The 69,525-nt window shown below is 30.3% G+C and overlaps 10 protein-coding genes and 2 pseudogenes across 20 annotated transcripts in view; 5 read left to right on the top strand and 7 right to left on the bottom strand.

Annotated features, from left to right (window-relative positions):
• The window catches only part of LOC111307716 (uncharacterized), a 4,663-nt gene extending 3,847 nt beyond the window's left edge, over window positions 1-816 (top strand). For 5 of the 6 annotated variants that reach the window (XR_016331927.1, XR_016331926.1, XR_016331931.1 and 2 more), the window contains one exon: window positions 1-816. This exon is cut by the window's left edge. Coding sequence is in view for 1 of the 6 variants with exons in the window: in XM_022905834.2 (XP_022761569.2) it covers window positions 406-434 (29 nt within the window). In the remaining 5 variants the exon portion in view is untranslated. The other variant, XM_022905834.2, reaches the window with a different exon arrangement.
• LOC111307715 (uncharacterized) lies at window positions 317-2,792 on the bottom strand. Of its 3 annotated transcripts, XM_089751518.1 has the most exons (6): window positions 2,332-2,792; window positions 1,888-2,228; window positions 1,524-1,652; window positions 1,177-1,428; window positions 865-1,089; window positions 317-778 (listed from the first exon to the last, which is right to left on the bottom strand). In XM_089751518.1, the coding sequence occupies exons 1-6, from the start codon at window positions 2,492-2,494 to the stop codon at window positions 431-433; spliced, it is 1,458 nt and encodes a 485-aa protein (XP_089607644.1). In that variant the 5' UTR covers window positions 2,495-2,792; the 3' UTR covers window positions 317-430. The 3 variants fall into 3 exon arrangements, with proteins under 3 accessions (XP_089607644.1, XP_089607645.1, XP_089607646.1); XM_089751519.1 differs by lacking the exon at window positions 1,524-1,652 and having other exon boundaries at window positions 2,332-2,791; XM_089751520.1 differs by lacking the exon at window positions 1,888-2,228 and having other exon boundaries at window positions 2,332-2,786.
• A 3,114-nt stretch (window positions 2,793-5,906) lies between these two features.
• On the top strand, window positions 5,907-7,564 carry LOC111307235 (uncharacterized). 2 transcript variants are annotated; one of them, XM_022905252.2, is made up of 4 exons: window positions 5,907-6,269; window positions 6,347-6,418; window positions 6,513-6,587; window positions 7,363-7,564. In XM_022905252.2, the coding sequence occupies exons 1-3, from the start codon at window positions 6,102-6,104 to the stop codon at window positions 6,567-6,569; spliced, it is 297 nt and encodes a 98-aa protein (XP_022760987.1). In that variant the 5' UTR covers window positions 5,907-6,101; the 3' UTR covers window positions 6,570-6,587; window positions 7,363-7,564. The 2 variants fall into 2 exon arrangements, with proteins under 2 accessions (XP_022760987.1, XP_022760985.1); XM_022905250.2 differs by lacking the exon at window positions 7,363-7,564 and having other exon boundaries at window positions 6,513-6,794.
• An 889-nt stretch (window positions 7,565-8,453) lies between these two features.
• LOC111307714 (2,3-bisphosphoglycerate-independent phosphoglycerate mutase) lies at window positions 8,454-13,328 on the top strand. Its single transcript, XM_022905826.2, has 9 exons — window positions 8,454-8,797; window positions 9,611-9,738; window positions 9,950-10,100; window positions 10,208-10,411; window positions 10,900-11,318; window positions 11,681-11,873; window positions 11,952-12,047; window positions 12,541-12,696; window positions 12,938-13,328. The coding sequence occupies exons 1-9, from the start codon at window positions 8,633-8,635 to the stop codon at window positions 13,100-13,102; spliced, it is 1,677 nt and encodes a 558-aa protein (XP_022761561.1). The 5' UTR covers window positions 8,454-8,632; the 3' UTR covers window positions 13,103-13,328.
• Window positions 13,329-18,994: 5,666 nt separating this feature from the next.
• LOC111307234 (uncharacterized) lies at window positions 18,995-20,609 on the bottom strand. Its single transcript, XM_089751859.1, has 2 exons — window positions 19,797-20,609; window positions 18,995-19,219 (listed from the first exon to the last, which is right to left on the bottom strand). Exons 1-2 carry the CDS (start codon window positions 20,420-20,422, stop codon window positions 19,135-19,137), a joined length of 711 nt encoding a protein of 236 aa, XP_089607985.1. The 5' UTR covers window positions 20,423-20,609; the 3' UTR covers window positions 18,995-19,134.
• Window positions 20,610-23,041: 2,432 nt separating this feature from the next.
• LOC111307010 (uncharacterized) lies at window positions 23,042-24,130 on the bottom strand. Its single transcript, XM_022905083.2, has one exon. It carries the CDS (start codon window positions 23,783-23,785, stop codon window positions 23,135-23,137), a length of 651 nt encoding a protein of 216 aa, XP_022760818.1. The 5' UTR covers window positions 23,786-24,130; the 3' UTR covers window positions 23,042-23,134.
• A 2,324-nt stretch (window positions 24,131-26,454) lies between these two features.
• LOC111307009 (E3 ubiquitin-protein ligase RSL1-like) lies at window positions 26,455-28,391 on the bottom strand. 2 transcript variants are annotated; one of them, XM_089751784.1, is made up of 2 exons: window positions 27,615-28,391; window positions 26,455-26,788 (listed from the first exon to the last, which is right to left on the bottom strand). In XM_089751784.1, exons 1-2 carry the CDS (start codon window positions 28,220-28,222, stop codon window positions 26,587-26,589), a joined length of 810 nt encoding a protein of 269 aa, XP_089607910.1. In that variant the 5' UTR covers window positions 28,223-28,391; the 3' UTR covers window positions 26,455-26,586. The 2 variants fall into 2 exon arrangements, with proteins under 2 accessions (XP_089607910.1, XP_089607911.1); XM_089751785.1 differs by having other exon boundaries at window positions 26,455-26,779.
• A 1,709-nt stretch (window positions 28,392-30,100) lies between these two features.
• LOC111307712 (uncharacterized) lies at window positions 30,101-31,922 on the top strand. The gene is made up of 5 exons (XM_022905823.2): window positions 30,101-30,217; window positions 30,650-30,744; window positions 30,833-31,288; window positions 31,375-31,430; window positions 31,539-31,922. The coding sequence occupies exons 2-5, from the start codon at window positions 30,687-30,689 to the stop codon at window positions 31,728-31,730; spliced, it is 762 nt and encodes a 253-aa protein (XP_022761558.1). The 5' UTR covers window positions 30,101-30,217; window positions 30,650-30,686; the 3' UTR covers window positions 31,731-31,922.
• Window positions 31,923-35,161: 3,239 nt separating this feature from the next.
• LOC111307711 (polyphenol oxidase, chloroplastic-like) lies at window positions 35,162-37,031 on the bottom strand (annotated as a pseudogene).
• Window positions 37,032-38,255: 1,224 nt separating this feature from the next.
• LOC111307710 (membrane-associated protein VIPP1, chloroplastic-like) lies at window positions 38,256-45,538 on the top strand (annotated as a pseudogene). Its single transcript, XR_016331892.1, has 11 exons — window positions 38,256-38,532; window positions 39,277-39,398; window positions 39,510-39,620; window positions 39,897-39,961; window positions 40,057-40,138; window positions 41,298-41,372; window positions 43,095-43,165; window positions 43,258-43,340; window positions 43,983-44,047; window positions 44,684-44,758; window positions 45,139-45,538. The product of XR_016331892.1 is annotated as a membrane-associated protein VIPP1, chloroplastic-like (transcript).
• Window positions 45,539-57,654: 12,116 nt separating this feature from the next.
• LOC111307708 (endochitinase EP3-like) lies at window positions 57,655-58,890 on the bottom strand. The gene is made up of 2 exons (XM_022905820.2): window positions 58,409-58,890; window positions 57,655-58,236 (listed from the first exon to the last, which is right to left on the bottom strand). Exons 1-2 carry the CDS (start codon window positions 58,818-58,820, stop codon window positions 57,830-57,832), a joined length of 819 nt encoding a protein of 272 aa, XP_022761555.1. The 5' UTR covers window positions 58,821-58,890; the 3' UTR covers window positions 57,655-57,829.
• A 2,865-nt stretch (window positions 58,891-61,755) lies between these two features.
• On the bottom strand, window positions 61,756-62,996 carry LOC111307709 (endochitinase EP3-like). Its single transcript, XM_022905821.1, has 2 exons — window positions 62,711-62,996; window positions 61,756-62,200 (listed from the first exon to the last, which is right to left on the bottom strand). Exons 1-2 carry the CDS (start codon window positions 62,994-62,996, stop codon window positions 61,794-61,796), a joined length of 693 nt encoding a protein of 230 aa, XP_022761556.1. The 3' UTR covers window positions 61,756-61,793.
• Between the last annotated feature and the right edge of the window lie 6,529 nt (window positions 62,997-69,525).

The following is a 69,525-nucleotide window of genomic DNA, read 5'->3' as shown; positions in this document are numbered from 1 at the left end:
TTTGGAACAATTATTTAATTGTTATATTAATTTATTATTTTTAAAATATAATTTAAAGGAACATGCAATTACGTTCTAACAAAATTTGTAAATTTTAAAAATTTTAGGGTATAAAATAATAACCCTTTTTAAAAATTGAAAGGTTTAAAATTAGAACTTAAAAATTAATGCATTTACTCCATCTCTCCTTGGATAATCTACTCTCAGAGCATTACTCATTTGAATTCTGTGAACAGAGGTATTATATATATGAACAATCTTTTCTTATTTTTGAAAAGAGACAATTTTTGAATGCTATCAAAAAATGTTTTGAGACTGGGTTTAAAAGAGCTTATTTAATAATAGAAAATGTCAAGAAAACAGATCTCACAAGCAACACTTAACATTACACTCCATATATTACAGGAATCAAACTCAAGTCCATTTGCAACTAAAATCTTCTCTTCTTTGCCTGTGCTTGAGCTACTTCAGTTCCTATGTCAGTGCTCGATCCTTCATGCTCCATGCCTGATCCTTTCCTGAACGACTCCATTGGATCGGAAGATTCAGTCATCCCCAAGGAAGGCAAGTTGGAGCCCTCTATCTCAGCGGCTGCTAATTTGTTTCTTGCATCAGGGTAGGCAATTTCATTGCCAATCAAATTTGAATTCCTGAACTCATCGGCAACTTGCTGGTTAATACCAGATTGATTCTGAACCCCATCACAGTTGTTATCAGTTGCTTTCAACTCATGAAGGTATATCCCGTCCCAGTATAAATCATCAAAGTCAAACAAGTTCTAAATCATAGATAGACAAAACAAATATTAGTTTTCGATACACGTTTATACCATTCATATCGATAAATAATCCAAAAGTTTCTCACCATTTGACTTATATCAGCTATAGGATCGTTATAGAAATTTGAAGGCAAGTTGACGCCCTCATCCTCTGCAACTATATTATGTTGGTTGCTTCTTTCCTCAGGGTAGGTTTCATCATTATAAGTGAGAACATTTTGGAAGGAATGATCATGTTGAGTGGTATAAATTAGCTGATTTTGAGCCCCTTCTGGGTTTGTAATGGGCCGCATATAGTCTACCTGTGGATTCTGAAACATACACACACAAAAAAAAAAAAACTCTAGGTTTGGCTGAGCAATTGGTTAATAAAATTTCCTGAAAAGTAGTATCCTTACTTGTGGAATTGCATAATCTGCAACATAGTATTCGAGATTAAATGGCTGCAGGTTGGAATTAACTTTATTCCCACCATTGACAAAATCCTCTTGATTGTTTCTTTCTTCAGGATAAGTCTCGGAATAAACAACAGGAAATGAATTTACGAACTCATTAGTTTGTTCACTAATGCTTGATTGATTTTGAATCCAGTCATAGTCATTAGATACTTCCATCTCGACTAATGGCTCCTGATGAAAGTCTAGTTGGACCTGAAGCATATATGAACGGAAACTTGATTGTGAAGTGTTCCTCATCATTGACATGAAAAAATCATAGTAATAACCTTTTGCAGAAGAAATCTAACCTCCGGAGTCAGAATATGATCATTTCCTAAGTAATTAGAAGGCAACTGTTGATTTGTTTCACCTTTGCTACTTGAATTGTTGGTTGGCTCAGATTGTTTCATCATCAATTTACCAAGAAAATATTTATTCTACACAAAAAGTAATAGAGAAATAAAGTGTTCATTCATGTATATCCCCGAATTTAGTCGAATTGGTTCATAAATCATTGCTTTTAAGAGGTAAAATTAAGTAGATACACAGAATTCAAATCATAACACTTGCAACCAATACTTATCACAGTATCTTTTGTGCCAAAGAAACTAAACAAATGCTCCATAAAAGAAAAGAAAAACTATAGCAGGCTAGCAGCAGAAAAGAACTTACTTGGCTAGGATGAACATCAATGAGTTCGTACTGATATAACACCCATGGGGTCTTGTTTTGATAGCTAGTTTGGGCCTTAGTTTTGCTCTTTTTGTTTTTTTCATTATTAGTGCTATTTGTATAAAAATACAACCGTGTCTTGATACCAATCTCTACCTTGGAGTCATTAGCCTTAACTTTAATAAGCTCGCCTGAGACTTTCCACTTTCCTTGACAGGTAACTCTGTTGATCGGCTTTCGCTTACCGTCAGATTTGTTGTTTGGAATATTATTTGGATGCTTATGAGTTATTGGGTAGATGAAATACCAAACTGGATCATTTGATGTTACCGTAGTACATCCTATGGATTAAAAGTACATACATACACATGAACAAAATACGTACAAAGTAAAACATGAACAAAATATGTATACGCATACATACACATGAAAAAAAATACGTACCAGGTAAATCCCAGGGCTCCCACTTGCAAATGTCGACATCAAGAAGAGTAATATCTTGGACCAAGCAATCACGGCCGAGCAAAGTTCTGTTTCGTAGGTATCCGATGAGCTCTGCCTCCGATGGTCGGAATCCATAAGGACCAAAACCCTTGAAGTTGTTCATTCCCTGGGAATTTTTAGCAGAGACAAGAGAATCTAGCAACTCAAGGGGACTTTGCTTGTGTGAGAAATCTTGCTTTCTTGGAAGAGGAGAGGAGGCTACTGAGTGAGTGCTGAGGAGCGACGAATGAATGAATATGTAGAAAATTATAATGAAGCATATGACTCCTTCGGCCCTGCGTCGTTAGACTAAAGTTGTGGAACATGTTCTAGGTGGACCCCATAATCCGTGTCAGTAGTTTCCAATTTATTTATTTATTTTTTTAAGAATTTCGTTGTACTAACATCAAGAAGTGATTATAAAAAAAAAAAAATTCAAGAGAGTGATAAAACTAATGAAAAGTAAATCTAAATACACGTTATTTAAATTTAAATTTAAATTTAATTGATTTATATATTTATTTTAAATATTTTTATACTTAAATTATTATTATTATTTTTTTAAATCCAAATCATTTGGGTTTTTGTTTTCATTAGTTTTTTTTAAAAATTCATATCTATAAACAATAAAAAAATTTAAATTTTAAATTTTAAAACAATAATATATATAATTAATTTATTTTTTGGATACATTTGTTGTTGCAGTATAAGAATAAAAATATATATAAATATTAAAATTTAATTTTTAAATTTATTAAATATTATATTTTAAAAATTATTATATAAATTAGTTAAGCTAAATTTTGAATTTTGAATTTATTTTAACATAAAACAATTATTTATAATTACATTTTAGCCGTGAAATTGGGCTTTTTTTATCATTTACTGTTACTTAAAGTAATTTTTGAATAATTTAAAATGCATTTAATTCTAATATCAACTAAGAATAATTCAAAATTGCTATTCTAATTTCAATCCCTCGAGATCCCTTCATTTCCTATTGATTCCTTTGTTAGCTTCTGCCCTTTTTTTTTTTTCTTTGGTATGATGTCCTTTATGTCCTTTTTAAATAATGTTAATTTTACTTGAAATTCCAGAATCTTCTATGACAGGGCATCCTATTGGTAGATTGCAATGATGCCTAATCTTTTTTGGTTTCTAGAATCTTCTATCGCATTTAAATATATAAAAAAAATCTATGAACAAAAATAAATTATCATTCAAATTCTTTTTATTTTATTATAATTAATTAAATTTTAAAATTTTGTATTTATTTATTAAAGCTTTGATCATACAAAAATTAATCATGTGAGTTGTAGTCGTTAATCAATTTTTACATTATTATTATTAATCAAATATGATTTAATTTTATCATTTGCTTACTCTCAAACGTTGTTATAAAGTAGGAAAAATAACAATTAAATTAAAAGAAAAAGGTGATCTTTTTTCTAATATAATTCGTGTCAGCTATTTTTATAGCGATTTTATTAGAACAACATTTAACGCAAGCGATAATCATAGATAGAGGTGTAAATGATATATTAATATTCGTAAACTACTCATGTTCGATTCGAATAAAATTCGAATTCGATTTAATTGTTATTGAGTTAAGCTTGAACTCAAGTAACTGAATTCATCGATCGAATCGAGTTATTCTTATATCCGACTCGAGTAGCTCACGAGTCTAATTGAACTTTTATATTTAAATATTTTTTATTATTTTAATTAATAAAATATCTCGAGTTCGAGTTCGAACATAAATAATCGAGCTTTTGTCGAGTATAAGAATCAAATTTATTTTTATATATTAATCGAGCTTAATCGAACGAGCTCGAGTAGTTTGATTTCGATCACAAATTGAACTTGAGTTAAGAAAATGAAACTCAATCAAATTCGAATCGAGTATCGAACTACGAGTTGAGAGTCGAGCTCAAATTTTTCACCGTATCGACTCGACTCGATTATACCCTTAGTCATAGACACACAATCTTCTATAATCAGTCATCACCATCTCATATGTGAAATCGCATTATTACCAATTTCAAATTTGAAATTTATAATTAGATGATTAGATTTGTTTAAGAATTAAGTTGCTTGTTCAATTTTATAGATCAATTTAAATTTTGAAAAGATATAAATAAAAAATTAAGGTTTATTAAATTAGTTTGAATATAGTTTTTAAATTTATTTAAATTTCAAATTTAATCTAAAAAAAACTTAAAACTCAAAATCGATCTTAATAAAATATATAAAATTAAAATATTATATAATTACATAAATATATACAAGTAAATTTTATTTTTATATTTTATTTTTTAAAAGGGTTTTTTAAAATTTTTATTTATATAAAATAAATTTAATAAGTGGGATTGAGATTTTTTTTTTAATTGAGTTTAACTTAAAAAAAATTTTGAGATTCAAAATATCAGATTAAGTTAAACTTAAATAAATATATAAATTATTAATATGATCTTATTTCAATTTAATTCTATCAAATCAAAAATCAATTTAATCTGAACCTGACCATAAATACGTTTATAGTTGACTATAACAAAATATTAACCTCCTCATTTTATTGCAAATTCTCAATTTATTTAATTTTACCAACTCAAGAGTTTACTAACCCATAAGTCTTAACAACACTTAAATAGAAAGGAAAATTCCTAACAACGTATCAACTTACATAATAAATTTGGGTGTAAACTAAAAGTTAAGGGTTTATTTGATTATAAATTAAAAATTAAAAATTTATTTAAATGTAACAAAAATATAAAAACTTATCTAAGTTAAATTATAAAGTTCAAGAGTTTTTTTTTTTTATTATAAAAGTAAAAAGTTTTATATTTTTTTGACTATTATATCATAATTTAGAGAAATTATCATAATTGAGTTTTTAAATTTCATAAATGAAGTTAAAAATGTGACATATTTATCTTAAGATATATTTAAAAATATAAAAAATTAATTAAAAATAAAAATGAGACATAAGTCAATTTCTTAATAATATTAGATAATAGATCAAATACTAATTTCATAATTAATTTGAATAAAATAATATTTTAATTTTAATTTTTCATCGAAGTACATAAATCTTTATTGAACAAAAATTGTAAACTTTTATATTACATGTTTATTTTAAATTATATTTTGTTATAAGAAATTATATTGACATGTGCTTTCTTATCCTAAACCCAGGTCAAATTAAAATAAGTTTTTGTTTATATTAATTTTAATTTAATTTGATATTAAAATATTATTTTTTATATTTGACCTGAATATATATAAAATCATAACTAATTTGATTCTATATTAATTTAATAATTTTAATATAATATAATATATATAAAATATTATTTGTTAATATAAATTATTTCTGAATTATATATAAATATATTATTTTTATTAAGTTAATACATTAAATTATAATATTACATAATAATTTTATTAATATAATATATATTTAAATATAAAATAAATAATAAATAATAAATTTGTTTTATATATATATCAAACTGAGTTTACTTAAAATTCCCTCTGGATTTTTTTAAAAAATTATTCGACCTGATCCGAGGAAAAAATAAAAGGCCATATAAGATCAGAAGTGGATGGGATTGGTTATATTTGCCAACAAAATCCAAACCCAATAACAATTAAGCCCCAACTCACCTAAAGCAAAAACACATTGAAATGATAAACGGATAAAAAAAAAAAAAACTCAATATTGCACATCCATGGGAAGCAGCAGCTGGAGAAGGGGTGTGGGAAATGTGAGATCATTCATAGGAAATTCAATGGGAGGCCTAAGAGGAACAAGCAATCTGGCTTCTTGGGTTGTTGCTGGAACTCTCGCTTATTTCCTTTGGGTGAAACCCTCTCAGGATCTGAAGAAACAACAACAGGTTTCTTCCCAATTTCCCATCAAACTTATTTTCCTTTTTGTTGTTCAAAACGAAAGAATTCATTATTGATTTTGTAGGAAAAGGCAGCTCTTGCAACTTCAGATCCTTATCGCTATGTAGAGAAACGAAAACCAATTCCTGATCCCCAGGTGTTTGACTAAATGCTTTCCTTTTATCTGTGATTTTCTCTCAAATATGTATTTAAAAGTAATGATAATTTTCGGCTTTTCCTGTGAATGGCAGGAGACTGGATTGATATATGGCAAAAAGAAGAAAACTGATAGTAAAACAGAGGAATAATGTGTTACACTGCTACTTGTAAGTTTTGGTTTATGTAAGTTTCCAAAAGCTATGGGAATGGGGAATGGGGAATGGGATGATAGTTATGTAATATATCCACTGTACCTTAGGCACTTTTAACATCCATTCCTTACCTTACTACAACTTGGAAATGTACCATTATCTGCAAAATTTCACTTGCAATAAGTCAATAAGAGTTTCTGAATACAACCACAGATTCTTCTCCACGGCCCTTTCTTTTGGGGGTGGGAGATTTGTGGTAGGGTGGTAAACCGGCAGGTTGATTCATTTCAAGTTCAGGACATTTCGGGTTTAGATAATTTTGAAGATCAGGTCAAGTTGAGCTGTTTGGGGTTGTGTTATTTAGAGTTCGGGTTAGGATGAAGTTGGTTTAACATTTATATATTTAGTATCAACTCTAGGTTATTATAAGTTTTGGTCACGCTGATCTTGGATTCGGATTTGTTCAAGCTCAAATCTATTATTTTTTGATCAATTTAAGTTTCATTGGGTTCGAATTCATATTTTTTTGAGTTCTGGTTCATTCTGCCACCTCTAATTCATTGTAGGAGGTTTGAGGTTAAGGGTTTCAACTTTCAATCATCAGCTGCATCTTATCTGATCTTCTCAATCTTTCTCATTGTCACAATGAATTCCTAAACTATAATAATTTGCATGCCTACATGCTTAATGCTTCCCATAGATTTAGAAAGTTACTTATACTGGATTGTTAGTTTGGTTATGCCAATAGGAATTGGTGTCATCTGCAATTATCTGTGCACTATGCATGTAGGTGAAAAACAAAGGTGCAAGACAGCTAGAAATGTTGTGGATCTCAAGGTTTGATTTGGAATGTTAGTTTTACTCAGCAACTATGTAAAAGTTTAACTCAGAAATGGTTAAATTTGAAAGAGAATAGTTAACAAATTCATGTATAGAGAAACTGGAATATACAACTGTGAATTAGAAAAACCATTCTTTGAGAGCTGATTGCAGGCCCTATTGATAATACCCTCTAAAAGTTGAATCATATCGATAAAGATTTGTTAATGTTAAATACAATAGTAACATAATTTAAAAATGATATGTAAATGATATAATTTGAAATTTTAATAAAAAAAAAAAAATAAATTTAATTAAAAAAATATTTTTTTTATAATTGATATATTGATAATATTTTAAATGTATTTAATATGAAATAATTGTGAAATAAGTATACTGATTAGGGATGGTAAATATATCTGAAATCATCAGGTTTTGACTTGATTCGATCTTATAAAATTAATTCTTTTTAAATCAAGTTTTGGATTGGTAGATTTAAAAAAAAAAAGTCAAAACTGGATTAGAGTCAGGTTTTAAGTGAATCGATTTTTATTTGACTCGATATATATATATATATATATAGTATTTTTTATTATTTATTTAATTTTTATTTATATATGTATTATATAAATAAAATTATTACTTAATATTTTAATTTAAGATATTAATTTAATAAAAATATTATATTTATGTATAATTAAAATATAATATTATTTTAAAAATAATATTTTAAAAATATTATATTAAATTAAAATTATTAAATTAATTTTGAATTGATTGTAGTTTTATATATATACACACGAATTGAATTGATTTGAATATATAAAAATAATATTTTAATATTAAATCAGAATCGAAGTGAAAAAAAACCAATCGATTGAGCAAAAACTAACATGATCTGTCCCGTTTGCATCTCTAATATGGATTGTTAAATGGACGGATGAACCCACTATCGATGAGCCCAACAAGCGACTCCATTCGACCATCCGAGACCACAGACTTTCCCGAAACTACTGGCATGTTGATGTTAGGTAAATAAAGATGGCTGATGCACATGCCCACGGGTTTGGAATGCTTTGTCTCCACGCCATCTGTTCAAACCATATAGTCAAAAACCTGAGCGCATCACGATTCACGCCGTCGCTTTCTTAACTGAGATTCCAATTTTTTCTTATATAGGGAAGGAAAGTAGCGAACCTTCTGTCATTTTATAAAAAACAGGGTAGTATTAACAAATATCGATGGGGACCTCAGGGCAGGTATCGTGGAAGTTGGCGGATCACCCAAAGCTTCCAAAGGGTAAGCCTATCGCCGTCGTGGTTCTCGATGGCTGGGGCGAGAACAAGCCCGATGAGTTTAATTGTATCCATGTTGCCCAAACTCCCACCATGGATTCCCTCAAACAGGTTCATTTTTTTTTTTTCAATTTCAATGTAAAAGATTGTGCTTTAGATCTGGGGTTTTCTTAAAATTATATGCTTTGGGTACGTCGTTCTCCATGCTGTTATTTGGTATGGATCCCATTTCTTCCATGCAAATAAAGCTTTCACCTTGCTATTTTCTTTTCGAAAGTTGGGTTTTGGTTTTGGGTTTCAATTGATTAGATCTTGAGCTTCATGCTTGTTTCTAGTTTGTATATACTTTTGATTGAATCTTATGTTGTCATTTTTACATTATTTGTAGAACTTATAAAAGCTTGAAACTTCTTAACTTTTGGGTATCAGGTCTGATGTTGAAGTGTTGTTTTTTATGCTCAAATTTCTGGGGTTCAAATCCATCATTCCCTATAAAAAAAAATAATTTTAAAGCATTTATAAAATTGTTATTTTTTGTCATTAAATATTGGAATTTATAACTAGTATTTTAGGGATGTTTGAACTTTTCAGTTTATGCTTAATGAGGATGACAGTGTGATTTGGTTGACTGACAGTATAGTGCATCAAACTATATATATGTTTGTGTGTATTCATATTCTTCTACATCTGCTACTTTTATATATTTTATTGTTCATCCTGCTTCAGTTTTTTACATGTTTGGTATATAGTTTATGTCAGCTTGATTTCACCAATTTGAGGAAAAGAAGTGTTTATGTTAGTTTAGATTATAGTGGTAGTAAATAATTTGATTTGGACATTGTTACATTCTTTTGGTTCATAAAAGGATTTCGTATACCATTACATAATGAGACTTAATTTGGGTGGAATTGGTCTTGTTGATAGGGTGCCCCAGAAAAATGGAGATTGATCAGAGCTCATGGAACTGCTGTAGGGCTTCCAACAGAGGATGACATGGGAAACAGTGAAGTTGGTCACAATGCTCTTGGTGCGGGACGCATTTTTGCTCAAGGGTAAGCTTTACTTTTTGATTTTAGGTGAATTTTTTTTTTTGTGAATATGCTAATGCTATGCTTTTTTCTACCTTTCTTATTTCATAGTATTTAATATCTTGAATGTCTTTTGCTTTTTGTGACCCCCTATCTTTTGCCTTCTGAGATGGACTTCTTTGGAAATTAACTGTGCTGCAAGTGTTCTTACCTATTAATTCATTTGTAACCATAGAGCTAAGCTTGTTGATCTTGCTCTTGCGTCTGGGAAAATCTATGAGGGAGAAGGATTTAAGTATATAAGAAAATCTTTTGAAAAGGGAACCCTGCACCTGATTGGATTACTTAGTGATGGTGGTGTCCACTCCCGACTTGATCAATTGCAGGTAATTTTGGTTACTCAGGACAGGCTCCTATCTTTTCCAGGTTTGACTTCTCTAATCATAGTGCATTCCATTCTGTAAGTTTATTTATTTATTATCTTTTTCTGCAGCTGTTGCTGAAGGGAGCTAGTGAGTGTGGTGCTAAAAGAATTCGTGTTCACATTCTCACTGATGGTCGTGATGTTTTGGATGGTTCAAGCGTAGGCTTTGTGGAGACACTTGAGAATGACCTTACAAATTTACGTGAGAAAGGTGTTGATGCCAGGATTGCATCTGGTGGGGGCCGCATGTATGTCACAATGGACCGTTATGAGGTGAGAAATAATTGTCAGAAGTCCCAAAAGCATGTAGATTGGTTGTGATTGTATAATTTTGCACTAACAATTTGCTATTGTTCTGTTATTTTCTGTTTTTTCAAAGATCTGAAAGATAGAAGAATTCTGATTATTGTTTAAATCACTTCTCTTTTTTCTTTCTATTAGTGTTTTTGCTTCCTCTGTTTTCTTTTTCTTTCCTTTTTTTTTTGGGGGGGGGGGGGTGAATTTTCTTGGTTTTTTGTTGGTTTTAATTTTATGTAGAAGCAAGCATTGATACCAATGAATTATTCCTATAACAGTTGTGATAAGGCTCGTACCAAATGACAGATTTGGCAAAAAGCATCCTGGTTTGCTGATTCTTTTGGCTCCTAGACTTGAGACACTTACCTGTGTGGTTTACTGTTCAGAGAAGGATCATTAATTACATGTTTTGTCTTTATTTGAATGGATCAAGAAGCTAATTTTTGTGAGTGGATCTCTTACAGAATGACTGGAATGTTGTGAAACGGGGATGGGATGCTCAAGTTCTTGGTGAAGCCCCACACAAATTTACAAATGCTGTTGAAGCTGTAAAGAAATTGAGGGAAAATGCTAATGACCAGTACTTACCTGCCTTTGTCATTGTTGATGAGAACGAGAAGGCTGTGGGTCCAATAGTAGATGGTGATGCTGTTGTTACTTTTAACTTCCGAGCAGATCGAATGGTTATGATTGCTAAGGCTCTTGAATATCAAGATTTTGACAAATTTGATCGTGTACGATTCCCTAAAATTCGTTATGCTGGAATGCTTCAGTATGATGGCGAGTTGAAGCTTCCAAGCCATTACCTTGTTTCTCCACCTGAGATTGATAGGACATCTGGTGAATATTTGGTGCATAATGGTATCCGCACGTTTGCCTGCAGGTGTGTCTATTACAAGTCATTATAATCCATACCTCTGACATTCATTTACAATCATTGCTTGTTATCAAGCTTCTTTAAACTTACATGTTACCTTTGTTTTTACTTTTTAGTTTTAAATTCCAAGTCTATATACTTGTCTCTCAACATTAAAGTTAATCCAGGCCCCTAGCTGTGATCACCAGGAGAAAGGAAGGTTCATGAGACTTGTCTCCTGCCATATTCATCTATTATCACATGACAAGAGTTATATGCCTATTTTTATCTTGGAATCATTCTTTTAGTGAAATGTAGGTTTTAAATTGTTATGTCTGATTATTTACTTGCTTTGCTGTATGTTAATTTTCCCCTTCATGCATCAACAGTGAGACTGTCAAATTTGGTCATGTCACTTTCTTCTGGAATGGAAATCGCTCTGGCTATTTCAACCCTGAAATGGAAGAATATGTGGAAATTCCAAGTGATGTTGGCATTACATTCAATGTTCAACCTAAGATGAAGGCATTGGAGATTGGTGAAAAGGCTAGGGATGCAATTCTGAGCCGCAAATTTGACCAGGTGATAATTAATGGAGTAATACTAATAGGCATTCAAATTGATGAAAGATGCTAAATAGCTCTTTTATTATTGGTTTAGGTACGTGTGAACATACCAAATGGTGACATGGTGGGTCATACAGGAGATATCCAGGCTACGATTGTGGCATGCAAGGCTGCTGATGAAGCTGTCAAGGTATGGTGGCACTAGTTCATTCTTTAATTGTTACTTGGAACTTTCTAATGATTTACATCATTTTAATGGATCGTAATCAGTTGTGGTTTTGCTAGGTATAAAATGTATATAATTGTAAAGATGAATTAGAATGTTGATGTTTAGGGGAAAAATGATGTAAATGGTTTATCTATGTTGGGGTCCTCTCAATTTCACTAGTTTCGCTGGCACTCTTCAGTCTCCTGTCCATCTAAGGCACATGAGAGGGGCCAAACTCAGCCTCCATCTGATGCCCATAATAAACTTATCATTGGAAATCAATATTGCCTTTTATTTATTTCTCCTGAAGTATCCTACACAGGATGCATATCATTGGGCGGATCCCCATATTTGACATTCACACCCAAGTCTTTCTGTTGTTAACTTGTATTTTTATATCCAATTTTATTGTGAAGCATTGCAACACTGTCTTGGAAAAGAGCTTTTCTTACTTGATTATATTGTTGGGTTGCAGATGATCCTTGATGCCATAGAGCAAGTTGGTGGAATATATGTAGTGACTGCAGACCATGGCAATGCAGAGGACATGGTGAAGAGGAATAAGTCTGGACAACCCGTTTATGACAAAAATGGCAATCTCCAAATACTCACCTCCCACACTTGCCAACCTGTAAGTTTCCAAAATCTTTCTTGGAAAGAAAATTTAATCTAGGTGTGAGTCTAGTTTTTATTTAATATTACTCTGGGGTGGCTTGACGGCAATCTGCTAATCTGCATAGTATGTAGTATCTATCATTTTTGGCAAACTTTACTATCAAAATCTTGTATTTCTTCAATTAGAATAATTTTTTTCATTACTCATGTTGAGTGGGCGGAAAGTTTACTTCATGTTTTGGATGTGTTCCAACTAGGTGCCTATTGCAATTGGAGGTACAGGATTGGCACCTGGTGTTAGATTCCGCAATGATGTTCCTGATGGTGGACTGGCCAATGTGGCTGCAACCGTCATGAATCTCCATGGTTACGTAGCTCCTAATGACTATGAGCCAACACTCATTGAAGTAGTCGACAACTAGGCTTATATAGCATGAGAACATGGCCTAGATTATATTTTGCACCATTTTTACAAGGTGAATGCCGAAACAAACAATTTATATTAAGGATTATTTGGTTGAAAAACAACCTTTGGTAGACATTTGTGGTTGAGTATTTTTCCCGAACATGTACGGAAATTTTTGGACTTAACTGCCTCTCAAATCTTCCCCGGGCCAGTGGAATGACTTATCTTTCTTTTTCCTCTTATTGCGTGCTTCTTATCATGCTGTAGTTTAATCTCTGGATCTCTTATAAAACTTTTTTTTTCAGCAATTATATTGTGATGCTTAGCCTTGATTTTGAAGTTTGTTTCTTTCACCATCAACAAGGCTTTAAACCACGCCTGTAGAAACGACCAGGTTAATAAACAATAAAGTGATCTTTGAAGTTAGAACACAACCAAACCATGATCTAGTGGCAAAGACGAATTCGAAAGTGTATTGCGTTAGTGATTTAAGAGGGGATCATGGTGGTGGCATGTCATGCTAGTTGCATAATTCGTGCCTTCGTGGTTTGAGTTCGATTTGTGCGTGTCACTTGCATGTTCTTATCCTGCTCAAATCTCAAATCTTGAAAAAAAGTGATCCTATTGGTATCAATTTTTGTGTAACTAATTAGAAGGAAAAAAAATGAACAATCCAATGTTAGCAAAGCTGGAAATTAGAATTATAATAGAATTACAATTCTTTTCTTTTCATGGAATATTAAAAAACTTCAATATTATCATCCAAATTAAAATTCAGATTAGGCCGATGTTTTGAAATTCAGCTTTTGGACACAGTTTACTGTGAAGTTTTTTAGTAAAGTATGTGCAATTTTTTTTAAAAAATAATTTGATACAAATTTTAATAAAAAATTTAAATCGATAGATTAATAAAATTTGATGTGTAAATCAATAATATATAAAAAAAATTAAAAATATTATTTATAATTTAAATTTGATCGATATTTAATAATAATAATTTTATTAAAAATGTCTACGTAAAAAAATATATAAAAATTTATTCAAATTTTGTACACTTAATTTATGTAATGAGACCTTTTAATCTATCAATTTTGATTTTTAATTTTAATTTTAATTTAATCGTTTTCAATAAAAAATTTCACGAACTTCGTCTTAAAAATTTCATTAAAATTTTTCCCTTAAATTTTTTTTTTGTATCGAAATAATAATAAAAATTCAATATTATAAATCCTCATCTAATTTGGGAGAAAAGGAAAATAGAAGGCAATAATTTTTCATTGTCATATCTATTTCTACTTAACCACCATTATTTTGTTACAGGACATAATTCACAGATAAATTCCTCTTCTTAGTAACAGCCAATATATTATTATTTAAAACCTTCATTTTAAAAAATAATTTTCTTTGTAATGTATCTTATTATAATTATCATAAAAAGATGCTTTGCCAGAAAAATTCTTCATGGTATGCACAGATTATGCATAAACTCTGAATTTATTAGATATTTTTTCATAAATATATGGTTAATAAAAATATAACGAAAGAAATATGATTATAATAAAAAAATCCAATACTGCATGGTTAGCATGTCATAAAATAAGTTGATATTATAATTTATGCTGAATATTTTTATAATAATTTGGCAATGGATAAATAGAAAATAAAAAAAAAAAATCAGGAGTGATCAACATACTCCAAATTAATTAAGAAGCTTTAGCTAACTAAATATAGTACTATATGTTTGTGAATTGTGGCTGCTGCATGCATGGCTAGATGTCATGGCGACACATAGGACAAGTATTGCTTCTGCCGTTTAAGAGCCAATCGGTGATGCACTGCCGGTGATAGACATGGTTGCATGAGACTTGTTTAGGAGTTCCCTCCGACAAACTTTGAAAGCAAATTGAGCAATCACCCGTCGCATCATCAACCGTTGCCATCTCCGAAACCAAACAGATCACTGCTTGTCGCCTGGCTTCAGGATTATCCGGCATTGTCAGAGCATCAACCAGGTCAAATTGGTCTGTATGGTGAAAGCCTCAAAAGTTACATAATACATAAAAATAATAAACAAGGAACAGACATGAATCCCAAGTATCAACCCATGCCATGAACGATTTTTAAAGACCAAAATCAATGTTAGAACACAAGACAAAAACAGCATACTAAGCAAAGTTAGATCCGCTTTTACTGTTCCATTGCAAGCTCAAAGGAACATAGGTTTTTACTTGTTTTTGAGTACTGGAAACTAGAATGCAATACCTTCGTAGTTCGACATTGTTTTTGAGTAGCAACTAGCTCAGTTTATATTCCTCTCACTCTCTAAATTTCATCGTAATTATTGATGTGGGCAAGTTAAACCCCCAACCCTTCTATATATAGTATTTTCTAGGGTTTTTTTCAAACAATATATTCTATGATCTTTAAAAGGAAAAAGTTTATTTCGTCCCTCCACTTTTCATTAAATTTATTAGTTAATTAAATTTGGTTAAAATATAAATTTTGTGATCTCTCATAGGAGTGTAATTGATCAAATTCGAGTTGATACAGTATTAAGCTCAAACTCAAACTTGACCTGAAATTAGAGGTTTAAAATTCAATTCGAATTCGATTAAATTTTATTGTTTTAGCTTGAGTTCGACTTGAGATAGAAATATAATTACTTGAACTCGCTCGATTAGACTTGATTAATATGTAAAAATAAGCTTAATTTTTATACTCGACAAAAACTTGATTATTTATGCTCAAGCTCGAATTTGAGTTTAAAATATTTTATTAATTAAAATAATTAAAATTTATTAAAATATTAAAATTTGATTAAGCTTGTAAACTATTCAAATCGGATATAAGAATACATGAACTAGGCTTAATTGATAAATCAAGCTACTTGAACTTAAGTTCGATTTGATAATAACTAAGCCAAATTTAAATTTTATTTAAGTCAAATCTGAATAATTTATGAGTATTAATAAATCATTTACAATCCTATTTCCTTACACTTTACCAAATTATATAGATTTTGATTCACTTATTTTATTCCAATAAATAAAGTTTTTGTATTTATGGTAAGTGTTGATTTCGATCTCTTTGTTTATTAACAAAGTGAAAAATTAGATGTTTTGGTCAATTGAAAGCATGACATATCAATTTAAATATATTTTTATAATACACTAAAATTTATTTTGTCATGTGTGTTGAATTGAATCTACATGTCATGTAACTTGTTCAATCAACTAGAAATAGCTATATCATTTGAATGAAGCTTTGATTTAGTAATAAAAAAATTCCTAAAATCTTGAGATTTATGGGTTTATTTTAATTTTATGTTGAATTTATTTAATTATATTCTAATTGGTTTGAGTTTTTACTTTTCTTGTCATATGTATATAGAATGCTTTTTTCTAGTTATACAATAACAATGGAAATTATCCAAAAAAAAAATTAGACTTATTGATTGTTATCAGATTAGTTTTAAAGTTCGAATGATCCTCTTTTTTATTAAAAACAAAATTAAACAGTGATAAATTAAGGTCGAAAATTGTTCGGAATATAATAAAGTCTTTGGGTACATATTTTTGTCTTAAAAACTATTTATGATATGCACAATAAGGGCAGAAATTATATAAAATATACTAGCTATAGAACAGATCATGAATAATAAATTATATATTTTATTGGAATTTATATTCTAATTTTTCTAACCAAAAATATATCCTGTCAAATATTAACTGCAAATACAATAGACAAAATTAATATATATATATATATCTATATGAATAAAAAATGAAAGCAAAAGTAGCCAGGCATGGTCTCTTGCAGCTCTTCCATGAAAATCAAATAGACATTGCTTATCAATTTAATAGCATCTAAATTGGCAGCTATTGCTCTATTCCCTTCCAAACTGGCATATTTTTTAAAATGTGATTAATTAAATATCATATAAATTTATTAATTTTTATAAACATATCCTAATGGGATATACATCAACCCTCTAATTCCATTAATGGAGTTTTTAAATTTCACTGATAGTATATTGAATAATTTTTTTTTATAAATATATAGTTAATCACAAATCCACAAACGCATGGTTATGCATAAACATGTGTTTGAGTCCCACATGTAATAAAGTAAGTTGATACTGTAATTTAATTATATTAAATATTTTGTAATAATTTTGCAACGTAATTAAAAAAAAAAAGAGGAAAAACAAAATCAGAAGTGATCAACAAAATCCAAATTAACAAAGAAGCTTAGCTAACTAAATATATATGTTTGTAGGGTGTGGCTGCTGCTATAAGGCTAGATGTCATGGCGGCACATAGGGCAAGTGCTGCTTCTGCCGTTTAAGAGCCAATTGATAATGCAGGATTGGTGATAGGCATGGCCACATGTAACTTGTTTAGCAGTTTCCTCCGATAGACTTTGAAGGCAAATCGAGCAATTACCCGTTGCTTTATCTACCGTCGACAACTCTGAAACCAAACGGATCACTGCTTCTTGTCTGGCTTCGGGATTATCCGGCATTGTCATAGCATCGTCGAGGTCAAATTGGTCTGTATATATGGCGAAAGCAACAAAAGTAAAAGCGACAATACATAAAAGAAAAAATAAACATGAATCCTAAGTAAAAACCCATGCCATGAATGATTTTTAAAGACCAAAACCAATGTCAGAACTCAAGACAAAAACAACAAATGAAACTATGTTTGATTCATTTTTACTGTTCCACTTCAAGGTCAAAGGAACGTAGTTGTTGTTGTTGTTTTTTTTGTTCTTTTTACTGTAACTATTGATGAGGGCAAATTAAGCCCCCAATCCCCCTCTGTACATGGTATTTTCTAGGGTTTTCTGTCCCGTTAAATTTATTAGTTAATTGAATTGGTTAAAGCATTGATTTGGTGATCCATCGCACTTTACAAAATTATATAAATTTTGATCCTCTTCTTTAATTAACTTGACTAATCAATGCGAAATATATATTTTTTAAAATTATTGAAATTTATATTTTTGTCATGCATACAATTGGCTTGATTTCTCATGCGTTCAATATAAAAAGTCATGTTACTTGTCAAGTCAGCTAAACAAATATAGTATAAATATTATTTACAATTAACATGGATATATCATCTTTCCCCACATAGATCCCTTCTCATACTTATATATATATATATATATATATATATATATATATATAGAGAGAGAGAGAGAGAGAGAGAGAGAGAGAGAGAGAGATGGATATATAAGATTTTTATAGAATTTTACTTAGTGAATTTTTAAAAATAGATATAATATGTGAAAGTGTAAAAATAAAAATCAAAGTTTATCATTTGCTGTTAATAAACAAATAGATTTAATTTATTATGTATTCATTATAATTTGGAGATTGTAACAAACCCTTTATATATATATATAAAATAAAAATAAGGATGAAGACTAAATCTATATTAATTAAATATGATTTTTTATGTTTATTTATTTACAATTTATATGTTATTTATATATGTTAGTTATATAAAATTTAAAATAATTTATTGCTTTTATAAAATTAATATCTATTTATATGTTATAATGAAATTACTTACCACAAAAAATGTAAATGTTTAGTTACGAGATAAACATTAATATATGAGGAGAAATCCGTTCATATTAGTGTAATTCTTATACTTTTTTCGATAATTAGATCAAAATTACTAAATTTAAAATATTTTTTTGATTCAAATGATTATTAGTTTAATTTTAATCCAAAAAAGTGTAAGAATTACAATAATATAAGCAATTCCCTATTTAATATATATATATATATATACACACATATGCATACACCCAACTTCCAAAGATGGATATATTGTGTAAATTTAAAAGAAAAGAAATATAATTTTAAAATTAAATGAAAAAAAAAACTGTTTGCTATAATTATTATTAGTGATCATCATTCATCTCATACAAGGAGTTGAAGCAACATCTAATTTACTTGATAAGTTGACATATTGCTAGGGCAATTAACCATGCTACCAAAGTTGTAGCTACAACACATATTATAGTGAGACCTTACTCCCGATGGCTTTGCCTGCAGCAAAGTTGTAGGCTACCGGTTCTTGGTTTTCCGCATGCGTGACAAAATATATTCCCACATCTGCATTTCCAAAATCAATCAAATCATAATGAGATTAAAATTCTGATTTCATTTTATTATTAGCTTTTTTTATAACTTGTTTTATAAATGTCTAATTCGAATAACGGGAAGATTAATTATGATTTGTCACATGTTTGCAGGTTATGCTTTTTTTAATTGAAATTTTTTTCATGATTTTAAAGGTTTATGGTTATAATTACATAAAAAATATGAAAGATTATAATTTTATTTACATGAAATAAAATATTAAAGATTTAATTTCATTATTCAATAATATATTTGGGTATTAAACCAAATAAATCTTCAAGGTTCACAAGAAAGGTTATTAAATCAAAGAGATATCATTAAAGATTTAATCGAATAACTTTTTTCTTTTTCTATAATAAAATATTCTAATATTCCATTTCTACTACTGTTCCCAAAACATTTTTCAATTGTGCTAAAACCCTTAACAATGAAGAATATGACAAATGAAATCAAGTAGAAGAGTTGCAAAATTGATAAAATGTCGGATTTTTAATTTTATTAATTAAAAATTTAATCTCTGATAACTTCAAATATACAAATGAGATCGTACCTGCAACGTATTAATCGACAACCACCGGTTCGCTGCACGGCATTTCCACACATAGGGCACCTAGTCCACTTCTTTTTTTCTATCAATTCCCCAACTAAAACATCATTCCGATCTCTGAATTCTTCCATCTCCCGGCATCGATAACCGGCATGCCAAGGCGTCTTGCATCGGAAACAAAACTTGTTCTTGCAATTAGGACAGGTACATTTCTGCACCTTGTCCTTGCACTCGTTCACGATCAAAGCCGAGCAATCTCGATGTGGGCAATAAGCAAACCTGTTGGCGTAGTGAATTAAAACGGCTGCATCGCAGAGAAGATCACACGATTTGTTGAAGAGATGGTTTGAGATGATAGGCCTGCATGAAAGAGGGTCCAATGAAAACATGCAGCTCAACGCAGGGCACTTGATATTGGCGACATTGAATCCCACCTTTAATTCAATATATTTGGCTATGCAATCGGAACAGAAATCATGCTTGCAGTTGCCAGCAGTACTGTTCTTGAATTTGTTGTTTGCTCTGACAGGTTCGATGCAGATTTCACATGTGAAATCTGAATCGGCCACTTCTGGTTCTGATTTTTTATGTTTTTGGCTTTGCTCGAGCTTTTGCTGCGTGTTTCCCATGTTAGGGACTTAGCTTAGGGTTTGGCTAGTGAGAGGCTGCTACATGGAAATCCTATCCTACTGTAGTATTATTTGTGGTTATCCTTATCTATTAAAAATTTGTTTAAAGTAGAGTTATGCTTTTATAAATACCAATATTCGACAGCATATTTTTATCTTGCCAACAGTTACGTGGATCGTTAGTAAAATGTAGGAGACAGAATAATTTTAATGATATGATTTAAATCTTGACAATTTCAAATAAAAAATAAAATTTTTTAAGCTTTATTCCATAAAAGTTATCATGTTATATCCTTAACATGATTTAACCATAAATGCCAAAATCAAATTTAAAATTTCCTCACTCACAATATTCCAAGAAACGTAAAACTGTTGCTGATGGCTTGGCTAATTAAGTCGGTTCCTAAAGATCTCAAGCACTATTGTCCTAGAACCCTAAGGTCTTAGAGTCAAGTTCCTTTGTGAGATTGGTTCTTATTTTTTAATTTGTTGATTAATTTATTTGTTTGATTATTAAATAATTTTTATATATGAATATAATGCTTGCTTATAATTGCAATTTGTATTTGTAATTTCAAAAAAAATTCTTGTATTTCTTATTTGGTTTGCTAAATTTTTCTCTTTCTTGTTCATTTTCTTTTAAATATATATATTTCCATATTACCTTTAAAAAAATTTTTAATTTATAGTAAATAGATAAATTTTTTCAATATTTAATTAGATAAATCTTTTTTTATTAATAAAATTGATTTGAATTAAGATTTTATAATTGTAATTAAATCATGTTAAAATTTCGTAATATAACTCCCTATGTAACCAAGGAATAAAAATTAAGCGACCACCAACAAAAAAAATGCAACATTAATTCTCACAAATGACTAATTAAAACCGATCAAAAAAGGAAAAAAAAAAATCTTTGAAATATTAATGAGCAAAAGAATATACTGACAAATAAAATATTGAAGCAGATTAAATGCTAGCTATAATTGGATATACAATAGTTGAATCAGAATATATAAAATAAGAGCAGTAATTTGTAATTATAATTAAATATATTAGTAATAAATGCCAAAAAAAGCATTAAGAGAAATACAGAAATATTTGTAAGTTGAAAGTGCTGGCAGCCAGGTTGACCTCTAAGAGTTCATTTCGATTGCATGCTGTTTTTTGAGTCATAAATGGGTTCTGAAAGTAACCATGTACTTGGATGCATACATGGGACCAAAGGGAAAATGAGTTAATTCTACAGCTTTCTTGGCCATTGATCTGTTAATGTTTATGTGAAGAAGCAAATATGTGTACTAAAGGCTGTATTTGTGATTATATGTTGCAGTGAAAGCAGAATATATATATGGTTGGAACAACTGATAAAGGTATTATTGCAAGGATATTGTGAGCCAAGCCATCTCCCCAACTTAGGAAATCTTATGCTGCTGGCACACCAGCAACATGGTATGTCAAATAACACTGCTTCCAAGCGAAGTAAAGACTCTTCTAAGTAACAATCAAGCTCAGATTTCCTAGAAGCCACCTCATAAGTCTGCTTGCAGAAGCATAGCTGCTAAAAGAGACCGGCATATGTATAATAATCAGTACTGGGTGATGTTGAACAACTAGAATCACCAGTGGCTGAAGCAGTTGTCAACTTGCTGGAATCAATTGCATAGTCATATGGTAAACATCAGTAGCAACTTAGTGCAATCTATATAACTGCACCTTACTATCACCACATAGATCTCGATATATACATGAGAAGTACTCCAGAAAAATCTAATTTTAATTGGGGGATAAGAACTACTGTAAAAGAAAAAACCAACCATATGTCGCTTATGAAAGAAATTCCTAACTGTTTCAGTCCATGATCCCTTCTTGCAACTGAAGCTCTGGATTGAGGATTCTAATACCAATCATAAGTTGAAGATGTTTTCTTTGAAAAATGACTTTCTGCAAAGTGAGCCAACCAAAAATCATGTCCAGTACTCTATATTTGATAAGGCATCTTCTATGGCAGGAATAACAGCATTCTTATTGATCTATAATGACAAAGTTAAGATGCTTACCAATTTATAAGGCCCCTGTGCTTCCACTACCACTAGATAATCAATCATGGAGACCATACAGTTCTTCTAGTCCTCTAATATGCAAAACATCAAGATTTTCTGTTCATCATTTTGGTAGCTCCATGGAGAGAAAATTCTATTACCACACAAAGATTCTCACCAGTATAATTGCTCACTAGCCTGATTGCAGCAGCAGCAACACAAAGGCATGGCTTGCATCAATGACAGAACTTTTTGTTTGTAAAATTGATTGGATAAATGAGTATTAATGCTTTTCAATTGTACAGGGTGAGAAATTACTTATTAACCAATGAAGGGAAAAAAAGGGAAGGAATTTGGCAGTTTAAAGGGGGAGCAAAAATTAGGCTGAGGTAGAGACAAATTTCAGTGAAACAGGAAACCAATTTACATAAACAAAAACCCAGGTTTGTTGAATCATACCAGGATTAGACTAAAGAAAATTTTATGCGCATCCACAAATTTTATTAGCAATTAACAAAGAAAATAACATGATATTATCTCTATTTATGGAGAATTTAAAAAGAAAATGTAAAAGTAGAGGGTAAAATGAGGAAAGAAAATGCAAGCTTCCACTAGATTAGATAAGTACAAGCAAAGTATATATAATCCAAAAAGATAGAAAATGAAAATATTACAATTTTGTCTTATACTTGCAGTCTTGGTCCCCAATACTTGCATTAGATAAAAAGACAATAAAATCGCAGGAAGTGGACGCAACAACATGAATCTTAAACAGATTCAAGATATTAACCTTGCCTGGAATCTTAGCAAAAGTGTTCAGAGGCAATTCACCATCGGAAACATCAGAAATGAACTTGGAATCTGAGATCAACTGATCCGCCATGACAGTCAGTGTCAAGTTCATGGGAACCGTTTTATCCGCAGAAATCTTACCAGCTGGAATTGGAACCTCGCCTATCTGTTTACCTCTGTAATTCAACTGTGCAGACGAGTTGGTGTACTTGAAGCCAACTTTGTTTGGGTTCTTGACTGAAAGATCCACGTCCAGGCTAGCGTTTAACGACACTTTGAGTCTGGCTAAATCCAGAGAAAACCTCAGGTTGGCTAAGGAGACAGAGTCGACGGTTGTCACGGGGCGTTTGGCCTTGAAAACGGTTAAAGCTAAGATCACGATCAGGATTATGATCAAAATCAAAACACCCATCACTCCAAAACAGATGTTTCTGCATCTACGCCTACGCTTGAAGACATTAGCAGCTGAACCGCCTGGCTGTTCTTCCATTGTTTTCCCACTCTTGTTTCTCAATGATTCCACCTCCATGTTTGATAATTCTTTGTTCCAGGCCGAAAATTTTGCAGATTTTCACTCTGGATTGGTTTTTAATTTGACAAATAATAATAATAATAATAATAATAATAATAATAATAAAAGAACTCAAATTGAAATAAAATAGCCCATACTAGCAGCTACCAACCAACAATTAAAACCAGGCTAATGAAAGCATTGTAGCATAAATTTCTTTATTATATCCCTCAAATAAGCTAAGCTAAACGAGAAGACATGAATGAATTGATTTATTGCTCGCCAAATTCACTTGATAACGAGTAAATTTGACTTGATTACAAGGATTTTCATTAAATTTGGAAACTTTACCTCAACAATGTCAACAGCTAATTTTTAACAAAATATCAAATCAAGCATTAATGGGCATTTATATATGTTGGGCAGTTAGGCAGTCCTCGAGTTCATGTTTCATGGGGACTATTGATATAATTTTTTTGAAGGAAATTTAATTAAGATTTTGACTTTTCTTTTGGATTGGATTCTTCTTCTTCTTCTTCTTTTTTTTTTTTTTTTTTGAGTTAAAAGATATTCTTTGCTTAGTTCAAAGAGATTGGAATATATTTTCGTTTTTCACATGTCGGGTCGTGTGGATCTTATCATTTTGATATCAGATTATTTTAGATTTCAGTCATTTTAAGTTATAATTTTTTATGAATTTAGATTTTTTTTGAATTTGAATCACATTTATCTCCGAGTTAGTCATTTCATTTTTTAGATTTTATAAAAAATATAATTATATTTACATAACTTTTGAATCTCCATTGAATTCAGATTTAAATTTTTAAGCTTTCGATCATTTTCAAATTCTAATCATTTTAATTTTTGATTGTTTTAGATTTAAATTATTTATTTTTTTGATAAAATCGAATTGAACGAATTCAAAATTTTAATGAGTTTTTGAATTCAAATTTATTTTGTCACCTTAATTTTTTTTTTCTAAGTTAGCACTAAGATATTCTTTGCCTACTTTCCTAAAAAAATAATAATATTTTTTTGATGAAATAATAATATTCTTTGCTTCAAAGAAACCGAGGATAAAATATTCATTGTATGTTTAAATAATCAAATCAATTCTGATAAAAGAAAATAATAATCAATCGGATATTGAGTCAGTGGAGCGATCGGTACCTTTCAGTTCAATCAAAAAATTCCACTTCACTATTAAATATATATATATTTTTTTCCAAAAATTTAGAAAATAAAAAAAATGAACTTTTTGGTTAATTATGAACTATGAACTTGTTGGTTCAAGTTATGAAAAGTTTTGGATTGTTTAAGGTAATGTTTCTGAAAGCGTTGACCGGGAAGACTTTGCAACCTATTCAATTGATCTAAAGGATTGATGTTTCATTGTGATGGTGATTTGGGGTGTCGATAAGATGAGTTCAGGTCATCTGAAGGATGATTTAAACCTGCAATAAAAAAGTACGGTCGCTAAATATTAGTGTTGACTTTTTAATAGGCATTTTAACGATCAAATCAACTAAGTGTTTAGAGTTTTTATGAGAAAGACGGTAAGTTATTAAGGGCATCGAGGATGCTTGAAGGAGAAGGGTTTTTAATTTTTATTATGCCTAGATCTTCATTTTATCTTATGTACAAGAGGAAGGACGGTGATATGATCAAAATAATTGACAGTTAATGGTAAGTTTATGTAAAGTTCGAAGAAAAATCACGTGAGTGAAAATAAATTATATTTAATAATTTTATATAAATATAAATTATATTTAATAATTTTAAATAAATTAAAAATTAATTAATTTATTGTGAAGTAATTTATTGATGGGACATTAATAAAAGTAATTAGACAAGCGAGAATAAACCCATTTAATGACGAGAAATTTAGATGTCGACCGTCTTAAATAATAATGTAGCCGTTGGATGCATATTGACTTAATGAGTATAAGAATTGATTTTGTTGATTTAGTGAATATATATAACAATAAGGAATTGGAATGTGATGGTACAATAAAAATTTCTTCTCATCATCTATCATCTAAATAAAATCATTGACCGTATTTACTTTTTATTCACTGATTAAAAAGATATCGATTTTTGTCCAAATTTTCCAATTTTCTTAAATTCTTTATTCCCATTTGATTCAAATTGATTCAACAAATTATGCTTGAATCATCCAATATATCTATCCAGACCAATGAGGATATTCACTTCTACATTCACTTGGTAGAACAAACTTTGGTCAAGCTAAAGGAAAAAAGATTGATTGAAAAAATAAACTAAATGGATCCAATTTTAAAAAGCACTAGTGAAAACAAGTTATTACCATTGGTGTCGATTAATTTTGTCTAAATGAGTACATGTCTACAAAATGCTGGATTGGATGCCATAATGTTAGTAGATTTTTGTCGGCAAGGCAAAATTACCATTTGTGTCTTTGATATGGAAGATCTTGAGTGTTACATAAATTATTTCATTATAATTTTATTTAATAGAGATCATGGCAAATGCGAGATTTATCCTTTAATTAAATATATATATCTTTCTATATATTTCATAATCAATTGAATTAAGTTTTAAATTTATTTTTATTTCTTTCGTACACATAAAATAATAATTTTTAAACTTACAAATCATTAGGTATTAAAAATGAATTTCTCATAAAATAATAGTAAAAGACCCTCAAATGTCTTCAAACTATTGTAAATAAATAAAAAATTACAGTTAATTAATCTTGATCATCAAGATTAAACAAAGCATATATATATATATGTATGTTTGACTTGAGGTTATGTAAAAGGTTATATTACTATATTTGATCATTTATTATTGTTTTCTTTTGAGGAATTAGAGCGCGTACTAAGCCAAACAACAATGATTAGGAAGAGGACAACCACATTAATGAAATAAAATAAATGGACGTGCATTATCATGTTCCCAAAACTGTGCTTGCATCCGCAACCAGTGCTTGTTAATTTTTTCCCACAGTGGTAGCAGAACTCCGTCTTGCATCTGCAACCACTGCAAAGTTAGCAAATTACGAACATAATAAAATCCGAAAACTTAATTGTAAGTACAAATATTCGAAACGAAAGATCATTGGAAGACCAAACATATAGAAAATTCTATGTTGTTATTAGTCAATTGAATGACTTTGCCCAACCACCTCCTAATTTGCAGATAGGCAATAGCTTCTGCCTTGTGCCAGACATGAAATTTGGTGTTTGAAAGCTACTGTTAATTCAATGGTGAACTTGATATTCAAATTCAAGAAAACACTTGACTGTTTGTTAGCTTTTCCTATTAAGAACTTGTAACAATTTTCTTCATCATAGTACAAAATTTTGGTTCCTTAAGACAATGTTTGGAAAGTGAGAAAGATGTTTCCCCACTGGATTTGCAGCTCCACAGGTTATACTCAAATCATCAATATAGTAAGTTCTCTGTTACTCCCATTATGCTCACCATGTCACTCAATTTTCAATCCTGATTTTGAATTTCTTCTCTTAGTTTTTTATTTTGAATTTCTAAACAATGGTTTTAATGACTACCCATTCTAGAACTTGTCACCAAGATCAAAATAGAACAAAACAGAACTAAAAAAAGATATTTATTTAGATACAAAGGCAGCTAAAGCCTAACAGGAATCAGGGAACGAAGAATTTGCAAGTACCGGGATCAAACTCAGATTTACGAAAATAAATTGAACCATTTGGATTAAATCCTGGGTCAAAGAAGGGATTTAAATTGTCATGTATTTAATATGATTGACGGTCCTAACTAAAAATCACAATACAATCTGTAATTTAAAGGATGGAAAAAAAATTAGAGAAAGAGAGATTCAAACCTGCATTTAACAACAGAGCAACCATGAAGGCGTTCAACACACTGACCGCAACCAGGGCATCTAGTCCACTTCTTTCTTTCAACAAGCTGTCCAAAAAGAACATCATTTCTGTCCCTCATTTGCTCACTTTCTTCACAATGATAACCAGCATGCCAAACGGTTTGACACTGAAAACAAAACAGTTGCTTGCAATTGGGGCACTTAGCTTTCTTCACATTCCCTCTACACTCATTCACTACCAAAGCCAAGCAATTCCTGTTGGGGCAATAGCTTCTTTCAGACCCTAAAAGACAATTCTCACATAGCAGATCACACCAGGTTGAAAACAGGGTTGCTGAAATCATAGGCCTGCATACCAATGGATCTAAATGGTATTGGCAGCTTGGTTCGGGGCATTCGATTTTCGCATTGTTGTCTTGGATTTTGACTTCTATGTATTTGGCTATGCAATCTTGGCAAAAAGGGTGTCTGCAAATGTTGGTATTCTTGAATTTCTTGCTTGCCAATGTCGGTTCGATGCAAATCTCACAAGTGAAGCTAGAGTCAGGATCTTCTTCTTCTTGAGGATTTTCCAGGGCTTTTCTTGGTTTTCCTGGAAAGTTTCCCATGCCTGTATTGTTGTTTACGTTTGGCTTTTAACAATTGTCAGGATGCTTGAGTCTGGCCTATATAGGCCATATCTTGCTTGACTGGTATGGTTTCTTTCAGTATTTAGGCAAAGGAACTGCCATGAAATTGCCTCGAGGAAAGCAAACAATCTCCTTTGGAAACTGACATTTTTTCAAAAAATTATACTTACTAGTTATATACTAATATCTGGACTTAAAAGAGTAAATTACGTTTGTAATTCCTAAAATTTCATCAAATGCCATATTCATTCTCATAATTTTAAATATCAAATGTTAATAATCATCAAACTTTCAATTAAATATGATTGCACGAACCATTTAAATTAAACTCCAAATTTCTGTCAATAAAGTTTTATTACTTCATCTAACTCTCAAATTAACAGAAGAATTAACTGTTGGATTGACCAAATAAACTTTTTTAACTATGTATAAATTGGAATTTTGAAGACAAAATCATAAAGTTTTAAATTATAGGAACAATAATGATATTTGACCCAAACTTTAAACACGATAGATGCAATTTACTCATATCTTAATATATGTTTAGAATTGAATTTGAGAATACCCATAAAAAAAAAAACTAGAAAAATGGCAATTGATTCTTATTATATTGCAAAATATAACCCTTATTAATCTGCTAAACATGCATATTTTTTGGTCATGCTTTTTGGAGCTGTATGTCCCTGTCAACCATCATATGTCAAGTAGCTTAGTCATTTCTAAAGCATGAAAATAATACTACTTCTAAATCAAATAAAACTTTAATTTACTATTATTATCATCATAATAAATAACTAAAATTAGAAAATTTTTATTTTATTTTTTGGTATTAAGGTTAAATTTATGGTTAATGGAAAATTTTCGTGAAATATTTTAATTTTTATTATTTTTATCCAAAAATCAATGAAATTTGGCAAATTTGACTTTGGTCTTTTTCTTTTTATCAACATGTGCTTCGGGTCAGTGAAAAAAAAAATTGACCTTCAAAGTTGCCCGTAAAAGAAGTAAAGGTAGGCAGCTTCCAAGAAATTTCACAGAAAAATACAGTTGCGTTTGAGAAAAGCCAAGTTAAGGAAAGGGGTTATCCATCACGATCAGCATTTCCGTTATTAGAAAAAAATTGACCAAATTTTGCATTATTATTATGGGTGAAGATTCTGAGAACTGCAGAGGAAATGCAAAAGCTTCCTTTATTTATCATGCTTTATTTAACCTAACGTGGTCCAATACCATCAATAATGTTGGTTCAGTTTGCATAGATGACACATTTGTTATCCTCAATCTAATTTTGGTCATTCCATCTTTATTCAATAATTTTGTTAGCCATTAAAAAATAATTATGATTTATATTAGATCTAATAATTATGTATTCGTATCATATAAAATATTAAAAATTATGTATTTATTTCATATTATATGCGAAAATAATATATCATAATTCATGTCAACATAAAAATATTAAATATATATTTTTAATTTTATTAAATTTAAATATAATTATTACTAAAATTTTAAATTATATTATTCTTTTTATATTCATATTATATTTATATTATATCAGATGATCAAATTTAATTCATATAAATAAACATTCTAACATGTCTTAAAATCGAAGATTGCCCGATTGTGTTAGAGCCCTAGCCCAAAATTCGGGCTTTAAGTCTTATACAAAGGAGACTTTGCTATAGATTTGGAGTTTTGGATGGACCTATTGAGCAGCCCACTTTGCCCCTTTAAAGCCTTAAGCTCATGTAATTATATGTCCAACAAAGGGGCATTACTGTAAAAGCGAAAGAAGTTACCGTTGAAACTCTGGGCTCTTCCTTATAAACAGAAATCGAAGTCTTTTCATTTTTCAAAGTACCCATAATCGAAATTTCAAAGAAAAAAAAAAAAAAAGAATCCCAGAAAAGAAAGCGAAGTGCTGAAACTGCAGATCAAGAGCAAGAACAATTGATTCATCGAAAACCCATTGTGAGTTTTGTCTCTTAAACCCCCTTTTACAGTTCTTTTTTTTGGTTTAATTTCTCGATGAAGTTATTTCTTCAAGATAAATATTCTGTATAATTTTAGTGGTAGAAAGAGATAAGTGACGTCTCTTCATATTGAGAAAACTTTATCAAATATTTTAAGTTTTTGTTTTCTTTATTCTCTTTTATTAACTTAAGGTGGAGAATGGAAAGGGGTTGGGTTACATTTTTTCTAAATGGAAAATCATTAAAACAAGAATTTCTGTTTGGTTTCTGAGAAATGATAGGAAAAGGAAAAGGAAAATTTCTCCCTTGTACAGTACTTTGTTTGATCTTTTTTATGAATTTGATGTTGTTTGAGTTTCATGTCTCTTACATTCTTAGACTCTTAGACCATGACTTGTCTTCCCTTTTCTATGCATTGGACATGTCTTAGGTACTGTTGATTTGGATTCTATCAGCAAATTGCTCAGATGGCATCACGTACTGTTGGTTTGATTCAAGATCAGAATTTAACTATTCACTACAATGGTACTAGTCCCAACACTTTCTGTTCTGTTTTGTTTGTTTAGTAATTCTTTTCCCAGTTGAATTTGATAATTGGAAGTGCCTTCTACAGGTGCTTCTATTGCAGGCAAGGCAAATATCTCTAAAGCGCCGAGGAAAGGTGGTATTAGTGGAAGGAAACCTCTTGGTGATTTATCAAATTCAGTGATTCCAACCCCAAATCAGACATCAAAAAAGGATAATGCTAAATTTTCATTCACTGAGAAAGAGACCGGTGCCTCTAAACTCACACATGATTCAAGCAAGAAGAAGAGTGTTTCTAAAGGCTCAGAGAAAGTGCAAGGTGGTGGCAGGAAAGCTCTCTCTGACATTTCAAATTCGGGTAAGCCATGCTTGCAGGAGACATCAAAGAAGAATCAAACTGAAAAGTTAAGCATTTTGGCTGAGGATCCCAATCAACCTAAAGATATTGCACAGGAAGGATATCTGCACAATCATGAAGAATGCATCAAAGCGCAGAAAAGAGCTATAAGCACGAATGAATTCTTGCGGATACTTGGATTAGATGGTAAATAAAATTGTTACATGTTCAAATGTCTATTATGATTTAGTGTTTGGCTGGATACTTACATTTTTATATATGTTTTTGTTTAGATTTCTCCAAACAGTCTGCATCTGCAAAGGAACCTCCTATGTCAAACAAAATGATGGTCAGTTTTTGTTTCATTTTTGTTTTCCCATCTTAGTTGTTGTTTATAATGATGGTCAGCTTTAGCATATGGATTGTCTTAATGAATGCTAGTTTACTTCTGTTACAGCCGATGAGTCCTCCAAGGAACTTTGAAGCTGGGCAGATGACTGAGCTGCTGATTGAAGATCTGTCTCCCCCAAAGCATAAGTTGTCAAGGAAACTTGACTCTGCCCCACCAAGTCCTGAGCCACTGGACCATTACATGCACTGGAATGATCCCGAGTACATTCTCAGTTTTAAGTTGATAGAATCACCATAATGGTGAAAGCATTGATATCCTTTGCCTCTTTGTCAATTCTACCTAGTAGCGTGTTAGAAGTAACCCATGTATTACAAATTGTTTTATTGTGGCTTGTACTGGACAGCAGTTGTTTTGCTAGTAGGTAAACATGTGGCAACTTATGTTGTATTCGGCTGTTATTTCTGCAAAATCTTGTTGAATTGCCTGCTATCCAGTTTACTTCTGCATCATAGATGTTAACTGTGAAGTGATATCAATCTAATTACACATTTTATGTTTTAAGTTATTAGACTGTGATGACAAGAGTTGGAGTGGCAAAGGTTGAGTTTGAGTAAATACAACGTTAAAAATTTTCAACACTGCTCTGCCTGTTTTTGTGATTTTCTCCCTACTACAGATCCCATGGTACCCTCATAAACTGAAAATCCATAACCCCAAGTGCTATAGCAATACCGTTTACCCGTGCCTATTTGAACAGCCCAAGTTAATCCTGCTTTTCTTTGATAAGAATCAATAGGATATTAATTCCAGTAATCTCTTCCACTTCTCGCATGTTCCTGTTCATACTTTTTTTAGCGATTTACATTGGATTTACAAATCACAGACTGTTGGCAGTAGTAGTGGAATCTAAGCCTTGCAAATGAATTGTTCGAATCTTACTAACTTAACGAACTCTGTTGCCATATTCATACTTCATTTACAACTTCATTTACAATTAGCATATAAACTAACATGGATAAGTTCGTTCTTAAGAAACCTTTTTCTTCAATGGAACAATGAAAATTTCCCCTAATCTAGCCATCAGGGACAAGTGTTTTTGGAAAATACATATGCATATACTCTAATGAGGATAATCCAACGAATCAACATAGGACACATATCTAAAATCGTTCCAAGAAAAGGAAACCAAAAGATGGAACAAATTAATAACAAAAAGAAAGACTTCCTTCGCCTGTTCTTCTTGGGTTTGCATGATCAGTCAAACGTTCCTGTCTCATCCGACTCCATTTCTCGAATTCTTTCAAGAAGATAAAACAGTTCCCTTCGTCAAAGTCCCATTTAAAGCTCCAAAGCTGCAACAATTGATCGAAGATTTCGGGCCTGCAATCGATGATGATGGGTCTATCAAGATTGGTGTCAAGACCATCGTTTCCTTGTGATCGTATCATCATTTGCTGGAACCTTGGAAGCGAAAGATACATGAGAGGAACATCGTACCTCTTACCCTCTTTGCCAACGTAAACTGAGACGTAAATTGTAGGAGCTTCGTCAATGGTTTTGACAACGCCATGATCAGACTCATCATTCACAAGGCGATGGTAACGATAGTACTTGCTGCTTTGACGTATCTTCTTGAGGAATGATCTGATTTTCCATGCCAACTTCATGGTGGAATCATCAACCAAGCTTATGATTCTTGAAAATATTCTTGCTCTCGAGAGAGTCATAATCTTTGTGATACTTATTACCTAATGAATATTTATGCCTTTTAGATTTGATACTATATGAGTATATTTTTGGTTAATTTGTCTTCCATGGATACAATAGTTTATATATCTTTGTTAATTATATATATATATTTTCTAAAATAGATCTGAAAATCTAAAATACGACACGGATATAATACCAAAATAAGATATGAATGTGATACGGTTTAAAATTTTAATAATAATTATATATGAATTTAATAAAATAAAAAAAATATTTTATTTTTTTATGTCAAATATGAATTGTAATATGTAATTTTTATATAAAATAAGGCATAAATATATGAATTTCAATATTTTATATGATATGAATACACGAATTATTAAATTTATTCTAAAGATTTACTTTAATTAGAAAAATCAATTTGTAATTCGTAAAAAAATTAGTTTATCATTTTTTCTTTTAAATATTTGAAGAAACAATAATCTTGTGATATTTCTTTTAAAATTACATATCTAATTCCGTTCGTAATCTTATCGGAGTGAGGTAACTTCCTTATGAAGTCAAATTTTTTTATATATAAAAAATTTAATAAAAGATCTTCCAACATTTAATAATTCTCAGCATATAACAATGAATATTATATTAATTCAGCACTTATAAGTCTTATAAAACATTTTAAGATGAAATCTTTCAAAATTGGAAATTTATCGTATCTTAATTATAATATATTATCTTGAAACTTTAATGCAAAGATAAGTTGAGATTCCGTGAAGACTCAGCTCCAAATTTGTTAGTGCATGCATATATTTAATTATAAAAAAATAAAATAAAATCACTTTCAGCTGAATATTACAAAAATAAGCTTTGAATCTTTAGATTTATATTCAAATTTTATTGTGTATAAGTTTCGTTCAACACGTTTATTGAGTTAAAAAGTATTATCGATACTTATTAAAATCTAAATTGATTTGAATTGAATGATAAAATAAAATAAAATAAAATAAAATAATTTATCAGCAATAATATAATTTGTTGATGTAGTGTTTAAGTCTTACTTTTTATGATTATAAATCAATCCCTGCAACTCAAGATAAAAGAAAAGACAAAAGCATCATTTCATTCCCTCGCTTGTCAACTATTTCCCTTTTTTTCTTGTCAAAATTTCAAATTTCAACCATGTGTGGCAACTTCAACTAGCTGTTTATTTTCTCTAATTGGATGGAGAAAAAGTTCTAAACGTAACTACTAGCTCAGTCTTAATTAGACACCTACATAACAGTTTATTATGCTGATTGATTAATTTAATTAAGCAAGATAGTTTCGTCTGAAATTCCTAAAAACAAATGCTTAATTAAGCTCCGACAATTAAATACGACTAATAAGTTTAAATTACTCCTTTTTTAATTGTCACATTAGCAATTTATATATATATATATCAAAGACGTAATTTAAAAATAAAAAATTATAAATATTGATATTTAATTAAATTTTACATACTGAATATTATCTTTTAATAATAATTATATGAATCAATTAAATTAAATTTAAGATTTATACTAACACGCTTTAATATGAGGTTCTTTCACTTTTATCATATGTATGAATATATATATATATATATATATATATATATATATATATATATATATAGAGGAGGTCAAGACTTGAAAGAAATTAGGGAATAAAAATTTACAAAGTGTTGAGAATGAAACCTCGCTTTGTTGAAAATCACCTTCTAAAGAAAGTGGTTGAACATTTGGGCTCCACATAAGGTAAATAGTAACTTTAGAGATTTCATTGAAGTGAATTAGTTCCATTGTAAGCCACTCCTGAAATAAATTGCATCGTTAGTTTCTTTTTAATATTTTCTTAATTTTTTTTAATTCTTGACTTAAAAAACTCAATTTTTTCATCTACCACCTTTTAAATTTGTTCTCAATTCATCCATCTTAATATAGAAAAATTGTCATGATGTGGATTTGTGGACGTAACAAGTCAAATTTTAATGGATGAATCCATAAATTTAAAAGGTCGTGGATGAAAAAGTCTTATTGTTTTAAGTAACCAACGAAAATAAAATTCTATAAAAACACACAATACAGAAATTTCCTCCCACTCCATATTAATTGCAGTAGGACAGTGCGCCAACAAATCTGTAAGCCCCAACCTCAAGCATGTATTCATTTTCTTCCCATGCTTATGCTTATGAGGCACATTCATAAAGCTCCCTGCAAATTCTGTGTTTTCTGGCCCTATTGTCAAATCATCTTCATCATTAAAAAACTTATCAAATTTCACTGATGCATCTCTCTAACTCAATTTTCTCTATTACCAATGTCTCCTCTTCCTCTGCTTTTTCCTTTTTACTCCTTGATTTCTTTGGCCTTGGAATGTTAAAACTCACTACCTTGTCTAAAACTACTTGGAATTCACTGGTATCTGTAACCATTTTCTTTGTTTCTGCTGCTAGAGCCATTCCAGGACCAGCTATTGCTGCCGCCTCTTTCTTGGTGAGTTTTCGAGATGTTGGCTTTGCTTTTAGCCATGGAATATCAACATCTTGATAAACATATCCCAAAGTTTTACTATCAACGCAATCACGAACTTTGGCACGAGGAATCAAGCCAATCCGAGTCATTGTAATCTTTTCGCTTTCCTCCTAACGTCTTCCAAATGTTCCACATCCTATATATATTCGAGTGATGCGAATAGAAAATGGGGCCTCATCCGCCAGAGTAAAAATTCCCCATGTCTTTGAGAAGCGGCCGAGTGTTATCCCCACACCAGTCGGGAACCGTTCCATGAGGAATGTCCTCAATGGAGCCGATCCCTGGTTCAGGCTCATCAGGTGCACGGTAGGGACTTCCTAGGAAAAGCTTAGTGGTCTTAGATATCATCTGCCTGTACATGACTCTAAGATTCATTGTCAATTGATCTTCCTTCGTAATAGTTTCATCAGAGCCATTGTAATCGAGATCAACCAGGGTTGGTGTGTAATGGTTTCGATTCCGGAGCTGGTCGTAGTGTGGAGAATTAGTGTCTGTATAGATTGCAGGCATTTGCATACCAGCAGGAGAATCCCAGTTCCAAAATGGTACAGCAAAAGTTGGGTCATCAATCAAATTTCCCAAAATTTTCTCAAAGAAATAAAGATAGTATCTGTGGGATGGAAAGAAGAGCCATGAGTTATGGATTTGAAGCTCAACATCAGGGAACCCCAATTGGTGATAAGCCCTGTCACAGTAAGCACAGTGAATATTTGCTTGCGGCATGAAACTACGAGGATCATTGGCTGGAAAAGCTTTCATAAGCTCCATTGCCCTGGAATACTTGGCAACATAGGAATCATCAACTAAATGTGCAGCAGGCCTAACACGTAATGGCGAATTCCAAGATGAAGGTGGCTTAAAATCTGTTATCTTAGTTGACATTGGTGGTCAACAATTGATATTTACACCATCATTTATGCTTACATTGCCACATTCAGCAACAGGTATTGGAGCTGAGGTTGCACTGGAGCTGATTGCACCATATAGACCTGATGATCCAAGGCCAATCAGAACATCGCTTCTATCAAATTTGTTGGGGCTAGGATTTTGGTGATCACCATTTGTGGCTTTGGATGATAAGACTTTTGGAATGAACTTAGCACTTGGTTTCTTGATATGGAAATTTGGGATGTTTTGAAAGGAAATTTGAGATAGAAATGGTTGTGGCTGATGATTGAAAACCAGAAGCCATAGGTTTTTTTTTTATTATTATTACTATGAAGAAGATTGGGAGACCTTGAACTGTATTTATAGTGAACTTTGCAAAAGAAAATTTGTAATTAGCTGTTGAGGAAAGATTATAAAACTTTGAATTTCTAGAATTGGAAATTCCCAATTTCACAAATGTTCATCCTCGGTCGGATAATTTTTTTCACAACATATATGGTTCATGCATGAACCATATGGTTTTCATAAGTAATCACTTTCAAAGTGATCATTTTCACTCTACAAGTTGTGGATTTCGTCTCAACATCTATCATCGAAACATTCAACCATTAATATATAGAAAAATGTGATAGAAAATTGTAGCAAGAAATAAAATTATATGAAAAATGTAACTACTATATCGATGAATTTTGGGGTTGTTAATGCGAAATATTAACATCTCATATTATGTAATTTCATTAATAAATAAAAAAAATAATTTTCCATGCATGAGTAAAATGCCATGTATAAAAACCCTTATATAATGCCCTTAACTATAATATGTATAATAACATTATATCATGTATAATCTTATAGTATTAAAGATTATAGTTAATGTTAGTTGGTTTTTACGCTTTAGTCATTTCAATTATTATTATTTTTTAATTTCCAAAACAAAAAATGCTATTTGGATGGTAGGAATATGTTTGTCTTCTAACTTAATTTATTAATCAAGCCAAGTTGGATTAAGTTTTATTACAATAACTAAGGTTTGGTCCTTTTTTAAACGTGTTTTTTATTTGTGTCCGACCCATTTAAAATTCATTTAAAAAACTTGATATTTTCATTTAAACTTTTTCAAATATTGGTCGAGTTTTTGGATTTGAACAAGTAATTCCATTCTTAGACAAGTGTATCTCCATCTCATTTTTTTTGTCTATTTTTTTAATGTTTTAAAACTATTTTTTTAAGACTTAAATATTTTATTTTTTTTCTATTCTAAATTATTTTAAGGATTTTTTTACATTTTAACATTAAAAATTATGAAATATCAAATTTATAAAAAAAATAAAAATTTCATATTATATATATATATATATCAAAATCAAAGTTTTTTTTTCTTAAATTTTGTGAAAATAAGTAAAAGATTAACAATTTAAAACAAAAAAGAGTAAATACTTAAAATTTTAGATTCTTAATTTTTTAATATTAAAAAATTTAATTTATCAAGCAACACCTTATTAAAAAAAATCTAAATTTTCTTGAAAATTGAAATTACTACTATTAAATAATAAATAACAATGTTATATTGCAATATCTAATTTTATTGATTTTCAAAAAAAAAAAAATCATTAAATCGACAAGCTGAACCGGTTGAACCTCCCTATTAAAAAACAGCGGCCGATCCAATCCGGTTTAACTTTTTCGGCAGCACCAGACAGAAATCAAAGAACTAAAAACGCCTATTCGCTAGGAGACTGATATCATCATCTCTTTCTTTCTCGCAGCAAAAAGCCTTTTCAAATTTTCTTCCGATTAACTTAAAATGGTCGTCAAATCTCACATAATTACAGGATTGAACCTCCCTTTTAAACCCACTGCTTCTTTTTCTTTTTCTTCTTCAACCTCCACGACTAGTAACAGCCTCTGTTTAGTCAAGAAACCACTCACTTCTTCCTTCTTCAATGGCGGGGGTACCCTTTCTTTTGATTTTTCTCAATTTTAATTTTAATGGGTATTTGTTTTTTTTCTTATAAAGACAGTAAATTTATATTTATTATGATGGGACGTATCAAATTTGTAATTTTTCTTTAAAAAAGTTTTTGCTTTACATTTTTTGATAGCTTGAGTAGTGAGAAAGAGGGTTATCATGGAATGTTATTTGATAAATGTCTTTGTTCTATAAGCAGCTGGTTTATTAGGGTCATAAGCTCATGGTTTATTTGAAGCTCTAAAGCTTTGTTGAGTGGTGAATCAACATGGGTTCTTAAAGACATTAACTTTGTTAAAGCAGAAATGGTTTTGTGGGTAATAGCATTTATATGATTTACATGTTAATAAAGTTAAACCAATTCAATGATATATAAAAGATTGATAATTAATTTGTTCAATTCTCCTGCAATTATGTAAGCTTTTAAATAAGGGCCTTTTTTTGGGTAATGAAACATTGAATTGCTTGTCCTGTGAGCCACCATCTTTTCAATCCATTTTCTTTAATTTCCATTTTCTCTAGTTTATCTTTCATCCCATTTTTCTATTGTTTGACTATATTATTTGCATTCTAGGTGATGATTTGGGAGTAACATGAAAGATTGAAATTAAATGGAATAGGACATTTTCTTATTCTAGTACATGACTTCATCTAAAAGAGCTGAACACCAACATATAAAGAAGGTTAACTTATCCTTTTAACAAAATTTTCCTTTTTTTTAAAACAGTGGCCGCCTTAAAAATTACAATCATAAGGACCCCTCCAGGAAGATCTCATTGTCATGGACAAGGTGGAGGTGCCCTTGGTGTGCGCATGAATCTTTTTGATCGCTTTGCTAGAGTTGTTAAGGTCAGATTTTAGGAATTGTTTTTATACATTAATGTACTTATATTATGGCTTCAGATTCCAACTTTTGAGGTGTTATAATTATAACTTGACTCAGTTCACTGATAATGGCAGTCATATGCAAATGCACTCTTAAGTTCCTTTGAAGACCCAGAGAAAATCTTAGATCAAGCTGTGCTTGAAATGAATGATGACTTGGTGAAGATGAGACAGGCCACGGCACAAGTAAGCCTCATAATATTTTATTTCTTGAGTTTCGTAAGTTGTCTTTTAGCTCCTTTCTTTCAATTCTCTTAATTTCCTTTTTCTCAGCTTCCTTTTCATTGATTTTTCTATTCTTTTGTTCTCTTTGTTTCATAATTGCATTGCATATGTAGTCAACTATGGATGCCTAGCTGGTTTTAGAAGTTTATATTTTTATGCAATTTTCTATTCTGCCTTTCTGTGTAATTTTCTTCCCACTTTACATATGCACAAGTTATCCTTTTTATTTTTTCGAAGGTTTTAGCATCTCAAAAGCGGTTGGAAAATAAGTACAAAGCTGCACAACAGGCTTCTGAAGATTGGTGATTGATTAAGGAGTTTTTTTTTTTTTTTTCTTCTTTAGTCTGCAGTGTATGCTGGTGTTGAGGTGTCCCCATTAAGTTTTGATTTCATATAGGTACCGTAAAGCACAGTTGGCTCTTCAGAAAGGAGAAGAGGATCTTGCACGGGAAGCCCTCAAGAGGCGTAAATCTTATGCTGTAAGATTTCATCTTGCTAGAAAATATATTTTTTTGAGCAATCATTATAAAATCAATCCATATCTACAATTTCTTACTCTAAATTTGTAAAAGAACACTCATGAAGTTTTCTTCTGAGTACTTGATTTCATCAAGATGATATGACACCTAGAATTTGATATATAACTGGTAAAATTTCCCTTGTCAAAGGTTTCCCTGAACTATTTTGTGTCTTGAAAGGCTTGGAGAAACTGGAAAGTTAGATTAACAAACTTGGTGTAGTTTAGCCCAATAGTCAGTGACTTGGTGTGATTGGAATTTTTGAGTTTACTATTTTAATGTAAGGGGAAGGTTTGATTTGGGGTTGCAACAAAGAAAAACATATGAGGTTTATAATGCTGAGCTTGGGCTTTTATGGTTCTAGCATATTTGCTCCATGAAAAAGTAGAGGAGGGTTAGAAAAGGATACTGAATTTATAGGGAGAAAGAATAAGAATAGAGAAGAGAAGATGAGTTGATGGCAGGTAAAAAAGAAATGCCGATTGAAGAATTAAAGGCATTTAGGATATTTCAATTGCTTTATCATATTCTTATGGGTCTAATTTTAATGTCCAGCTTGTAGGATATTTTAGGGTTAAAATTGGTATTTTCCCTTTATTTAAGGTTTAGATATAAGTATTTTATGTTATTTCAGTTTCTGTTAGCTTTGTATTTAGATTATTGAGAGTTTGAGATTTAAGTTTTTGGAATCAGACTTTGTTCTTCGATATGTCCTTTCTATTTACTCCTCTTCTCCCAAATTTCTCTATTGTTTCTTTTTCCCTTCTAATCTCTAATTTCTCCTTATTTCCCTTCCTGTTGTACGTTATAAGAACTGCTATCATGTGGTAGCCATATGAACCCATTTAAAATAAACTACAAACCATATAAAATTATATGCCAAATGAGATTCATGGCATTCCGACATAGGCTTGTTTCAACAACACAAAGTTGCAAAACCACTAGCGAGCATAATAACCTGATTGAATGGCTTAGACTGTGTAGCTGATGCATAGAATTTTCTAGGGATTGAAAATGGCTTTTTTTTTTTTCCTGGTTTTAGAAACTGTTACTTTAATTCATAGTTCCTAAAAGAGATATCTTTTTTCTGATTGAATATTTGATGTCCTTTTTGTTGCAGGATAATGCTAATTCATTGAAAGCACAACTTGATCAACAGAAAAGGGTTGTTGAGAATCTTGTCTCTAACACACGGGTATGTTTGTATTTATCATTACTACTATTAATTCCTCTCAAATATTATTCATTTAGATAATTTGGTCGGGAATTTTATTGTGAATGTCATATATTGCCTTAGGTCTGAAATGCACTGTGTTGAAATGTTTGTCGTGAATACAGACAGATGATTATTATGTGTTGGTGAATGAGACATGAAAGCCTAAAGGTTAAAGATCTGTTTGAAACAAAGAGGCTGTGAGGAATAGGGAGGAAAGAATGTTGTAATTTTATTTTTTTGATCTTGGTGTTATAGATTATAGGTTAAATAAGAACATGGAATAAGTTAGGTGAGGGAATTGAACTATTATCTTGCTATATTTGATCCAGTAGTTAGAGATAATAAATCAAACTGAAAAAAAGAATGGAGCAGTTTTAGCTGCAATGCCAAGTGGCCGAATTATCAGTGATGCTTCGTGTCAGCAATGTGTAGGGAATTTGCAAGATATCTACTAGCTGACAAATTAACCTCTCTATTTTGCTGTATATGCCTTCTAATATAATTTGTAGGTCGTTTTGTTTTCATGTATGGTTTTACGGAGATTGCACTTTGCATATGTATTTTGGCAGAAATCTTTTATACCCTTTTAGATCATTTAAAGTTTAACAGCATAAACCCCCATTTATCATCATCATGGACCAGAGTGTTAGGCGCAACTTCTAAAGTTATGGGATTAGAAGTGATTTTCGCCCAAACCTTATTGTTGGAAAGTATAATTTGCTCTTGATTTCATGAAAGGTTTGTGAAGTACTGTCACAGAGGAAAGAAGTAACCTTATGGAATTAAGAGAGAACCTGAAGATGAGAATAAATTTGGGAGTTAAAGTCCAGTGGTAGAATGTGAACTATTATAACTTGAATGGGGTAATAACATCAACTTGCACTATGTGATTATGGCTAGGCACTAGTGATGTAAGGTGGTATATTGAATAATGAAAGTATATGATATGAGTGGGCTATGCAGTGATAAAATGAACAGTAGCAGTCATTTGAAAGTGATGAAAAGGAGAATGTATCAAGTCTTTAGAAAGATAAACCAAAAAGTGAGTTTCAGAGCAGTTAGGGGCGGAAGGTTTCTGAATGAATGACAAGATGTTTGTTTCTTCTATCGAATGGAGGTTTTAGTGGTGTGTCTCAACCAATAAAAATTCTTATGCTAATGAAATCTTTGAAAATTAGGGGAATAATCACTGAAAATTTATGAGACAGTGGAATTTGAGCATCTTTGAAACAGGTATGGGAGACATTGCCCTGCTTTCATTCTCGTGCAAATCTTTTCATATTATCTTAATAACAAGGACTAATTTTGGACTGTATCCCCAATTTTAAGAGTTAATCCTATTATAATGTTATTTTTCCAAAATCCATCTCACATTTTGCCTTGGAATTGAGTGCCTCCTAACAGCATCTTGGAGTTATTTTGGATAAATATTGGGTAAAATATGGAAATAAATGAACTAGGAAGCCTATCATATAAATTCTTAGACTAAGGCATAAGTTTTGCTTTAGAATTATGACTGATTCAGTAAATGACATGCTTAGCATATTGTTTTTATGAAAATAAAATTGATGAAACACTTAATAAATAAATAAATAATAGTTGTAATAAGAAAATTATCCAAGTCATTTTTTTTTATCTTCTTATTATTTGCACATTGATGGATTTGTTATGATTGCATTACCTGAATTCCATTTTGTGTAGCTTCTGGAGAGCAAGATATAAGAGGCAAAGTCAAAGAAAGACACTTTGAAAGCTCGTGCTCAGTCCGCTAGGTAGTCTCCACTATTCCCATTGGTACCCTCCTTTTTCTTTGTGTTTTATCACATTGAACTTTCTGGTCATGATCACTTTGATGTTACTTCAGAACTGCAACTAAAGTAAATGAGATGGTGGGAAATGTCAACACTAGCAGTGCTTTAGCAGCTTTTGAGAAGATGGAAGAGAAAGGTGAGTTAATCTTTGCTTGGAAGCTTTTGTTTCACGTGAGAATCCCATTACTTCATGGTTCGGGGTTAGTAAGATTGCAATTTTGACATGATGGAAAGTGCACATAGTAAAGCTTTTTTAGCCCTGTGATAACCGTCTAAGGTGTAATTTGTGCAATATTTCTATAATGAGACCTATCTTAAACATAAAAATCTCATCCAATCAAATTATTGGGTAATTTGTTCCAGTAGACTGACACAATATCTCCAGTTCAAGCTTAGGAAGTTGAGGTGTGAAGAAGCTTCCTGAGTTAAAAAAATATCTATGTTGCTAAGGGATGTGAAGAGTTCTAAAGTTTGGATATGTGCGTCCTTTTTGGTATACTCTCTCTTCTTAGTTGTGAAATGCTGATGTTTAATTAACTATCATTTTCTGAACTAAATATTTCATAAGAAGTGGTGCTATTAATAATCTTATTATATCTAAAATCATCCTTGTCATGCACCTGGTGATTGGTGATCCTTCCATGCTAAATGCAGTTCTTGATCACTCAAGATTAACTATCTCCCAGATTTATTGTGGTTGATAATCAATCTATAAGAATTAGATTTGATCTGAACTCATCTCATATGTTTTTTTTTCCTTGCCTTCTTCTTTTGACAGTTTTGGCAATGGAGTCTGAAGCGGAAGCTCTGGGGCAGTTAACCACTGATGATCTTGATGGGAAGGTAGTGACTGCTCTATCTTTATTTTTGGCATTGTTTAGATTCGATTTAAATGTTCTATGGCCAAATTTCCATTGTTGATATTTGATAATTTGCATCATTGTTGTTGGTGACCCTCCTAGCCAGGTATTTAATGGTGTTAATAGCTTCCAGATGGCTTTGCTAGGAAATGTTAATTTAGCTGTAGATTTAAGCTTTGATTCATTCTTTCTGAAATTGGAACTTACTTTCTGAAATATTTTTTTTGAGGTTCTCCAAGGATATGATAGACGGTAAAGGTTTTCCTGTAATTTCCTTGAAATAGATGGAAAGTCAATTAGATATGGTAGCGATTGTTTTCTGTAGTTGTACCATGAAAGAGGTCATGTTAATAGGGATAAGTAAAGTTTTCGTGAATTTATGATAAAAATTATTAGAATTATAGTTAGTTATTCATCAGAAAAGTTGCTTCTCATAGTCTGGATTGTCTTATGACCTGAAAATTCATAATAAGAATACAAGACTACTTTGTAGTGCAGTTCACATTTGTAGCACCCTTTTGCTCTGATAATTTGATGTTTCTGATCATGTACTTGATAGTTCCTTTCCACAAATTTACTTCTTTTGATTCTTTAATAAACCCGTTACTTAAATTTGCAGTTTGCATTACTTGAGAGCACATCGGTTGACGATGATCTTGCAAATTTGAAAAAGGAACTCTCTGGTAGCTCACAGGTACATCTCATTCTTGTTTTATGAAAAATGGAATTCTGTATTATAGGATTAGGTTTCTCTCACTTATAACTTTCCCTAGACTAGGCTTTTAAAATTAAATTTTAACAATATGTTTAGCTCTTTCTGGTTGTTGGTGAAGAATCAGATTTAGAATTGACAAAAAATAAATTGACTGAACATTCAGAATTGTTCTGCCTTTTTTTTTGTTTCTTTCCCTGGTCTCTTTTGGCAACTAAAGAGTGATAGTAAGTTTTCCCTCGGTCAAAACCGCAAAGTGGTTCTTCCAGCTGTGAGCCATGGAGCTCTAGGAAGGAAGTGTCTTGAATTTCAACCTTTTGAGATGTTTTAATTTTTCTTTTTCCTGTTCTTCTGACTAATAGAAAGGAGAGCTTCCACCTGGAAGAACCGTTTCTGCCAGCAACAAGACGTTTCCATATCGAGATGCTGAGATTGAAATGGAGCTCAACGAATTGAGGCAAAAGGCAAAGGACTTCTAAACTTTCTGATCTCGATACCCAAATCTTTGAATTTTTATTTCAAGAACAAACCTTCTTCCGACTGTCAGTAAGCTAGAGTCCAAACAGATCATTCTGTATAGCTGCAGTCCAAACTCAATCAACCATAGCAATTTTTGGATGGTTATGTACATACTTTGTGTATTACACTAGGTGATCATTGTCATGTTGCACTCATAACCTAATGTGCACCTACGGCAATGACCCATGTTTTTGGATTTTGTATTCAATAGCTTGTTAATTATTCAATTAGTCTTCCTGGCAACTAGGTGTTTTAGTATGTTATGCATACCATGACAAAACCAGAATTGGCCGCAACAGTTTTGTATGTATGTGAGCAACAAAACGATAGCTGTCGTCAATTACAGACGGCATGCAAGGACTGAGTCTCGATTCCCTGGCTTGGGTTGGCTACTTTTTGACTGTCTCTTCTGAATGAAAGCAAGGAAGGAGAGATTTGCAATATTTCAGTTGATTCAGGTACATTAATCAGTGTAAAGTACACAAATTTCGTTCAATTGCCCAATGTGAGGCTATTCAATGGCTGAAAATTTTGCTTAAGAAATGAAAATGACGGTTTAAAAATAGGCAGATTGTATGAATGTGGCTTGAAAATTCCTTCTCTAATCGTCACGGCAATGTACGATTGGGAGCCTTGGACACCGTAGAAATTGCTTACCAAAGAAAAAGGATACGTGTAAAAACTTTTAGCTGAGGGAAACTATAAAAATCAATGCATATTGCGGTCATTGGACGGAAAATCAAGTGACATCACAGTAGCTTCCTTCTTAGCAAGAGTTTCATTCTTTTCTTGCACACCACTCCTTTTTAATTAAGCAATTAGTAACAGTCCTGCTTAGTCAAATTTAAAAAATAATAAAACCAAAACTTTTTTGTTCTTTGATTTTATAGATAAATTTTCTTGTTGAATCAATTGGAACATATTGTTTTATGTTAGCTTTAATGAATTAACATAAAATTATCTTGTCATAGTGTCTTAACGGATTTAAATCTAGACAATAAAGATTTTATTTATTTTAATCTTTAACTACGTATTATTCTGATAATTAGTATCTAGAGGATGACAAAAACCAACTTTTTGCATATCCCAAGTCATGGAAAAGGGCACTTCATGCAATAAATTCAAGTGTTCAAACAATTCGGGCCATTGACACATTCAACATCCCAAACCTTGCTCCACCCTTTCCTAGCACAAACCAAACCAAGCCCTTTTCACTTTAATTTTATCTTTCCTTTTTCTGCCTTCATGACTGGTTCAAAAACTCCTTGGTCAACACGTAATCTCTTAAAAACCAAGCCATAACACCTTCACTAGGGTCCAACTCCAACCACCTCTCCTATATATATATACCCCATTCGCCTCCATATTTCATCATATACTTCACACAAAGTAATCAAAGGAGTTATAGTTTCAGCTCAGGCCACGTAAATACAATCTTTTTCAAAGATGAATAGCAGAAAAGTAAACACCCTTTTGATCATTTTTGTGATCTCAGTAGCCATTTACAGCCAAATTGGAGTCGAGGCAACCAGAGTGTTACCAGAGGATTTTGCAGTGGCAAATCACTTGGAGACATACTCGTCAGTTTACGAGAAGGCCAAGTTCACAATGTCGTGCTGGCTCGGGCGGTTGGCTTCAGGTCCTAGCCCTAGAGGACCTGGTCACTAGAACAATTCTAAGTCTGAAAGTCCAATTAAAAGGATCAATATTCCCATACGTGACTAGAAGAAATTATACTCAGTTTTATTATCAATTTATTGTTTTAATATTTTTTTATTTTTGATTTTCTTCTTTTATAGATAGGTGCAAGATAAATACTGCAGCTTCTGCCGATTGCCACATATAGAATTATATGTGCAAATATTGTAAATTGATAAATAAAAATACTTTGATTTTATAAGTTGGATAATCAATATGAAAGTAAACCTCTCTAATCTTTTACTATATTTATGTTAGAAATATAAGTATACAACTAATTAAATTTTAGAATCTTTACTAAAATGCTCAAGGAAGCAAAGATGTATTCCTCTCTCTCTTTTTTTTTTTTTTTTCGATCTTTGATACTTTATTTCCATTTTTATTATCAATAATTTTGGACTATACAATAAAAAAATAGTTTCTTCCGTCTAAGATATGCATCATTTCTTTTTCAAGATTTTGAATACTAATTTTCTTTTTGATAGAAAGAAAGTAGTAGTTTGAAGATAAGATAAGAGATTACAATCTAAAATTTAAATTTATTATAATTTTAAATTCTAGTTATTGAATGTTGGGACAACCAATACATTCGGACATGTTAGTTAACTAATATTTGACAAAAAGTGAAGGGATAAAATAATGAAAACGCGTTAAACCAAAATATAAATGGGTATATATTTGCATGGGCGTGCATGTATGTACGGAGTCAAAGTTAAAACCAACCAATGACATGAACGTTCATACCTCATATTAGGGATGTATTAGGGATGTAATCGAGTCAAACTAAATTGGTACAATAAGAACTTTGAATTCGAGCTTAATTTGAAATTGGTTGTTCAAAACTTGGCTCGAAGTTGATTGGGTTTTAATTTTCAAAGTCTAATTCAACTCAAGATAAAAATCAAACTATATGAATTTATTTGATTAAATTCATTTAATAAAAATGAAATTGATTTTCATACTCAATTTCAAACTTGATTATATATTTGAATTCAAACTTGAGCTCGAATTAATATATATATAAAGGTGAAATAGTAATTTTTAATTAAATAATAAAATTATATTAAAATTTAAAAACTCAATTAAGCTCGTGAGCTATTTGAATCGAGTATTAAGATATTCGAACTCAACTTACTCGATAAGTTGAGCTGTTCGAGCTCAAGTTTGATTCGACAATGACTAAGCTGAATTCGAATTTTATCCAAGTCTAACCCGAATAACTTACAAATATTAATATATCATTTACACATCTACTCTATATTCATCATCCATGCACCAACCAATTATTTTTTACCTACTCTTACCTTTTTGTGATAAAGGCATGATTTTACCCTAATCTCAACTCTCAAGCCACTTGAGTTAAAACTTAAGATAGGAACCCCCTATCAATATCTGATCATCATGTAATTTGTTCATTTACATTTCTATCTTCGGATTCAATGCTATTTTTAGTGAGTCATGAATTGAGAATCAAATTTATTTTGATAATTTTTGCTACAACTTAAAAATGTTCGAGTTTAATTCGAAGATTCAATTCCCTTGTTATTATTAATTTTTAGCCAAGTTTGAATATGTTGAACTGTTGATATGAAGCTAATTTATTGAGTTATTCATAGTATTCACATATGATACATGCTTTTTATGTGTTATAGAATAAATTTTTATATTAATTACTTTGACCTCAAGTCAATATTTTGAAATAGAAATTTATGTGGGGTAGGTGGATTTTGATCAACAATTAAATAAACTATGAAGACTTTTAAAAAGAATAAATTGCCCGTACTACTAATATATATCATCAACAACTAAGTTCATGTGATGGTGTCATGAGTTAAGACTTAAGAGGCATTGTAATTTAGTTAAAATTATATAAAAATAAAAAACTAAACCAAAGTATCAAATAATAGGAAATTAATATCAAACATGTAACAATAATTGCACAAGAATTAATCTTCTATTTTTAATTTCTTAAAATGAAGTAAAAATTAGGTCCTAATGTTTGTTAAAATATTGCTTAAATTCTAAAATTTATAAAATGTTTTATTATATAAACATAATCTCTAAATATGATCAAGATATATAATTTAATAGGGTTAATGACTTCTATGTCTCGAGTTTAAACTCTTATCATAATTCAAAAGACCAAAAAAATTTATAATTTATAATGTAAATAATTTTATTTACCAAAACATACCAACATCACATTTTTGAATATTTGATTCAATTATACAAGTATGATATTCATTTTTTTCCCAAAAAGAAAAATTATTGTGTACTATGCTTAAGAGTAGACTTTGGCCTATGCATAGATTGTTTAAACTTGGTTTTAGCTAAGTCATTTTTTTTAAAAATTTATTGCTGTTTAAAATTAAATTCATAGTTATATATTAAAACTAATTCTTATAATATGAATATAAACATTTGATTTTGCCAAAGCTAAACTTGAATTAATCCTAGCTAACTTGAGTTTGCCTTAGAGATCTAATTCTATCCCATAAATTAGTTAACACTTGCATGATTACAACCGATATTGTAGTGTGAAAATAAAAAAAATTATAAATATTTAAATTTAAATTTATTAAATATCAGATCTATTATCATTCATCTTGGCAGTCAAATTCAATATTAAAAATATTCTAATAATTAGCACTTGCACGTATATTAATACTTACTTTTGCGGCAGTTTTTCATATTCCTCATGGCAGGCCAACCAAGCAACCAACTTTAGTCAAATTCAATATTTCTAACATTTGGACTTCATTAAACGTAATATTATTTCTCATTGAATCTCAGCCTGACTGTCATAAAATGACAAAAACACCCTTCACCTTTTATGCACCCAAGGAATGAAAGAAAGGGTTATCCCAGTAAATTTGAACATTCAATGGACTATAGCAGCCATTGACAAGTTCAAAATCACGATGTACTGTTTCACCTTTCCCAGCAGCAACAGTTCAGCCCCACGACCTAGTTTTTTTATTTCCTGTTTCAATCTATGACTTAGCTCAAACTCCTTGGTCAACACGACATTCGACAGTCCTAAAAGCCCACCATTTGCCTAACCTTTTTTCCACGTATTTCAGCTGTTCTAACCGGGCTTTGCAAACCTGGTTTTTCTATATATATACCAGATATTTACTTCCAATTTCTCTTCATTCACAACATCAAGAAACCAAAGCTCCTCCTCTTACTAAGATTTTTAGCCTTTTGCCCACGTTTAGATTAACTTTTGGGAAGATGAATAGCACAAAACTGAGTACCCTTTTGATCATTTTTGTGATCTCAGTGGCAGTGCTGAGCCATGTCGGTGTTGAAGCTACCAGAGTTTTGCCTGAGGATTTTGCAAAGGCGAATCACCTGGATGCATACTCTGCGGTCTACCAGAAGGCAAAGTTCACGATGTCATACTGGCTCGAGCGGTTGTCTTCGGGACCTAGTCCTCAAGGACCTGGCCACTAGATCGACCTCATGCCCATTCGCCATGGAAATTAAACAAAGTATATAGTAAAAAAAAACATTTTTGTTGTTACTGTTTTGTTTGTTTTAAAAAAATTGGATTAAAATATCTGTAATTTCTGCTAGGTAGAATTCTAAATGAAAATGAAAAAACAGGATTCTTTGATTTGATTTTAATTATTTCTTGGAAAAGATTCTTTCATTTTGTTAGTGGAAAATCAGCTTCAATTTTGAAAATAAATAATTGCAAAATTCATATTTCCATATATATGCACCAAATGTGTTGCAAATATAGGCTAAAATGGGGCCATTTTATTTTTCTTCTGCCAGATGTGGAAATTGTTGAAACCTTGAAATCATACTAATAACAGACGAAAATAGGAACTGAGAATGGAATTATCAAACTTTATGCAAATTGTAAAATTGAACTTGAGGAAGATGGTTATTGAAATATTCCTAAATTTCTGCACAGTCCATTGATTTAAAATTTCTGTTTCAGTAAATCGTTACATACCATTGCTAGTTTTGAAATTATAACATTTGAAATAAAAGGTTAAAGAGTCAAAAATACTCTTAAATTACAATTAAAAAGTTATTTGAGTCCATAATACTTTATTATAATCAATCAAGCTTTTAATTTTTTATTTCGAATCAATTGAACCCTTAATTAGACAAAATTCAATCATGTGATAAAATTGAATCAATCAATCTCTGAACTACAATAAATTGAACCCTTAGAAGGATCTTAGAGAGATAAGAGAAGAGAAAATAGAGAAGAAAAAGAAAAAGAGTTTATTTTATTTAATTTTCACATTTATTTCATTTAAAGCTAAGCAGGAGTATTATAAGAAATTAAGAAGCAATAAGGATAGGCGAATTATCTAAAGTATAAGACAACAAAAAAGGAAGCAAAAAAGGCCATTTGAGATTCAAAGACTAAGATCTACGAGGAATTATATAAAAAATTAGAGATTAAAAATGGAGATAAAGAGTTGTTTAAAATTGCTAAGATGAAGGCTAAGAAGAATATGAATCATAATGGCAGTGATAAAAGAATTTTAGTGAAGAATGAGGAAATTAAGAAGTAATAGAAAAATTATTTTGATAATCTCTTTAATGGCAATTTTGAGTATGATATAGATAAGTTTAACATAATTTTTAAGAATATAAATCTTGTGTTTAAATGTAATATTAAAAAATATGAAGTTAAAATGGCTTTGAGAAAGATGAAAGCAAAGAAAGCTGTACGACTAGATGGAATTCTGATTGATGTTAGAAATGCTTAGATGAAAAAAGAATAAGATGGCTAATAGATCTTTTCAACAAATTTGACATACTCAAAAGATACTAGAATAATGAAAGAAGAGTACTTTAGTACCTTTATATAATAATAAAAGTGATATACAAATTTGTTTAAGCCATCGAGGAATAAAGTTTATAAATCATACTATGAAACTTTAAGAGAGAATAATTAAATATAGGTTGTAAACTGATATTACTATATTTTTTTTAAATTAATTTGGGTTTATACCATAATTAGGGGTGAGCAAAAGTTGGTTTGAACCGACTAGACCGACCAAAACCGAATGAAATCGGTTGAATCGGTTCGGTTTATTCGGTTTTAATTATAATCGGTTTTTTAAATCGGTTAAATTGGTTAATTCGGTCGATTTTCAGTTTTTAAAATTGATAACCGTACTGACCGAATTAACCGACCTTTTAATAATTAAAAATAAAAAAAATTGAAATAAATATTTTTATTTATTTATTTATTGGTAAAATATTGTTGAAATTATTAAATTCTTTAGTAATTTAGTTTGAATGATACTAGAGTTTGAATTTTATTGAATTGAATTTATGGTTAAATAATTATTCATAATAGGAAGAAAAATGATAAAAAAAATCGGTTATTTAACCGAACCGACCGAACCGAACCGATTTTGGTCGGTTCGGTTATGGTCGGTTATTTAATAATATTCGATCGGTTCGGTTATTTGTTAAATGAAAGTTGGTTAAATCGGTTATTGATTTTTTCAAACCGAATCGACCGAATTGACCATTTACTCACCCCTAACCATAATGCTCCATAAAAAAGGCAATTCACCTATTGAGACCTTTGTTAGGAGGTTTTCAGGTGAGTAAGAAAGATCTACATATAGTATTTATCGACTTAAAAAAAATATACAATAAAATTCTCCAAGAGGTGTTTGGGTGGACCTTAATGTGGAAATGAATTCCTTTAAAGTACATTAATATAATTAAAGATATGTATGAAGTTATAACAAATGTGAGAACGTCTAAAGGCTTGATTGATAGCTTTCCTATTACCTCATGATTGAATCAAGGATCAACACTAAATCCATTTATTTATACATTAGTTATGGATGAACTCAATTGACATATCCAAGATAAGGTGTCATGATGTATGTTATTAGTGGATGATATAGTCTTAGTTGCTAAAATTAGTGATGATCTTAATACAAAATTAGAATTATGGAAGCATATGCTAGAGTCTCGAGACTTTAAATTGAGTAGATGTAAAACTAAATATATGAAATGTAAACTTAGTAGTCATAAGAAAACGAGTATTAATGTGATTAAGTTGGATTGTAAGGTAGTATTACAGAGTAGTTATTTTTTATATTTGGGATCAATTTTTTTAAAGCAATGCTGAGGTAGACAGTGATGTAAATCATGGGATTCAAGCAAAATAGGTGAGGTGGCAAAGTGCGCCAGATGTGTTGTATGATTGTAACATGCTTTTCAAGTTAAAGGCAAAATTGTATAAAATAATTGTAAGGTCTACATTACTATATAAGATTGATTGTTAAGCCGTTAAAAAACAATATGAGAAGAAAATGAGTGTAGCAAAGATAAGGATACTCAGATGAATGTGTGTTGAGACTATAAGAGAAAATATAAAAAGTGAATAGATTCGAGAAAAATTAAAGATAGTTTAAATTGAGAAAAATATGAGAGAGGACTGTTTAAGATAGTTTGAATATATAAAACATTAACCTATATCTGTATTCGTTAGGAAAAATGAGTTTCTGGATTTAGGAAAGATTAATGCTTGTAGAGACAGACCACAAAAGACATGGATGTGAGTCCTCTCTTGTTCAACACATCCATTGCAGCCCGAATTGTATACATGTTCCCCTGCCTAAATCAACGTCCATTTTAACTTATTTAAATTCTTATTTTTATTGTAATCAATTAATCCTTCCAATATCTATTTGCATTCAATTAAGCTCTTATTTGGATGAAAATGTTAACACCATTAAGATGATCAACCATCTTATTATTGTTGTTATATTTTAATTGCGCCATGTGTAAAACTTCAATCGATTTTGTTAATGTTACATGTAATTTTGTCTTTATTGATGAATTGAAAATTTATCTCTCAACATTTAACTCAATTAATTTGTTAGGATTTGCCTTGAATCTCAGAATCCCACATCGAAAGTTAAGTGAGTTTGAGTTTGTCTTATATCCCATATTGAGAGTTTAGTAAAGGTATAAGGGGTTTCATATTTATAAATATGATGTTTTGTTTTTGGTTTAGTAATCCTAGAGAGTTAGTCACTAAGAGAATAGTTAAGTGAGTAAGCTATTAAAATGGTGTAATTGGGTTTTGGGTTAAGTTTTGAGTAAGGAGTTTTAGGAGACTTTTCTCATTCTAAAAGTCTCACAGTTGTAAAGATTTATTTGATAGTGGATTAGGTTTGGAGTAGGTCATTTTGAGTTAGGTCGAACCAAATATATTTGTGTTCTTATTCTTGATTTGAGCTTGCTGTTTTGTGTATGATTGCTACGTGTGGGTGATATTTTTCCCAACAAGTGGTATCACAGCGAGGTTCGAGGTTTAAGGATCGTAAGCCCAAGATATCGCGAAGTAGTGTTTCAAGATGTCTGAAGAAGGTATGTCTGGTATGCCTATGCCTTTGAGATTTCGTTATTTGATGAAAAGAGTAATTTTATGTTATGGTAAAGTACGGTTCAAGATCTGTTAGTACAATAAAGATTGGATCAGGCATTAGAGAATAGTAAGCCTGAGAGAATGTCTAACGCTAATTGGAATAGGATTCATAAGAAAGTTGTTAGTACTATTAGATTAGCGCTATCTCCAGAGGTAAAATACAGTGTGTTGACTAAGAGTACTCCGAAAAATTTATGGGATAAGCTTGAAGGTATTTATGCTTCGAAGTCATTGACTAATAGATTATGTTTGAAGATGGATCTGTATTCTCTGAAGATGGAAGAAGGTATAAGTCTTCATAATCACTTGAATGAGTTTAATAGATTGATTTCTCAATTGCTAGCAATTTCTGTTGATGAGTTAAAAGATGAAGAGAAGGCTTTAATTTTGCTATCATCTTTGCCCAAGTCTTATAGGCTTTTAGTTTAGACTATGTTGGTGGGCAGGTCTACTTTGAAGTTGGATGATGTGATTACCCTGTTACGTGAGAATGAAAGGTTTATGAAAGCTCAGAACTCTTCACCTAAGGGGAGTATACTAGCTGTAAAGGGTTTTGATCAAGGGAAGACTCAAAAGAAGATTGATGGATCAAAAGAAAGATCCAAGTCAAGAGACACAGATTATAGTGATATAGAATATTATTATTATGGTGAAAATAGACATATCCAAGTGCGCTGAAGGAAGCTGAGAAAGGGTATGGTTGCTTTTAAAAGGACGAATGATGAGAAAAAATCAAGTGAAAAAAAGAGTGATACTGCTGCTGTCGTGTCTGATGATGATAATGTTGTTTTGACAACTTGTGTAGATGAGACTCAGACTTTGAAAAGTGATAAAAGGTTGGGTTTTAGATTCAGCTGCTACAGTTCATGTTTGCAATGATAGGAGTTGTTTTGTAGAGTCAGATGAGAATGAAAAGTATGGGGATATTGTGGTTGCTAACAAAGAAAAGGTGCAGATTCAAGGCATTGGGAGTGTTCGCCTTAGATCTCACAATGGTGTTATTAGGACACTTCATCATGTAAGGTATGTACAAAGTTGTCACTACAATTTAATTGTTTTGGGTGAGTTAGCTTCTCGGAGGTACACATTATGGTAGTAATGATTGGTTGAAAGTATACAAGAATGGTAGTGTGATTCTACAAGGGAATAGAGTCAAAAATCACTTGTACATGCTTGATGAAGGCTCAATTGCTGGGATCCCTATGATGAAAGAAAAGAAGAAAGCTAAACGTGTTAGCTTTGCAGATACTGTTGAAGTGTTTGGAGATTCAAGTCAATGGAGGATTTGTTGGGATTTGCCTTGAATATCAAAATCCCACATCGAAAGTTAAGTGAGTTTGAGTTTGTCTTGTATCCCACATCGAGAGTTTAGTAAATGTATAAGGGGTTTCATATTTATAAATATGATGTTTTGTTTTTGGTTTAGTAATCCCAGAGAGTTAGGCACCAAGAGAATAGCTAAGTGAGTAGGTTATTAAAAGGGTGTAATTGGATTTTGGGTTAAGTTTTGAGTAAGGAGTTTTAGGAGATTTTTTTCATTCTAAAAGTCTTACAGTTGTAAAGATTTATTTGATAGTGAATTAGGTTTGGAGTAGGCCATTTTGAGTTGGGCCGAATCAAATATATTTGTGTGTTCTTATTCTTGATTTGAACTTGTTGTTTTGTGTATGATTGCTGCGTGTGGGTGTTGTTTTTCCCAACATAATTTATATAATTTTAGAGGTGACATTCAAAGAGTGAAATTTCAATACCTATATCCCTTTTCTTTGGGGTTATGACTTTTTTTTAATTAAAAACCAATCTAATCTATCAATTCCAACGTTGAAAATCAGTACGCATTGCTGGCTCAAGTAATGTTGTGGATATGTTCATGCGGGCTGGTGCCCAGCTGTGTAGGTGTGGAGGGACACGTCAATGGTGGCTTTGGCACCATATTTAGAAAATATGGTTTAAAAAAATGATTGACATTAATGGAAAATTTCTTGACAGAAAATCCGTGGGAAGATCATTTTTGGGCCATTAGAGGAGTTGGGGGAGCGAGCTTTGGAGTTAATGAGTTAATTTCTCATGAAATATAGGCTGGTTCGTGTTCCTCCAACTTACTGTTTTCGAAATTGGAAAGACATTGGCCGTTGGAAAACGAGCGACCAAGGCAAACTTCTTCATAAATGGCAGATACACCATTGCAGATCAAGACCTTTTCGTCCATGCAGTTAGCAATGGTAATTACTTGTGCAAATTCGAATACAAACAAAAGTGTTCAACTGTCCTTCGAGCACCTTTTTAATTTCTTTGGACTGTTGAAAGACACCTCTTTTTGATGCAAGATAGTTTCCACGAGCCAGCTAGGTGAGTTCGAGACAACTGCAGGGAAATGAGTCGGATCCAATCTGCCTTTGGTTTTGTTAAATTTTCGATTACAGATCATCCTTCGATATTTTGGTTAATAGAACACTACAATTTATGCAGTTCTTCAAAGCTAAATTAGACAATTTCAAGAAACCAATCCAGAAACAGGGTTAGAAGGACTAGACTAAAATGTTTGTTCAAGAAGAGATCACTTCAACATTGATCTTTACACCAGTTTAGAAACTCCTGTGCCTCATAGAAGCAGGTATCTATAATATTATTAATTATAGATTTGACAATTCATGTATTTGTGTAATGTAAAATATTGATCATAACGTATTTTACACGAAAAATATATTTCACAATTTGTAACAAGACAAATAACACAATATATATATTTTTGCTTTTATTAATACCATATATAAGTTTTAATAAATTTTAATTTATGTCACATTTATATTTTTTTATCATATTACAATTTTGTAATTTAAATTACTAGATTTAATTAATCGGGAAGCTGCAGAGGAAATAGAGAGGCATACAGGGTGAGGATTAAAAGGCCGTACAAGTATATGGAAATTTATGCTCTCAAATCTCCAAGGGCTCCCTATTTCAACCAGAGGGATGACATTAAATTCACAAGATACAATCTAGGCACAAGCATCTGGTTTGGGCTTCAGTTTGAGAAAAATTTCAAGAGAATTTTTCATGTAAAGACTTCAATTGATATATCTGAAATTTAATTTGGGCCTTCAACATCGATCGATATGTCTAATTTAGTTGTCAGCATCCACAACTTGGCCTTTTAGAAGATCTAGACCATGTGCCAAAAATGAGGTCATCTACATGACTATTTTATGAAACTGCAATCAGTATGTTAAAAGGATTGCCCAAGTTATCTGAGTCAGAGTTTTCCATATATAATAGACGATCCAATATGATTACATATAGTATTTTATTTCAACCGTACCCCAAGTAACCAAAACAAGAAAAACATAACTGAAATTGAAATTCATAGGAAAAAGAAGGGTGCAAATGACAAAAAATGAATTCTAGCAGGTTAGATTTGGCCCAGGATCAACACCAAGCTGGTTACAATAATCGGTATAGTACTCAATCCGTCTCTGAACTGTGGCAGGGTTTCCACCATCGCACTCAAGAGCCCCGTTAATGGCACGAATAGTTGCCCCGAAGCCTTGGCCTATGACAGGTTGAACGGAGTTCACCCAGTACCACAAGGCGGTCTTGAAGGAGATAACGGGGTCTGTGGCGACGGTTTCAGGTGAGTTTAGTCCATCGAAGCCGATGCTCTCCCCGGCTGGTCCATAGTTATAATTCCAGGATAGTTGGATTGGTCCACGGCCATAGTAACCTTTATCAGGGTTGCATGGATACTGGGTATTGGTCTCATCACAGTAGTCCCTTGTTGCACCGTTTATCTCTTCAATGTAGCAAAAATCTGCATAGATAAAAAGATTTTGTTTTTTAATCACTATTAATTTCTAATAATTTTTAGGTTTTTGTATATATATCCATGGCTGTCAGGTATGTATCGGACATGTATACTTTAAAAAATAGAGCGGATATAGTCTCCAAATTTAAGTTTATGAGAGGAAGAAAGGGATTCTTACGTCCAGTCTCATGCGTGACATGTCCAAAGAAAGCTGCAATCTCACGCTTGGAATCATCAATTGATCCAATCCTGCCAAACTGGGGATAAGAATTGAGAGCTTCAAGAAATACTGCTCTTGAGTAAAAGTTCTTCCCTTCACAACTATCTTCTGCCACATCCAAAATGCCATTAAAGAATTCAGGTGTAACAATATCAGCCACTGAAACATTGTTTAAAGTTGGTGGTGGATTACAAGGCCCCTGTTGGCAACCCGTGCCACAGTAATCATCGCCAGTACCACAATACCCCCATCGGCTACAACACAGCCCTTCTGCACAACCACAGTTTTGAGCCCTTACAGGCACTGCTCCAGCAATAATTCCAGCCAGAACAATGGCTAGTAAACCATTTTTCATATTGGGAAATAGCATTTTTGAACAAAAATTTGGAGTCAGGTTGAAGGTAAGTTGTGTTTGATGGAAAAAATTGTTAAGGGTGAGAATTATATATAGCAGCGGGAGTGAGAAGACAGGGAGGCAAATTGCTATAGTGGCCTTTGGAAGTCAAAATTGAGATGCAGTAGTGTTTCCAGAAGGGGCAAGTAGTCAGACTTTGACTTGGTGATGAATATTGTTAAGAGCTCCCTTGAATGATTCAAACCATATCCTTAAACAAACCCAACATGCTATAATACCTACTCATATAATAATTAAAAATAGCCAACCCATATATTAGTTAAAAATGTTATTAATAAATTGTAAATTCGAATTTTAACATTTATAATTTTTTTTATATCTATAAAAAAATCTAAGAGAATTTAAAGAAATTAATAATTGACGCAATATGTTTTGCAATTTAATTGAATTTAAAAGAAAAAACTTCAAATTTAATATAATGTATGTAATAAAGTATATATGCTAATGTAATTTTGAGGATTATTATTTATTTTTTGTTTTATGAATTTGTTTAATTTTTATGGAATTGTGAATTTGAAATAATTGTAAATATTTATAAATTTAAAATTCGGCTTCTTACACCATTTTTATAATATGTGCAATTCATATAGCAAATTAAATTAAAACCCACTCTCTCAAATTTATTTTTTTAATTAGAAATGTTTTTAAATTTTGTTTTTCATCGATTAATTGATTGAAGTACATAATTTTATTTTTATTTTATTTTATAAACTTAGAATAGTGGATCAAAAAGCCATACCCACCTCATTTTTAGGAAAAGTCATTCCATTTAGTCGACTTTACAAAGAAGAGAAGATCGATGACTGTGGCTTATTTTTCTGGTCAAAATCATTTGCATTGCCTTTGAAGCCAGCTCTAAAGTGATCAATTCTAACCTCTGCCTTTAAAAAAGTCATAAAAGTTTACCAATGTCAAAGTCAACCAACCAAAATTAATTTGTCAAATATATATATTGTAAAAAAAATTCAAAACTTAACTCATATAATTCATATAATCATTTTTAATATGTGACACAAAAAATTTTTGTATTTATATAATTATACATGTATATATGTGTACCAATTCAACAATTAATATATATTTACACCCAAAAAGAAATAGACGAACACTTAAATGAAAAATTTTTTTTATTACGATTAAGACATGCATGCATTTCATAAAACAGAAAAAGTAACTTATGATGTGAAATAGAAGGATAGTTAATGTATGTAAAATATATATATATATATATATATATATAAATATATGATCTACAACTAGGGATGGCATGGGTACTTATGAACTGGAAATTTGCCAAATCCTAACATGCATGATTAATTTGCATGCTACGATTAAGAAGTAGAACCTATCTTAATTAAAGGCAATTAGTAATGCCTAATTAATTTGCCAAACCCTAGTAGCTGTTAATAGGCATTCTTAATAGGTTTAAGGTAAAATCAAGTTAGTTCTTTTAACGTTTAATTATATTAGGATTTGGCCGAGTTCATTTTCATTGTTGCCATCCCTTCTTGAAGATGTATTAAGGGAAAAGTATGCTCTCTCTCTCTCTCTCTCTCTCTCTCTATATATATATATATATATATGAACTAATTTGTGTGTGTTTTTGTTGTAAGTAAATATCAATTTATAGGGAAAAACACCCTTTATGATTTTGGCCAAAAGACTAAAAAGACCCTTATATTTTTTCAAAATTTCTAGATGAGCTCCTGTCATTTTATCATACCCAATTAAACTTTTGTCTAATTAAACTTTTAAAATATTTTTTCTCATTAATTAAACTCTTAAAGTACTATTTTTTAGTTAATTCAACCCCTTTTGTCTAATGGATTTCAGTGGGTTTTAGGTACAATAAGGTCTTAATTTAAACAAAAAATAATATTTTAAGGGCTCAATTAGATATGATAAAAAGATAAGAGTTTATTTGAGAAATTTGAGATATAAGGGCTTATTTTAGTATTTTAACTATAACATTTCATTTTTTGTAAATGACAACTTTAGATTTTGTTTCCTACCCTAATGAAGTTAGACATTAAAATTTTCAATAAATTTACAAAAGACACATTCATATGTAATATATATATATTTTTATAAACAAGACTTAATGGCATAATCGATATGAAGATGGATAATAAAACTTGAAGTACTATTTGGTACATAAAAATTTGAGTCATGTTATTTGCCTCATCAATTTTGTTTTAAATATTTGTATTCTCTTATATGACATGTAGTATTTGGATAAACTCAGTTTAAATTTATTAATTAATAAGTCATCTAATTTATAAATGACATATTACAGCAAAATAATATTTTTCTTTGTGTTACATTATAAGAATTAGTAATCTATCATTATATCTATCTCAAGATTTGAGCTTGGCTTGGAGTATCTTGTTTGGAATATAGGTATTAATTTTGAATAGTAAATTACATGAACTTTGATTAAAAAAGAAATTTTTTTTTAAATAAGAAAAGAAAATGTTAAAATAACAAAAAACCTCTTAATCGCTATCACTTTACTTAATTAAATTTATATATTTTTATCACTTTCAAATAAGTTTTTAATCTATAATTTGCACTGAATAAACTTTTAATCTTTAATTTATTTTCATTCAAGTCATTAATTTTTTATTTAAATCTAAAATAAATTTTTAACATAAATCAATTTTTCATTTGAAATAAGAATATATTTAAATACAAATCAGAGAATAAAGACTTATTTGAATATGATAAAAGTATATGAATTTATTTTTTAAAAAAATAAAATAATTTGAGGAATATATTTTAGCCATAAAAACACATCATGTAGAAATTGATAATTAAAGGCAAAGTAGTTTATTGATGTTTAATTATGATATTTATTTCATTTCACGGAACATTTTTTTCTGGGGGAGTATTTAAAGTAACGAAAACAAGAAATTAAAAAGTAAAATTCTAGCAGGTGAGAGAGGGCCCGGAATCAACGCCAAGCTGATTACAATATTGAATATAGTAGTTAATCCGATCCTGAACGCTATCAGGGCTTCCACCATTGCATTCAATAGCCCCATTAATGGCACGAATGGTTGCCCCAAAGCCTTGACCTATGACAGGTTGAACAAAGTTAACCCAATGCCACAATGCTGTCTTGAACGAGATAACAGGGTCTGTGGCGACAGTTTCAGGCGAGTTTAAGCCGTCGAAACCAATGCTCTCCCCAGCTGGTCCATAGTTGAAATTCCAGGATAGTTGGATTGGTCCACGGCCATAGTAATCTTTGTCAGGGTTGCATGGATACTGGGTATTGGTCTCATTACAGTAATCGCTGGTTGCACCATTTATCTCATTTATGTAGCAAAAATCTGTACAAACAAAAGCAGGAAAATCAGGAAAGTGAAATGACTGAAGTTAATGTTTATATGCAAACTTGCTCATAATCTTGAATTTTTTCCTGTAAAGTAATGAAAATTTTTTTTTAATAATGCGGTCAGTAGACCTAATTCTTTTATTGGATGGACGATTTTAAATGTGTACTTTTTTACATTTGATTGGTGCATTCACGATTTTAACTATTCACATAATATTATTTATGGAATACTTATCTCTTTACCAATTAGATTAACTCTTATGTAGTGGCAGATTCAGATGGCGAAGTAATGAAAAAGAAGAAAATTTAAAGGAAAATTTTCTCGTGCACATGTTCAAAATTCTCTTGAACATTTTTTTCATCTTAAAGTTGATAAATCTGTCAATAGTTTCTTATTTAATCAGTTTCGAAAAAAAATCCATAACTGTTCTTAGAGGAATTAATGTAAAAATTATCAGAACCCGGCACTCTGTTTACGTTTGTGAGAGGAAGAGAGAGATCTTACGTCCAGTCTCATGGGTGACATGAGCAAAGAAAGCTGCAACCTCACGCCTAGTATCATCAGCTGTACCAAACTGAGGGAAAGAATTGAAAGCCTCAAGAAATGCAGCCCTTGAGTAAAAGTTCTTCCCTTCACAACTTGCTTCTGCCTGATCCAAAATCCCATTAAAGAACTCAGGTGTTACTATATCAGCCACTGATTGAGCCTTTACCGATACCGAGCCGGCAAGAAATATTCCTGCCACAACGATGGCTATCAGACCCTTCCTCATATAACTGGGAAATAACATTTTCACACAACCAATGTTAATTGCACTATGTTTGATGTAGAAATATGGTTGAGAGTGGGAGTTATTTATAGTTGAGCAAAGAGTATGAAAAACATATAGGGAGGATTTTGAAAGAGTCAATACTAACGTTTAGGAATTCTAGAAAGCGTAAACACAAGGGAACAAAAAAATTAATTAGGCTTTTGACTTATGCTTTTGGTCCTAATCATATAATGTTCTTGATAATTCAACCTTGCAAACACTATTTCTTAATCATAAAATATATTTATTTCCCTATTCTCTATTTGAAGTGACCACAATTAAAAGCCTGTTTTACATTCTAATAATTGGATTCTTAAATATATATATATATATATATATATATTACAGATGCTGAAATTTAAAATTCAAATTTGTTTGATGTCGATGATTGCATAAATCAATTGAGATAAGCAAGTTTTACTAAAATTATATTTTTGAAATATTTACATATATCTCGATTGTGTTTACATTAATTTTTTAATTATTTATTACTTATTTTTCTTATATATTTACGAAAATAATAATTAATTAAAATATTATGTTACTTAGTTAATTATTTATGTTACAAAAATATTTTTTTCAGTTATTTTTACTTTTTATTATGTTTAGAATTGGCAAACTCTTTTTTATTATGCTAAGACACTTTTTACATATTTTACGTTAAATGATATGAATTTTATATTTTCTCTCTGATGTTTAAGTTACCTTTTTTTATTATTATTTATTAGATATTTTTCTTATATATTTACATGATTAAAATTTTACGCTATCAACTTAATTATTATGTTACAATAATATTTTCATACAATTGTTCTTATATTACAGTAAGTTTCGAATTGTTATACCTATTTTTTAGTGTGTTATGACACTTTTTATCCATTTTATGTCAAATGATATGAATTTTACACTTTGTCCCACTTGTTTATCTTACTTATTTGTTTTTTAAATTTTAGCTATTTTTTATATATTTACAAAAATATTAATTAATTAAATTTTGTTATAATATATAGATCTGTGGATTTATCACTATATATCAATTTAAAGAGTCGTCAACAATATTTTTTGTTTATGTGTGATTGACCATCTAATTGAATTTATCCTATTTTAAAGAGGAATCATAAACTTAACTTAAGTATCTTTAAATGATAGATTCTAGTCTACAAAACTAAATTTAGATTCAGGAGTGTGGTTATGTATGAAGAAGATTATAGCACCCTCACATCACATATCCAAATTATGGTTCCAATTTGATTTTTAGTTAACCAAGTCTTAAAACATCTTTATAGTTTACTAAATAGTTTAATTATTAGAACTTGATCTTAAAATTATTTTAATAGTTTGGTAGCAATTTAAGATAATTTCCTCAATTTAGGAGTATTCTTGGATACTAATATCTCACTCTGAAGAAGTTTAATCATTGAATTCATTTAATTTTTGTAAAAACTTTTATTTATGATAACAAGATTTATAATCTTGGTATCAAAAGTTCTTATTTAAATTCTCCAATATGTTAGTAAAATTAAGAAAAGATTTTTTCACCTAAGAATTTACATGGAAATTGTTATTTGCAACGCTATTAATAATTATATCTTTAGAAATTTAAAATCTAATTTCTATAAAAAACCATTTATATTCAAAAAATATCTTTTGATATGTTGGTAAGATTTTCTGTCAAAGATTATCCTCCAATATGTTGGTAGGATTTTACACAAACTATTTTTTTCACAAAAATTAGGTTATGAAATTCTTCAATAGTTTAGTAAAATTCATAAAAAAATTTAAATTCATGAAAAATTCTCTAATAGTTTGATAAGCCTCATAAATTTATTTTTGAAAACACCTTTAAAAAAAAACTATATTCATAAAAGTATCATGCAAAAATAAACTATTTTTTCTTTTTCTTTTTTCTCACCAAATTAATTTAATCAACAATTTAAAATAATAAGCAGAAAATTAAAAAATTAAAGAAATAATAAAAAGATTAAATAATAAAATAATAAAATAATGAAATCAAAATAAAAATAAAAAATGAAAGGCAAAAGAAAAGAGAAAACCTGTGTTCGGGTTGGGTTGGTGCATGAATCTTCATGCAGGTCATCGAGTCACACGTGGGTCAAAGGCTCTTCAAAATGACATCGTTTTAGCTCAATATAAAAAGCAAAAAAACTTTGACTTTCCTTATAAACACCAAACTCTTTCTCTTTCTAACCCTAAAATGCTCTGATCTATCTTTAAAAACCTCTACTAAAAACTTCAGCTTTCTCTAAAAACAGGTTAATCCCCAAATTTCGACATCAAAAAATTCAAAAGGTGTCAAAAAATTCAAGCCAACCAAAAAACCCTACAAACCTAGAAAACGACCACTGCAAATTCCTTTAACCACCTTGATACCTATCAAAAAATTCAAATTTCAACTGAAAAATTCATACAAAACCAAGGAATTACCCAAAATTCAAATCCAACCTAAAAAGCCCAAAATTTAACCAAAAATTCTTAGAGCTCTAAAAAATTTTCACTATCCAAAATTCAAACAAAAAACCTAAAAATTAGAAAAAAAATCCCCAACTGTTGAAATTAAACAGAGTTCCCATTCAAACCAAATCAAAATACTAGAAAACTAAAATCCTCAAATAAATCCAAAAATTTCACAAAAAACCAACCTAGAATATATATATATATATATATATATATATAAAACCAATCGAAACTTTTACTTGCTTTGAATTGCTTGATATTGGTTTCTATGTATGCTTGTTGTTTGTTCCCCCTTGATAGGAGATTTGAATCTTTTATATAGGGACTCATGCTTTTTTCATTTTGGGAAAAAAATCAATTCCACCAAATCCATGATTTGATTTGATTTTTGCAAATTAATTTTTTATGATTTTATTTCTTTTGCAATCTTCCCTTTTTCAATGACTTAAGAATCAAGAATTAAATTCTGAATATTGAATCTAGGATTTTCCCGCAAAATTCTCATTTCCTTTTTCATTTGGTTTTCTAATTTTTTTTTTTTTTACTTTTTGACTCTTTGACTAAAAATAAAACCTAAAGTTAAAAACCAAAATCAAAATTAAAACTAAAATCAAATTAAAACCAAAATTAAAACTAAAACCAAAATTAAAATTAAAATTAAAATTTTTGGGCATTTAATTCTTGGGCTCTAAATTCATTTTTCATATTAAGACCCAATTTGTGATCAAAGCCCATTTTTTATTTTGAAAATTTTTTTGAATAAAATATAGTATTTACAGCTGCCCATTTTTACACATTTTCTGTAAAACAAGAATTGTAAAAAGATCAAAAGACATCCATTTTATTCGGGTCTAGAAAAACTAAAATTTTTAACTTGAAATCTAAAGATTCTCAATTTGAAAATTCATGGGTTAGTCATTAAATTCAAAGGCTCACAAAGCTTTAAAGATTCACAAAGTTTCATAACAAGAATTGAAAGATTCCAAGATTCAAAATTCATAATGATTCCAAAATTCGCAAAGATTCAAGATTCACAAAAACTTCAAAATTTGTAAAGATTTAAAAATTCGTAAAGATTTTATGTTCATAAAGATTTCAAGTTTCGCAGAGGTTTTAAAATTGCAAAGATTTTGAGATTCATAAATGTTTCAAGAATCGCAGAGATTCCAAATTCGTAAGAATTTCACTTTTGCAAGAATTTAAAGATTCGCAAAACTTTTAGATTCACAAGAATTTTAGATTCACAAGAATTTTAGGTTTACAAGAATTCAAAGATTTGCAAGACTTTCAGATTCGCAAGAATTTCAGGTTCACAAGAATTCAAAGATTTGCAAAACTTTCAAATTTACAAAAAATTCAGGTTCACAAGAATTTAAAGATTTGTAAGACTTCAAAAATTCAAAAGACTTTTAGATTCATAAGAATTTCAGTTTCGTAATAATGTCAAAGATTCGCAAGACTTCAAAATTTTGCAAGACCTTCAAATTTGTAAGAATTTTAGGTTTGTAAGAATTCAAAGATTAGCAAGACTTGAAAGATTTACAAGTCTTTCAGATTCACAAGAAATTCAATTTTGCAATAATTTTAAAAATTCACAAGACTTTAAAGATTTAAGACTTTTAGATTCGTTAGAATTCAAATATTTGTAAGAATTTCAGCTTTGTAAGAATTCAAAATTTTGTAAGAATTTTAGGTTCGCAAGAATTTCAACTTCGTCATTGTAAAGATTTGCAATTGTACTTTTTTAGAAATCTCTATTGAAAATTTCTAAATCACATACAAGATTCAAAAATTGGCATTCAAAAAACTTTTGTTAGTGATTCACATTTAAAATTTTATATTTGAAAATTTCATAGATTCACATCAAAGATTTCAAGGTCTTATATCCATAATTCAAAGATTCTCATTTGAAAATTTTAGAGATTTACACCCGAAATATCAAAGATTCACATTTAAAAACTTTAAAGATTCACATCCAAAATTTCAAATGTTCTCGTTCAAAAAATTTTAGGGTATTTTTTGAGGGTTTCGCAATCAAATTTTCAAAAATTCTCATTTGAAAAACTTTAGTGATTATACGCAAATGTCTTATAAAATCATGACTATTTTTTGAAAAAAAAACTTCTTTAAACAAAGGCTTTATAACTTTAAAAGTTTGGAATGTTTTTCTTGTCCAAAAAAAAATCTCATCATGAAAGATCTTTTTCATTCAAAGATTCAAAAGTCAAAGATTTTATCCCACCAAAGTCAAAATCTTAAAATGTGATAAATGTCATGATAATAATGCAAATGGCTTCTAAATGATGCAAAAGCAACAATCAAGATTTCACTAAATGATGCAAATACATGTCCTAAACAATAATGCAAATGCCATACCATAATTCAAATATTCACTACATGATGCAAATACAATTATCAAAACAAGGATTCAAATATTCACCAAATTATGTATAAGTACTTGTTCAAACAACAATGCTAATACAATATATGTAATGCAAATGTCACTAAAGTAATGCCATGAAATTTCAATTGTGGTAGTAAGGTTCTTAAGACTTCATCATCTTATATATATTCTTTTTTAGCTTTTTAGTACTAGTAATCTCAAATTCACGTTGCAAATTCCATCAACTGATCACTTTCATCATCTGGTCATAACTTACAAGTTATATAGACTAATCTATTATCATATTCATCACTAGGTCACTTTATTTGTCCTTTTCTAATCATCTTCTCAGGCTTCTTCACCCATGTCATCTTGGATTTCTTTCAAATGAATGAAAGAATCTTTTATAGATATTATCATTCATCATTATTCTAATTCATAACAAATATGATTCAATCATACATTTTCTCAATTCATTTAGGGGATACGCACTTAGTAAAAAATAAGAAAAATAGGGCATTCATTATCAAAAGGAAGTTTGATCACGCATAAATCAAATATGAACACAAGCAAAATATTGTGACTATTTAAATGGGATATCAATATCCAGAATAATGATTGTTCACATAATTTTAAACTTTAACTCACAATTCTCTATCAAAAATACATTCCATTGACATTCTTGATCTTTGAACTAAACTTTATCTATATCTTTGAGATCCTCCAAAGAAGTTGTTTTCCCTAGTTTTTATTTTTATTTAAATTGTCCTTTTGGGTTTTCAATTTAAATCTTTTTTTCTTCATTTTTTTTCTTACTTTTTTTTTTTTTTTGCTTATATGTCTTTTTCTCATCTTTTCTTTTCATTTCTCTCTTTTTTTGATTCATCGATAACATTTTGATCAAAATCCTAAACAATCTAATTGTAAACTTGCCTTAGTTCAATTCATGATTTTCTAATTTGAGCATTCACATTTGATTAAAATGAATATTTTAAGATACGTAATATAGGCTAGGGTGAAGGGTTATGAAAGAAATGGATTAAACTAGCCTAAAATGAATTTGAAAGGTAATCAAACCAAGAATTTTTTTTATGTAGAGCACCTTGATATTTTGTCACATCAATTTCTTCTTTTTTTTTATTTCATTCTTTTTTTTTTTTGTTTGCTTTTGCACTTTTCATCATTTTTTAAAAAATATCTGAGTACAAAAAGGCTTTACTTCTGAAATCATTAAGGATCTTCACTTTCCTTTTTGTGAACAAGCTTTTCAAACTTTGTCCCTAATATGTGGGTGATATTTGGTTATGATTTTTTGAAAACTTTTTTTAATAGGCTTAAATGAGATAGTAAAGGATGGTTTTACTTTTATGTAAAAGGTAAAAAAAAGATGCATTTCTCATCTCAAACATGAATACTCTCAATGAAAAATATTTATTAACCAAAAATAAATATCATGTATTGTATCAATTTATTCTTTTAATCAGTAAAATTCTTTACCAGATTTGTCTTATTTTATTTAATAATCATAATAGATTAACAATCTCAACTTTCAATCATATCAATATGAATGATGCTTTCAAAATTGAATCTTGAATTATTATCATAATTTTCTAAATATTTATTATTTGAAATCTGAGAATGGATATAAAA

This window comes from Durio zibethinus, chromosome 22 (assembly GCF_047325235.1).
Source record: "Durio zibethinus cultivar Kanyao isolate XHJ-2024 chromosome 22, ASM4732523v1, whole genome shotgun sequence".
Taxonomy (NCBI): domain Eukaryota; kingdom Viridiplantae; phylum Streptophyta; class Magnoliopsida; order Malvales; family Malvaceae; genus Durio; species Durio zibethinus.
This window is presented reverse-complemented; position numbering and strand designations above follow the sequence as displayed.

Excerpts from the sequence above, each read along its gene's own strand:
- LOC111307709 (XM_022905821.1), bottom strand. The coding sequence starts at position 62,996 with ATGTTATTTCCCAGTTATATGAGGAAGGGTCTGATAGCCATCGTTGTG. Across the intron at positions 62,201-62,710 it reads TGTCACCCATGAGACTGGAC|ATTTTTGCTACATAAATGAG; the intron begins GTAAGATCTCTC and ends TTGTTTGTACAG.
- LOC111307712 (XM_022905823.2), top strand. The coding sequence starts at position 30,687 with ATGGCATCACGTACTGTTGGTTTGATTCAAGATCAGAATTTAACTATT. Across the intron at positions 30,745-30,832 it reads TTTAACTATTCACTACAATG|GTGCTTCTATTGCAGGCAAG; the intron begins GTACTAGTCCCA and ends TGCCTTCTACAG. Across the intron at positions 31,431-31,538 it reads CTATGTCAAACAAAATGATG|CCGATGAGTCCTCCAAGGAA; the intron begins GTCAGTTTTTGT and ends CTTCTGTTACAG.
- LOC111307714 (XM_022905826.2), top strand. The coding sequence starts at position 8,633 with ATGGGGACCTCAGGGCAGGTATCGTGGAAGTTGGCGGATCACCCAAAG. Across the intron at positions 9,739-9,949 it reads GGACGCATTTTTGCTCAAGG|AGCTAAGCTTGTTGATCTTG; the intron begins GTAAGCTTTACT and ends TTGTAACCATAG. Across the intron at positions 10,101-10,207 it reads CCCGACTTGATCAATTGCAG|CTGTTGCTGAAGGGAGCTAG; the intron begins GTAATTTTGGTT and ends CTTTTTCTGCAG.
- LOC111307234 (XM_089751859.1), bottom strand. The coding sequence starts at position 20,422 with ATGGGAAACACGCAGCAAAAGCTCGAGCAAAGCCAAAAACATAAAAAA. Across the intron at positions 19,220-19,796 it reads TGTCGATTAATACGTTGCAG|ATGTGGGAATATATTTTGTC; the intron begins GTACGATCTCAT and ends TTGGAAATGCAG.
- LOC111307715 (XM_089751518.1), bottom strand. The coding sequence starts at position 2,494 with ATGAACAACTTCAAGGGTTTTGGTCCTTATGGATTCCGACCATCGGAG. Across the intron at positions 1,429-1,523 it reads ATCATATTCTGACTCCGGAG|GTCCAACTAGACTTTCATCA; the intron begins GTTAGATTTCTT and ends TATATGCTTCAG. Across the intron at positions 1,090-1,176 it reads CAGATTATGCAATTCCACAA|AATCCACAGGTAGACTATAT; the intron begins GTAAGGATACTA and ends TGTATGTTTCAG.
- LOC111307708 (XM_022905820.2), bottom strand. The coding sequence starts at position 58,820 with ATGCTATTTCCCAATATGAAAAATGGTTTACTAGCCATTGTTCTGGCT. Across the intron at positions 58,237-58,408 it reads TGTCACGCATGAGACTGGAC|ATTTTTGCTACATTGAAGAG; the intron begins GTAAGAATCCCT and ends TTATCTATGCAG.
- LOC111307010 (XM_022905083.2), bottom strand. The coding sequence starts at position 23,785 with ATGGAGGTGGAATCATTGAGAAACAAGAGTGGGAAAACAATGGAAGAA.
- LOC111307009 (XM_089751784.1), bottom strand. The coding sequence starts at position 28,222 with ATGGGAAACTTTCCAGGAAAACCAAGAAAAGCCCTGGAAAATCCTCAA. Across the intron at positions 26,789-27,614 it reads TGCTCTGTTGTTAAATGCAG|TGGTTGCAGATGCAAGACGG; the intron begins GTTTGAATCTCT and ends CTAACTTTGCAG.
- LOC111307235 (XM_022905252.2), top strand. The coding sequence starts at position 6,102 with ATGGGAAGCAGCAGCTGGAGAAGGGGTGTGGGAAATGTGAGATCATTC. Across the intron at positions 6,270-6,346 it reads ATCTGAAGAAACAACAACAG|GAAAAGGCAGCTCTTGCAAC; the intron begins GTTTCTTCCCAA and ends TTGATTTTGTAG. Across the intron at positions 6,419-6,512 it reads AACCAATTCCTGATCCCCAG|GAGACTGGATTGATATATGG; the intron begins GTGTTTGACTAA and ends TGTGAATGGCAG.